The sequence below is a fragment of the Pleurodeles waltl genome, chromosome 7 (genome assembly GCF_031143425.1).
Source record: "Pleurodeles waltl isolate 20211129_DDA chromosome 7, aPleWal1.hap1.20221129, whole genome shotgun sequence".
Classification (NCBI taxonomy): domain Eukaryota; kingdom Metazoa; phylum Chordata; class Amphibia; order Caudata; family Salamandridae; genus Pleurodeles; species Pleurodeles waltl.
In genome coordinates, this window is record NC_090446.1 from 1,552,187,873 (window position 1) to 1,552,259,607 (window position 71,735).

At 51.3% G+C, this 71,735-nt stretch overlaps 1 protein-coding gene across 1 annotated transcript; it reads right to left on the reverse strand.

Annotated features, from left to right (window-relative positions):
- Positions 1-7,604: 7,604 nt before the first annotated feature.
- Positions 7,605-55,396, reverse strand: LOC138246698 (serine protease 1-like). Its single transcript, XM_069201469.1, has 5 exons — positions 55,278-55,396; positions 37,499-37,655; positions 21,388-21,647; positions 17,586-17,716; positions 7,605-8,191 (listed from the first exon to the last, which is right to left on the reverse strand). Exons 1-5 carry the CDS (start codon positions 55,315-55,317, stop codon positions 8,042-8,044), a joined length of 738 nt encoding a protein of 245 aa, XP_069057570.1. The 5' UTR covers positions 55,318-55,396; the 3' UTR covers positions 7,605-8,041.
- Between the last annotated feature and the right edge of the window lie 16,339 nt (positions 55,397-71,735).

Below are 71,735 nucleotides of genomic sequence, written 5' to 3' on the forward strand. Positions count from 1 at the left end.
GACCATGTGCTGGACTCATGTGCTGGGATCATGTACCGGGACTATGTACCGGGACCATGTGCTGGACTTGTGTGCTGGGATCATGTACCAGGACCATATGCTGGACTCATGTGTTGGGATTTTGTACCGGGACTATGTACCGGGACCATGTGCTAGGGTTGTGTACCAGGACTATGCACCGGGACCATGTGCTGGACTTATGTGCTGGGATCATGTGCCAGGACCATGTGCTGGACTCATGTGCTGGGATCATGTGCCAGGACTATGTACGGGGACCATGTGCTGGACTCATGTGTTGGGATCATGTACCGGGACTATGTACGGGGACCATGTGCTGCACTCATGTGATGGGATCATGTACGGGACTATACAGGGACCATGTTCTGGGATCATGTACTTGGACCATGTGCTGGACTCATGCGCTGGAATCATGTACCGGGACCATGCACTGGACTCATGTGCTGGGATCATGTACCGGGACTATGTACCGGGACCATGTGCTAGGGTCATGTACCAGGACTATGTGCCAGGACCATGTGCTGGACTCATGTGCTGGGATCACGTACCCGGACCATGCACTGGACTCATGTGCTGGGATCATGTACCGGGACCATGTGCTGGACTCATGTGCTGGGATCATGTACCGGGACTATGTACTGGGACCATGTGCTGGACTTATGGGCTGGAATCATGTACCGTGACCATGTGCTGGACTCATGTGCTGGGATCATGTACCGGGACTATGTACCGGGACCATGTGCTAGGGTTGTGCACCAGGACTATGTACCGGGACCATGTCCTGGACTCATGTGCTGGGATCATGTGCCGGGACCATGTGCTGGACTCATGTGCTGGGATCATGTGCCGGTACTATGTACGGGGACCATGTTCTGGGATCATGTACCGGGACCATGTGCTGGGATCATGTTCAGGGACCTTGTGCTGTGAACATCTATCGGGACTATGTGTTTGACTCATGTACTGGGATCATGTACCGGGACCATGTGCTGGACTCATGTGCTGGGATCATGTACCGGGACTATGTACCGGGACCATGTGCTGGACTCATGTGCTGGGAACATGTACCGGGACTATGTACCATGACCATGTGCTGGGATCATATACCAGGACTATGTACCGGGACCATGTGCTAGGGTCATGTACCAGGACTATGTACGGGGACCACGTGCTGGACTCATGTGATGGGATCATGTGCGGGACTATGTACCGGGGCCATGTGCTGGGGTCATGTACCAGGACCACGTGCTGGACTCATGTGCTGGGATCATGTACGGGACTATGTACCGGGACCATGTGCTGGACTCATGCGCTGGGATCATGTACCGGGACTATGTACCGTGACCATGTGCTAGGGTCATGTACCAGGACTATGTGCCAGGACCATGTGCTGGACTCATGCGCTGGGATCACGTACCAGGACCATGCACTGGACTCATGTGCTGGGATCATGTACCGGGACTATGTGCTGGACTCACGTGCTGGGATCATGTACCGGGACTATGTACTGGGACCATGTGCTGGACTTATGTGCTGGGATCATGTACCGGGACCATGTGCTGGACTCATGTGCTGGGATTATGTACCGGGACTATGTACCGGGACCATGTGCTAGGGTTGTGTACCAGGACAATGTACCGGGACCATGTGCTGGACTCATGTGCTGGGATCATGTGCTGGGACCATGTGCTGGACTCATGTGCTGGGATCATGTGCCGGGACTATGTACGGGGACCATGTGCTGGATTCATGTGTTGGGATCATGTACCGGGACTATGTACGGGGACCATGTGCTGCACTCATGTGATGGGATCATGTACGGGACTATGTACCGGGGCCATGTGCTGGGGTCATGTACCAGGACTATGTACCGGGACCACGTGCTGGACTCATGTGCTGGGATCATGTACGGGACTATGTACAAGGACCATGTTCTGGGATCATGTACCGGGACCATGTGCGGGACTCATGTGCTGGGATCATGTAAAGGGACTATGTACCGGGACCATGTGCTAAGGTTATGTACCAGGACTATGTGCCAGGACCATGTGCTGGACTCATGTGCTGGGATCAGGTACCGGGACCATGCACTGGACTCATGTGCTGGGATCATGTACCGGGATCATGTGCTGGACTCATGTGCTGGGATCATGTACCGGGACTATGTACTGGGACCATGTGCTGGACTTATGGGCTGGGGTCATGTACGGGGACCATGTGCTGGACTCATGTGCTGGGATCACGTACCAGGACCATGCACTGGACTCATGTGCTGGGATCATGTGCCGGGACCATGTACTGGACTCATGTGCTGGGATCATGTACCGGGACTATGTACTGGGACCATGTGCTGGACTTATGGGCTGGGATCATGTACCGGGACCATGTGCTGGACTCATGTGCTGGGATCATGTACCGGGACTATGTACCGGGACCATGTGCTGGGGTCATGTACCAGGACTATGCACGGGGAACACGTGCTGGACTCATGTGCTGGGATCATGTACGGGACTATGTACCGGGACCATGTGCTGGACTCATGCACTGGGATCATGTACCGGGACTATTTACCGGGACCATGTGCTAGGGTCATGTACCAGGACTATGTGCCAGGACCATGTGCTGGACTCATGTGCTGGGATCACGTACCGGGACAATGCACTGGACTCATGTGCTGGGATCATGTACCGGGACCATGTGCTGGACTCATGTGCTGGGATCATGTACCGGGACTATGTAACGGGACCATGTGCTGGACTTATGTGCTGGGATCATGTACCGGGACCATGTGCTGGACTCATGTGCTGGGATTTTGTACCGGGACCATGTGCTAGGGTTGTGTACCAGGACTATGTACCGGGACCATGTGCTGGACTTATGTGCTGGGATCATATGCCGGGACCATGTGCTAGACTCATGTGCTGGGATCATGTGCCAGGACTATGTACGGGGACCATGTGCTGGACTCATGTGTTGGGATCATGTACCGGGACTATGTACGGGGACCATGTGCTGCACTCATGTGATGGGATCATGTATGGGACTATGTACCGGGGCCATGTGCTGGGGTCATGTACCAGGACTATGAACGGGGACCACGTGCTGGACTCATGTGCTGGGATCATGTACGGGACTATGTACAGGGACCATGTTCTGGGATCATGTACCTGGACCATGTGCTGGACTCATGCGCTGGGATCATGTACCGGGACTATGTACCGGGACCATGTGCTAAGGTCATGTACCAGGACTATGTGCCAGGACCATGTGCTGGACTCATGTGCTGGGATCACGTACCGGGACCATGCACTGGACTCATGTGCTGGGATCATGTACCGGGACCATGTGCTGGACTCATGTGCTGGGTTCATGTACCGGGTCTATGTACTGGGACCATGTGCTGGACTTATGGGCTGGGATCATGTACCGGGACCATGTGCTGGACTCATGTGCTGGGATCATGTACCGGGACTATGTACCGGGACCATGTGCTAGGGTTGTGCACCAGGACTATGTACCAGGACCATGTGCTGGACTCATGTGCTGGGATCATGTGCCGGGACCATGTGCTGGACTCATGTGCTGAGATCATGTGTCGGGACTATGTACGGCATCATGTGCTGGACTCATGTGTTGGGATCATGTACCGGGACTATGTACGGGGACCATGTGCTGCACTCAAGTGCTGGGATCATGTAAGGGACTGTGTACCGGGGCCATGTGTTGGGATCATGTACCGGGACTATGTACGGGGACCATGTGCTGCACTCATGTGCTGGGATCATGTACTGGGATGATGTGTTTAACTCATGTACCAATTGATCCATGTTGATTGTTGCTAATGTTTACCTAATCCTATTTGTATCTAGTGCTACACTAGCGAGAGCATAGCGGAATTACCCATCTGCCAGATCATTTGGGATAGTCTAGCCTCCATACCTTGGTGTTAAGTGGCTAGAAGCCAGGAGAGGTTATCCTCCTTAGCAGGATGGAGGTTGGTGTCAACAGGGCTGCACCTCAGTCACAGTTTGTAGAGGTTCTGTGGTAATCCCAGCATGGAAGCTCTCCTCTCACTGAGCTTTAGCACGGAAGCTGTTCGTATAACAAAGTGTCCTTCTTCACACAGGGGCCGAGGTGAGAGCAGCTCAATGTTTTGTCTAGCTAAAGTAAAGTGCTTTCTGCCGCTTTCTGCTGAGAACAGTAAGAAAGCAAAATAAATTGCATTGTCTTCGTAAATGTATGACCTTTGAACTAACTGCACAGACCACAATGTCTATCAGAAATGCACATACAGCACATCCACATGTTAGCAGGAACGTGTGGAGAAAGTTGCCATGAGAAAGAGATGTCAGCCTAAGGATAATCTAAAATTGAGACAAAAACACGGGCCGTGCAATAAGAAGACCTGCAAAATTGGAGACCGACAAAGGGAGCTGATGTGCTCTGACATATGAGGAAATCTCCGGTGTGCAACGTTTGGAGGGAATAATGTAATGTAATGTAATTCGGGATTTATAAAGCGCGTTCCTACTGAAAGAGCATCGAAGCGCTGGTATATAGCTGGTAATAGCCATCTTGAATTGTACTATGCAAGGAGGGAGGTCTGGTTCGACTAATGTTCAAAACAGACGGGTGATGATGTGGGCTCTCCAGACTGAGTGTGCGCCTCATCACCTTCCTACACAGGCATGGAGAGCTGAGATGATGCCTGGAAGGAACAGGAGACCTAGACTGCTGTCCATCCTTGTCAGGAGCCTTGGAGGTGCAACCACTTCTGGCTTATCCTCCTGGACTCCTTGGGAATCTTTCTTCTGGGCTGGTGGCACCAGCTCCTTGAATCTCATCCGAGCCTAGTGAAAGTGGAGCTGATAGAGTGAGTGAGGTAATGAGGGCACTATGGACCTCTGATGAAGCAAGGTGGGCTGTGCTGCCTGGAGTAATGGACACTGCAGACTCTGGCTATCGCAAACTCGTAGGGTGAAGGCATGTGGACCGTGGACCGACATGGAGAGCTTGTAGGTTGTCGCTGAGGAGCTGAAGACCTCAGGTCAGGCGATCACCCGGGTTGGACAGAAGGGCAGAAACAAAACCATCACAGGAGAGCTGCTGTCTCCAGTAGGAAGAAGCAGTGGTGCAACGAGAAGATCTGGAGGCATCACTCCCTCCTCAGTGGTGCAACGAGAAGATCTGGAGGCATCGCTCCCTCCTCACTGGTGCAACGAGAAGATCTGGAGGCATCGCTCCCTCCTCAGTGGTGCAACGAGAAGATCTGGAGGCATTGCTCCCTCCTCAGTGGTGCAACGAGAAGATCTGGAGACATCGCTCCCTCCTCAGTGGTGCAACGAGAAGATCTGAAGGCATCGCTCCCTCCTCAGTGGTGCAGCGAGAAGATCTGGAGACATCGCTCCCTCCTCAGTGGTACAACGAGAAGATCTGAAAGCATCACTCCCTCCTCAGTGGTGCAACGAGAATATCTGGAGGTATAGCTCCCTCCTCAGTGGTGCAACGAGAAGATGTGGAGGCATCGCTCCCTCCTCAGTGGTGTAACGAGAAGATCTGGAGGCATCGCTCCCTCCTCAGTGGTACAACGAGAAGATCTGGAGACATCGCTCCCTCCTCAGTGTTGCAACGAGAAGATCTGAAGGCATCGCTCCCTCCTCAGTGGTGCAACGAGAAGATCTGGAGACATCGCTCCCTCCTCAGTGGTACAACGAGAAGATCTGAAAGCATCACTACCTCCTCAGTGGTGCAACGAGAATATCTGGAGGTATAGCTCCCTCCTCAGTGGTGCAACAAGAAGATGTGGAGGCATCGCTCCCTCCTCAGTGGTGTAACGAGAAGATCTGGAGGCATCGCTCCCTCCTCAGTGGTGCAACGAGAAGATCTGGAGACATCGCTCCCTCCTCAGTGGTGCAACGAGAAGATCTGAAGGCATCGCTCCCTCCTCAGTGGTGCAACGAGAAGATCTGGAGACATCGCTCCCTCCTCAGTGGTACAACGAGAAGATCTGAAAGCATCACTCCCTCCTCAGTGGTGCAACGAGAATATCTGGAGGTATAGCTCCCTCCTCAGTGGTGCAACGAGAAGATGTGGAGGCATCGCTCCCTCCTCAGTGGTGTAACGAGAAGATCTGGAGGCATCGCTCCTTCCTCAGTGGTGCAGCGAGAAGATCTGGAGGCATCGCTCCCTCCTCAGTGGTGCAACGAGAAGATCTGAAGGCATCGCTCCCGCCTCAGTGGTGCAACGAGAACATCTGAAAGCATCGCTCCCTGCTCAGTGGTGCAAGAAGAAGATCTGATGGCATCACTCCCTCCTCAGTGGTGTAACGAGAAGATCTGAAGGCATCGCTCCCTGCTCAGTGGTGCAACGAGAAGATCTGGAGGCATCGCTCCCTCCTCAGTGGTGCAACGAGATGATCTGAAGGCATTGCTCCCACCTCAGTGGTGCAACAAGAAGATCTGGAGACATCGCTCCCTCCTCAGTGGTGCAACGAGAAGATCTGGAGGCATCGCTCCCTCCTCAGTGGTGCAACGAGAAGATCTAGAGACAGTGCTCCCTCCTCAGTGGTACAACGAGAAGATCTGAAGGCATTGCTCCCTACTCCTGGTACTGGTGTCTGAGGAAGGTCTTCAGATCGATCCTTCAACCCCATCCCATGTGGCCTATTGTGGCTGAGATCGTGGCAGTTCAGCACAGACGTCTGCAGCTTAAGTGTCCTCTCGTCCAGCGCAAGAACATGGGTTAGCACTGGAAACGTTTTCATTTCGACCGTCCTCGAGAGCTGTGAAGGACTGTCAAGGTCCCATAGAGATGCACGACAGCTCTCTGAGGTAGCAATTAAAGTGGTATATGCCATCACCTTCTTAATATATTGGTAGCTTCCCTTACTACACAGCTGTAAATTGCCTTGACTATATTTGAGTCTCACTTGTTTCTAAATATTGAACTTGATTGGTCATATGATCACCAACACATCTTGGAACACTTTTAACCAATATCTGTTTTTTTGTCCAATTCAACCTATACCCAGATACTTCTCAAGATGTCCTAAAGCATGTAATGACAGTAAGGGGAGCAGCTTTGGAGGGGGGATTTTTGCACTGTGACATACCCAAAATAATGCATTCTTGGTTTGGTCATTGGGTCTAAGGCACCTAAGTTGGTTCTGAGTTTATCTCTGTTTTGGGTTTCTTGTTCTGAGCCAGGAATAAATCAACAAAAAACAGTGACCTCTAATGTAACACCGGAGAGAGACAGAGAGAGATACTTATCTGGTAGCTGAATTTCAAAATGTTACGCCTAGAACTCACTTTGTGCCCACCTGTGAATAGGCAGTTATCGTACATTCAAAAGACATCTGGCGACACTCTTCTAGGAGACATTGGCTCTATCGAGATTACAAACGTCAGGACTGCTCATACTTGGCTGCCTGAACCCGCATACTTCAGTGTTCAAATGAAAAAGACATGTTACCTGATAGCAACCCAGGGGCATCTATGGATATAGACTTTGGCCCAGAGTCTAAGGTCTAGACAGTGCAATGACACCCGACATCTGATCTCAACAAAACCACAAAACAAAAGGTCCTGATGCTACCAATAGATTTTATTCAAAGTGGTGTTCAGCAGTCACATCTGTAGTGCTCTTAGCAGAAGAGAGTTCTATTGGATGGCTCACAGTATCCTTCGGTTGGCACTGGAGTCGTCTTCGCTTCGACCAGCCTTGAGGCGTGTTTGATTCCGTGGGTTGGCACTGGAGTGGTCTTTGCTTCAACCCATCTCAAGAGGTGTTTGGTTCAATGGGTTGGCACTGGAGTGGTTTTTGCTTCAGCTGGCTTCAAGGGGTGGTTGATTCTGTGGGTTGGCACTGCAGTGGTTTTTGCTTCAGCTGGCTTCAAGGGGTGGTTGATTCTGTGGGTTGGCACTGAAGTGCTATTCGCTTCGGTCTGCATCAAGAAGTTTTGGATTCCGTGGGTTGGCACTAGAGTGGTCTTTGCTTCGACCAGCCTCACATGGTGCTGGGTTTAGTTTGATGCCATAGTGCTGTGTATCCAGGGCAGCAGAGCACAGACCTTGGTGTAGACCCCTGGGTAGTTTCTCTCTGCACAGCCGTAGCCCCACGACACAATGCCATGGAGTTCACCACCACAGACCAGAGGGCCTCCAGAGTCGCCCTGCATTAGAAGAGAAAGATGGAAAACAATCACCGACCAGAACAAGCGGCGATTATTAGTGCCCCAACCATATCTATCCTACTACCCTCAGGCATGTGAAGTGCACTGACTCAGAGTGCCTGGCTCTGCCTGAGATCCATCCTCTCCATTCACAGCCCTTCTGCTCTTGCTATTCTTCCTTTCTGTTTCTTATCCAGTTCGACACCCAGAACAGGTACCAGGCAGGCAGTAGAAGTGCAAGCTTCTGCCACACACAGAACAGGGACAGAAGGGACAGCTGCAGTCCAAGTTTCTGCCCCTCTCAGTTCACCTTGTTGTACCTGTTCTGGGTCAGACAGAAGCTTGCACTTCTTCTACTGGCACGGCAGCGGTACAGGGTGTGACAGACGCTTGCACCTCTGCTACTGGCCGGTACCGGTACAGGGTGTGACAGACGCTTGCACCTCTGCTACTGGCCGGTACCGGTACAGCGTGTGTCAGACGCTTGCACCTCTGCTACTGGCCGGTACCGGTACAGCGTGTGACAGACGCTTGCACCTCTGCTACTGGCCGGTACCGGTACAGCGTGTGACAGACGCTTGCACCTCTGCTACTGGCACCGCAGCGGTACAGGGTGTGACAGACGCTTGCACCTCTGCTACTGGCCGGTACCGGTACAGCGTGTGACAGACGCTTGCACCTCTGCTACTGGCTGGTACTGGTTTCAGGGTCTGACAGAAGCTTGCACTTCTGCTCCCTATTGTGCTCATGTTCTCTGGGTGAGGGAATCTTGCACTGTTGCTGCCTATGGGGCTCATGTTCTGTGTGTGAGAGAAACTTGCAGTGATGTTGCCCACGGGGTTCCAGTTCTGTGTATGAAGGAAGCTTGCACTGTTGCTGCTCATGGGGATCCTTTTCTGTGTGTGAGGGAAGCTTTCACTGTTGCTGCTCAGGGGGATCCTGTTCTGTGTGTGAGGGGCGCTTGCACTGTTGCTGCTCATGGGGATCCTTTTCTGTGTGTGAGGGAAGCTTGCACTGTTGCTGCTCATGGGGATCCCTTTCTATGTGTGAGGGACGCTTGCACTGTTGCTGCCCGTGGGGATCCAGTTCTGTGTGTGAGGGACGCTTGCACTATTGCTGCTCATGGGGTTCCTGTTCTGTGTATGAGGGAAGCTTGCACTGCTGCTGCTCACGGGCATCCTGTTCTGTGTCTGAGGAAAGCCTGCTCTGCTGTTGCCTTTGGGTTCTTGTTCTGTGTGTGAGGGAATCTTACACTCCTGCTCCTAGTGTGCCACGTGTTCTGTGTGTGAGGGACGCTTGCACTGTTGTTGCTCACGGGGATCCTGTTCTGTGTGTGAGGGACGCTTGCACTGTTGCTGCTCATGGGGATCCTTTTCTGTGTGTGAGGGACGCTTGCACTGTTGCTGCTCATGGGGATCCTTTTCTGTGTGTGATGGAAGCTTGCACTGTTGCTGCTCACGGGGATCCTGTTCTGTGTGTGAGGGAAGCTTGCACTGCTGTTGCCTTTAGGTTCTTGTTCTGTGTGTGATGGAATCTTACGCTCCTGCTCCCAGTGTGCCACGTGTTCTGAGTGTGAGGGAAGCTTGCACAGCTGTTCCCTATTGTGCTCATGTTCTGTGTGTGAGGGAAGCTTGCACTGTTGTTGCCTTTGGGTTCTTGTTCTGTGTGTGAGGGAATCTTACACTCCTGCTCCTAGTGTGCCACGTGTTCTGAGTGTGAGGGAAGCTTGCACTGTTGCTGCTCATGGGGATCCTGTTCTGTGTGTGTGGGAAGCTTGCACTTCTTGTGCCTTTGGGTTCTTGTTCTGTGTGAGGGAATCTTACGCTCCTGCTCCCAGTGAGCCACGTATTCTGAGTGTGAGGGAAGCTTGCACAGCTGCTCCCTATTGTGCCCATGTTCTGTGGGTGAGGGAAGCTTGCACTGTTGCTGCCCATGGGGTTCTTGTTCTGTGTGTGAGGGAAGCTTGCACTGTTGCTGCTCATGGGGATCCTTTTCTATGTGTGAGGAAAGTTTGCACTGTTGCTGCTCATGGGGATCCTGTTCTGTGTGTGCGGGACGCTTGCACTGTTGCTGCTCATGGGGATCCTTTTCTGTATGTGATGGAAGCTTGCACTGTTGCTGCCTATGGTGCTCATGTTCTGTTTGTGAGAGAAGCTTGCAGTGATGTTGCCCATCGGGTTCCTGTTCTGTGTGTGCGGGACGCTTGCACTGTTGCTGCTCACGGGGATCCTGTTCTGTGTGTGAGGGACGCTTGCACTGTTGCTGCTCATGGGGATCCTGTTCTGTGTGTGCGGGACGCTTGCACTGTTGCTGCTCATGGGGATCCTTTTCTGTTTGTGAGGAAAGTTTGCACTGCTGTTCCCTATTGTGCTCATGTTCTGTGTGTGAGGGAAGCTTGCACTGTTGTTGCCTTTGGGTTCTTGTTCTGTGTGTGAGGGAATCTTACACTCCTGCTCCTAGTGTGCCACGTGTTCTGTGTGTGATGGAAGCTCGCACTGTTGCTGCTCATGGGGATCCTGTTCTGTGTGTGAGGGAAGCTTGCACTGCTGTTGCCTTTAGGTTCTTGTTCTGTGTGTGATGGAATCTTACGCTCCTGCTCCCAGTGTGCCATGTGTTCTGAGTGTGAGGGAAGCTTGCACAGCTGTTCCCTATTGTGCTCATGTTCTGTGTGTGAGGGAAGCTTGCACTGTTTTTGCCTTTGGGTTCTTGTTCTGTGTGTGAGGGAATCTTACACTCCTGCTCCTAGTGTGCCACGTGTTCTGTGTGTGAGGGACGCTTGCACTATTGCTGCCCGTGGGGATCCTTTTCTGTGTGTGATGGAAGCTTGCACTGTTGCTGCTCACGGGGATCCTGTTCTGTGTGTGAGGGAAGCTTGCACTGCTGTTGCCTTTAGGTTCTTGTTCTGTGTGTGAGGGAATCTTACGCTCCTGCTCCAAGTGTGCCACGTGTTCTGAGTGTGAGGGAAGCTTGCACAGCTGCTCCCTATTGTTCTGCTGTTCTCTGGGTGAGGGAATCTTGCACTGTTGCTGCCTATGGGGCTCATGTTTTGTGTGTGAGGGACGCTTGCACTGTTGCTGCCCATAGGGTTCCTGTTCTGTATGTGATGGAAGCTTGCACTGTTGTTGCCCATGGGGTTCTTGTTCTGTGTTTGAGGGACGCTTGCACTGTTGCTGGCCATGGGGTTCCTGTTATGTGTATGAGAGAAGCTTGCACTGTTGCTTCCCATGGGGTTCTTGTTCTGTGTTTGAGGGACGCTTGCACTGTTGCTGGCCATGGGGTTCCTGTTCTGTGTATGAGGGAAGCTTTCACTGTTGCTGCTCAAGGGGATCCTGTTCTGTGTGTGAGGAAAGCTTGCCCTGCTGTGGCCTTTGGGTTCTTGTTCTGTGTGTGAGGGAATCTTACACTCCTGCTCCTAGTGTGCCACGTGTTCTGTGTGTGATGGAAGCTTGCACTGTTGCTGCTCATGGGGATCCTGTTCTGTGTGTGAGGGAAGCTTGCACTTCTGGTGCTTTTGGGTTCTTGTTCTGTGTGAGGGAATCTTACGCTCCTGCTCCCAGTGAGCCACGTGTTCTGAGTGTGAGGGAAGCTTGCACATCTGCTCCCTATTGTGCCCATGTTCTGTGGGTGAGGGAAGCTTGCACTGTTGCTGCCCATGGGGTTCCTGTTCTGTGTGTGCGGGAAGCTTGCATTGATGTTTCCCATGGGGTTCCTGTTTTGTGCCTGAGGGAAGCTTGCACTGTTGCTCCCCATGGGAATCCTCTTCTGTGTGTGAGGGACGCTTGCACTGTTGCTGCCCATGGGGATCCTGTTCTGTGTGTAAGGGAAGCTTGCACTGTTGCTGCCCATGGGGTTCTTGTTCTGTGTGTAAGGGAAGCTTTCACTGTTGCTGCTCATGGGGATCCTTTTCTGTGTGTGAGGGAAGCTTGCACTGTTGCTGCCCATGGGGTTCTTGTTCTGTGTGTAAGGGAAGCTTGCACTGTTGCTGCTCATGGGGATCCTTTTCGTGTGTGAGGGAAGCTTGCACTGTTGCTGCTCATGGGGATCCTGTTCTGTGTGTGAGGGAAGCTTGCACTGTTGCTGCTCATGGGGATCCAGTTCTGTGTGTGAGGGAAGCTTGCACTGTTGCTGCCCATGGGGTTCTTGTTCTGTGTGTGAGGGAAGCTTGCACTGTTGCTGCCCATGGGGTTCTTGTTCTGTGTGTGAGGGGTGCTTGCACTGTTGCGGCTCATGGGGATCCTTTTCTGTGTGTGAGGGAAGCTTGCACTGTTGCTGCTCATGGGGATCCTGTTCTGTGTGTGAGGGACGCTTGCACTGTTGCTGCTCACAGGGATCCTGTTCTGTGTGTGAGGGACGCTTGCACTGTTGCTGCTCATGGGGAATCCTGTTCTGTGTATGAGGGAAGCTTGCACTGTTGCTGGCCATGGGGTTCCTGTTCTGTTTATGAGGGAAGCTTGCTCTATTGCTGCTCATGGGGTTCTTGTTCTGTGTGTGAGGGACGCTTGCACTGTTGCTGCTCAGGGGGATCCTGTTCTGTGTGTGAGGGACGCTTGCACTGTTGCTGCTCACGGGGATCCTTTTCTGTGTGTGAGGGACGCTTGCACTGTTGCTGCTCACGGGGATCCCTTTCTATGTGTGAGGGACGCTTGCACTGTTGCTGCCTGTGGGGATCCTGTTCTGTGTATGAGGGAAGCTTGCACTATTGCTGCCCATGGGGATCCTGTTCTGTGTGTGAGGGACGCTTGCACTGTTGCTTCTCATGGGCATCCTGTTCTGTGGGTGAGGGACTCTTGCACTGTTGCTGCTCATGGGGATCCTTTTCTGTGTGTGAGGGAAGCTTGCACTGATGTTGTCCATGGTGTTCCAGTTCTGTGTGTGAGGAAAGCTTGCACTGTTGCTGCCCATGGGGTTGTTGTTCTGTGTGTGAGGGAAGCTTGCACTGATGTTGTATATGTGGTTCCTGTCCGGGGTGTGAGAGAAGCATGTACTGGCCTGCCCACTGTGTTCATGTTCTGTATGTGCAGGAAGCTTGCGTTGCTTCTCCCTATCATGTTCATGTTGTGTGTGTAAAGGAAACTTGCACTGCTGTTGCCAATTGGGTACTTCTTCTCTGTGTGAGAGAAGCTTGCACTACTGTTGCCCGTGTGGTTCCTGTTTTGTGTGTGAAAGAAGCTCTGGGCAGCCCATGTGGTTCTTCAATCTGAACGACTAGTTTGAATGGAAAGACACCTCGATAAAGCATTGTGGGGTATCAACCACATCGTAATGACCTTAGAGGCTATCCTGACAACGATCAGCACTCACACCTCCCCCTTACCTACAATACCAGATGACCCCTACATGTGTCGCAGACCCAGATGAATAGCTGGCGCACAACTCCTCTCAATACCCAATCTCACAGGCAGAAAAGAGCGAACCCCAAGATGTCTCTGAGTGAGGCGACAGAGCTGGTGAAAACATACAACCTTACGACAGCGCTGGCAGACCCCACCTCCAGGATCCAGGTGATCACTGGAACCGGTAGAGACCTCAACCCAAGACATACTGCCAGATCACCACCAGCTAACATCAAAATACCTATGACGCCCCCCAGAAGCACACCACCAGCAGCAATAGCAGCCACAGGCTCACAAACTGCAACCAAACCTGCAGCAGAACTGGCTGAAACCATCCCGTACCACAGCACTGAGGTCACCTTCATCACAGGAAGTTGTCTAAAGGTCCGACCCTTGACCAACTAGTCCCTCCAGGTTTTTCCATCACCAAGAAGGGCAGGTAGGACCGCCATGGAGATGGTAGAGACGTCACACCCACTAACAGCATCTCTGTGACTGAAACAGACACTACCCCCCTTCGAATATCTCAGCACCACCATAACACTGGAAAGCAACAAGGGGATGAAATGTCACCTCCTCTACACCCAGCAGGCAACACACGCTCCTTCAGGGAACACCTGTCGGGTCTGATAACGCACTGCTCACTCTCCAACGCCAACAGCATAACCCCAGGCCAACTCAACCTCATGGGATGGAGTGAAGGACACACTACTCTAATCCTTAGCTCACCTGCTCAGCAAAGAACCTACCCAGCACTGCAAGGGCTACCCCACAACAGAGGCTCGATCCTGGACGCCATTATAGCCCACACTGAAGCAGCAAGCATAGATAGCATCCTTCCAGTCGACTGGTCAGAGGACCACCTCGTTCTGTTCCACATTAACCAGGTGTAACCACCCCCAAATTGAACTCAAAAACTCTCCAGTGGTTTAGAAACATTATTCAGAAACTGCTAGCTGATCTCCAAGAAGGACTGATGTCACAAGTCCCCCCTCAAACAGATGAGCTTACAAACCATTACAATTCAACGCTGGCAGCCCTCCTGGATCAAGTACCCCCCCGGAATTAAAAATGGTTAGAGACATTCCCTTGAGATCCTTGTTCAAAGAAGACATTAATACTGAAAGAAGGCTATGAAAGGCTGCGGAAAGACTTTTGGGAGCAAACCGGACAATAACCCATCGTTACCAGCTCAGAGTGGAGCGTAGGAGATACAAAAATCACATCCTAAGAGAAAAATCTCCCTTCTGCTGCAGCACCCTGGATAAAGCAAGAAACTGCCTCAAAGAGCTTTTCAACATCATCAAATGGCAAACCTCCAAAGAAGCCACAAAAAGCTTGCCCTGTCTCCAAGGAACACCATTGCAACTTTGCAAAATTCTTCAACCGGAAAATCAAGAAGATCGAGCTCTCCCTAGACTGCCACTCTCAGACGAAGGTAAACAACGTCCCAATGCACTCCTCTGACACCCAAGCAAGATCTTCACACCTAGTGACCTCCTGGTGCAACCAGATGCCTACGCTCCCCACATCACCCAAGAGCTGGGGGGTGTTCAAACCCTTCACTGAGGAGGACATCTCCAAGGTGACTGTGAAAACCAAACCCTCCTCTCACTGAGCAGACACACGTCCAGCCTCCTTGCCTAAAAGTCTCAATCACACCTTAATCTCTTTCTGGACTAAGATAATAAACAGCTCCCTGAACAACGGGGACATGTCACCCCCTGCCTAAAAAACAAACAGACGCAGACCCAGATGACCTCAACAATTTCAGGCCCGCTTTCAATTTTTCCTTCCTAGAAAAACAATTGACACCAACAATCTACTTGACTCACAACAGTCGGTTTTCAGAACGGAAACAACTATACTGAATCTAGCAGATGATATCTATAAATCTCTGGATGAAGACAGATGTTGCCTGCTCATCCTCCTAGACTTATCTGCAGCCTTCGATGCAGTCAACCACAAACTACTTTTGAACTCCATCCGACAACGGATTGGGGCAGATGGCACGGTTCTGCAGTGGTTCATTTGATTTATGCATTACCACTCCCAACAAATAAAATGAACTTGATTCCCAATGCATCTGCCATCACCCGAGGTGTCCCCAAGGCTTAGCCCTCTCACCTACACTCTTTAATTTCTACATGGAGAACCTCACAGTAATACTCACACAAACAAACCGCGTGCCACCTTTATCAGGACTACACCCAGCTATATCTGGAAATATCCTCACTGGACGACGTACGCTGGTAAACACCACACTCATAAAAAAGTACAAACTGGCTGACACTCAACCACCACAAACTGAACTAAGACAAGACCAAAGTCCCTCTCCTGTCCAACCAGGGATGGACTGCCAAGGTCCAACAATGGCTAAATAACATCAAAGCTCTGAACTGAAAGCTGACTCTTGACTATGTCAAATGTCTGGGGACCCACGTTTGAGCGTGAACACATGCATAAAGAAAACAGCAAAGTGTGCTTTCTACAACCCAAAACTGAAATTAAGCCCTTCCTCCCGCCAAATGACCTGAAAACCATCAAACAAGCTCTTGTTCTGTCCTGACTGGACTACGGAAATGCCACCCTCACAGGCACCCCGAAGTCACACTTGGCTCTCCTGATAGCCACACTACATGCAGCACCAAGGATAGTCTCCGGAGCTAAAAGGTGCAATTGCATCTCCACTTTCCTGAAGAAAGCAAAGTGTCTACCGATTGAAGCATGTTTTGGCTTTAAAACTGCTTGCATTGCTCACAGAGTTCACCTTATGACCAAATTCACAAAGGCAGGCCAGATAAGACATCTGAGAAGCACCAACACCCTTCTTCTCACCCCCACTAAAGACATAAGCAAAAAGCCCATGCACTTTCTTTCAATCTCTGGAAACACAACCCCGATCAATGTGTGTTTCTCTCAGGAACAATGAATGATTTTGATACTCGTTGACACTGCAGGGTACTGAAAAGGAAATGACTGATACTGTTTATGAGACTCTCCGAAGTGCTCTGATAACCTTGGGACTTGTCAGGGCTATATAAAACTTTACAAAAATCAATAAATAATCTCCCCCAGCCCGTCGCCGACTGGACTCCACCTCCCGCCGTTCTCTACAGCTTCCCGATCCATCACAGACTGGACTCTTACTCCCCCGTTGTCTATATTCCCCCAGGCTCAGTCACAGACTGGACTCTACCTCCCCGTTGTCTTTACCCCCCCTTGCCGGTCTAATTCTAGACTGGACTCTAACTTTTCCTGTTGTCTATATCGCCCCATCACAGACTGGACTTTAACTCCCCTCCCCTCCTGTCTATAAGGTTGAAGACTGGACTCTAACTCACCCGTTGTCTATTTCACCTCTACTTATTACATATAGCGGTAGGAAGTAATCAGAACAGACATGTAGAGCTATGTAAAAACTAAATAAATACATGTGTTGTGAGCTTCCGACTGTATTTCTTCTAAATGAACACAAAATGTTGGTATTTCTAATGATTGTTCCAGTTCTTACTTGGTATCTGCAGCAGAAGTCCTATGATTACTGTCTGACAAGAAATGTGGACCCTCCTTGTCTGGTTTTATCCCTCTGTAAATAAACCCTTACTAATGGTGGTGGCTTACAGCATTGGCTATTAAACTCAATGAATGTAAGACATTCAAAGAAAAGTGCAAAGTGAAGCAAATTGTGCATGGGGCGAGGACGAGATGTGGAGTGAAGAAGGAGGTGGAATGAGAGCAAGGAGGGCGGGTATGAGAGGGAGAGAGGAGTGGACTGGGCATGCAGGGCATCTGATGCTATGTGGGCCCATCTGTAAGGTGTGTGGGGAAGCATCAGATCCACTGTGGACCTACTGCCGTTGGGTGGAAGCTCAGTTGATTATAGCCTCTAGTGTTGGGCCTACATGAAGTATGGACATCTGTAAGGTTTGCGGTGTAGCATCAGACCCACTGTAGATTTGCTGTCATTGGATGTGAGTTCAGTCGAGGTTCAGTCAGTGTTGGGCCTACGTGGAGTTTGAACCGGTCCTTGGGTGGGATGGTGCCTCCTACACAATTACCTGACAGGCATCCTTGCCTCCCTCGAAGTAGCCGGCACACACCATGGTGCTGGTCAGAAGGTAAGACTTCTCACAGTCTTCGTGACTCAGGATGGGCACGTCCACACATTGCAGCCGGTCCGGGTTCATTACTACACACAACAACACACAGAAAGACATTACACAATAGGAAAGAGATAACCAGAAGGGGTCAAGAAGCATGACTGCAAACAACATAAGATTAAACAAACCTGGGCCCTAATCTTCACCAAAGGAGTCATTTATAGGCCAAAAATAGGCATACATTCTGTCTGCCCCTTTCTTACTACCTATATGGTTGCATGGTTTGGGGCATCCGGGTCCCTTCTTTGGGGGGCTCTCTTCAGACTGCAAGAAGGGAGTGTATTCTCTGTGAAACTTGAAGGCAAATAGCATGTGTCCACATTGGGACACCCATCTTTGACTCTGGAGTGCTGGGCAGGGCTGGGGCCTCGAGGTGCTGCAGGGGTTGACCCGACAAACTGTCCATGATGAGCTTAGTCTTTGAGAGAGAACAGCAGCCTATCAAGGGACAGAAGCTGTTGTTTAATTTGAGAGTATTAATAGCATTGATGCTCTTCACCAAGCATTAATGCCACTGCTGCCCCAGGCTGAGCATTTATGGCACTGCTGCCCTACATTGCACATTAATGCCACCGTAGCCCTAGACGAAGCACTGATGCTAGACTGTCCTAGACTGAGCATAAGTGGCACCGATACTGTAGCTCAAACTTTACTGACACCACCACCCTACATCCAGTGATGCTCTACACTAAGCATTAATGGCATTGGTACTCTACACCGAGCATCAATGCCACTGCTGCCCTACATTGAGTATTATTGGCACTACTGCTCTACACTGAGCATTAATGCCACTGCTTTCTTTTATCAGAGAACACTGCTTCAGGAGTAACAAATTGATGTCAAATGACAGAACTCCTCATTCATCACAGTATGGTGACATGCTGACGTCATATCCAAAGTACAAAAAAGGTTGCCCCTTTTATCCTGGTCAACAACTCTGTAATACACTTTGAGATCTACACATATCCGTAAGCTACCATTAGCCTTCTGGGCAAGCACAAGAGGAGACAACCATTTGTAAATCTCAATGAGTTCAATGATTCCTTAAGCACAAAACTTGTCCAATTCCGTGAGTAAATCCAGGTTAACATTTAGAGGAACCCTCCTGAGCTAATGTACTATAGGTTATGGATCCCCCTTTGAGTTGTATTCTGTGTTTAAAACCCTTCAACTTTCCTATGATATCAATGAACACTTTGGGAAATCTCATCTCCCATTCCGATGTCGACAATTACCATACACACATACATTCTTTCTTAAGGAATATTTGTTCAGGATTGTTGGGATCTAACATTATGCCAGGATTCCTTTGTTCCAACCATCCCAATAATGATGACCCATATGCTGCCACACATACAGTGGCTGGTGTCCTATTACCTTTGAAAGCTGCCTTGGCATCAAAGTTACCCAAAACCTCAATGGGTTTTCCCCATAAGCAACCAATTAAACATTCACATTTCTCAAGTTGATGTTTTTGAATTATTTCCAATCATTAGTTTCAATTAAAGTAAAAGGTATCCCAAATTAGCCATGGCGTCCACAGAAACATCACCAATACTCACCAGGCAACACGGTTGTCTTAAAGGAACGCAACACATGGTCATCCCTACTCTCAACTTCAGGGAATACCATATCCATGCACAAAACTATACTCTCGTCACTGGAATCATAACTTCCTGTACCATGTTACTTTCACAGAATGCACTGACAAGCTTAGGTTTTTGACTGTTACTAGAGTTGCATACTTTGTCAAAGTGTCCCTTTTTTTAGATTTCATGCAAACTTTGTCAGTTGCAGGACATGCTTTAGAATTTTCCCAAATGATTGTTACTCCCACATCTATAACATTTGAGATTCTTAGACTTGCAAACTTCCAACTTTTTTTTTGCTCTTAGTGTTTGCCACTATATTCTGAGAAGGTGATCTTTGCAAAGAAAAAGGCATTTTGGATAAAAAAGGTGCTTTACTCTCAATTCCAGAAGCAACTTGTACTGTTTTGTCTAACGTGAAATTAGGTACAGTCAACAAAGTCTTCTGTTTTTACTATTGTTGGTATGCTCAACAATATGGCCATTTATTAATTCCTCCTTAAAATTCTTATACTCACAAGTAGAAGCTAACCCCCTTAGAGCATCCACAAACTTTAAGTGGATTTGTCAGGCAGTTGGTGATGCCTATAAAACGTGTGCCTTTTGAAGATTACATTCTTGTGAGGTTTTAATCTAACATCCAACAATTTTATATCTGATGCATACTCATCTTCAATGTCACCATTGTACACAACAAGTTGACAAGGTAAATGTTTGAGAATCCTCCTGTCCTGTACTGTGCTTATCACTGTGGAGTTTAAACACATTCAAAACAATGACATGAAAGGTGTGTGCATAATCTCTGTGTGAATATCCAATGCGCTGACGATGCTGAAGAACAAATACAACAAGAGGACCCACAACTAGCATGGCAGCAGTTGACGTAGAGCGCTTTAACTTCAGGCCGTGGCTTACATAAATATCTGTAGGCAATAGAAGTAGCACTGCAGAGAGCAACAACACAGTAAATGCAAAATAGCAACAGTTAACGGCCAGAGCGTCAACCTTTGACAGCAGCCATTGCCAGAAAACAGAAACTATATGAACGCTTCCTGGCAATAGAAATATCACCTGCAAGCAAGGTGCTTCTGTGCCAATGGACTCCTGGGAAAACTTTGCAGGTGACATCCACTTTTTGAAGATCCTTTTGAAAAATCCAGAACTGACATTAAAAACTGCGCACAGAGTTACTCTCCTGCCAGTATCATCACCAATGAAAAGATGCAGCTCACCACAGGCTCTGGTAAGAATAAGTTTTATACCTGCTCAGGTGACTAGCTGCACTTTATAAATCCTGTTTGATTGACTGGTTGTATTAAGCATCCTAATACAAAACTGGCAGGGACTCAGGATTACCACAGCTGCCCAAGCAAGGTTTGAAAACATACATCCCACCTCACGCACTACACTCTATCTGCTCGTTACATCACCCACTATGTAAATCCCATCAAAAACAAACATCAATGCCGTCAGTAACGCCAATGTCCTAATCTGACCGATGCCATGAATGCAACCAGTGCCTTACACTGGTAATTTACACCATCTATGCAATCAATGCCCTGCATTGAGTGCCAGTATCATCCTTGGCACCATTTCCCCACACCAGCAATCTAAGCTATCTATGCCACCACTGCCATACACCAGGAGTCAATTCCATCAAGGCCACCATTGCCCTACACCAACTGTCTCGGCTATCTATGCCACCAAGGACCTCCACCATGCACCAATGCCCTCTGTCCCACAGCACCCACACATCAATAAATGCTCTGAGTGTCACTGTTGCTATAGACCCATTTCCTCCGGGGAACCTTACCTCACTCTGGGTACTGCTACCCAGTGCAATAGTGTACTAACATACGGTGAACTGGAGGACCAGTGTGAACAGCACCCTTGCCAAAGCACTAACTGGTTAACCGAAAGGATCCGGGATGACCCTAAATGCTGCTGACTAGTATTGAAGAGAAAATGTGCCATCCGGTTAATCTGTGCCAAACCTCCATAAAACACAGAACATCCAGATGAGGCTGTGGCAGGGCAAGTATTCAAACCAACACTGGTGGAGAAAGGGTGTCATAGATAGGTTTGTGTCATGTCATGTATCTGTCACTGACCGGTGTCGCTGCGGGTGTTGCCCCATCCAGAGACCACACACATGTCGCCCACCGCTGGACATCCAGTAGGCAGTGGGACGGGCTGCACGGCCTCATCCAGGGGCACCGGGTGGAAGAGTTTGATCAGCATGATGTCATGGTCCAGGGTCTGATAGTCGTAGCTGGGGTGCCATACAATGCGATCAATCTTCATCATCTTCTCTTGACCTTCGAAAATGTTCAGATTATGGTCCCCAAGGATGATCATCATGGCATATGGGCTGTAGGAGAAAGAGAGAAGGGACTAAGAAAGGTGTCAGGCAGACTGTGGAAGCAGAGTGGGATAGACAGAGAAAAGGGACTGATGCATGGGCTGAAGCAGACAACAGGCAATGGACAACTGAGGGAAGGATTGCAACTCAAAGTGAGAACTTTGGAGAAGTAACTGAGAAAAGATTTATTGAAGTTCTCGAATGTATATGCTTAAGGAGCATTGCGCAACAGTTTGGTAGTGCTTAATATGTAAAAGAATACATGCAGGGGCCTAAAGTCTCACTCAGAAGCCTGCGGCCAGCGAATACCACAGCTGTGTAGTCTTGATTCCAGTTCAGGCCTCTATCCACTACCAGGCACTCTCTGCCCCTTTATCTCACTCTTGCAAGCTCCTACTTTCTTTGTCACATTTTGTACATCTGTCTCTTCCTTCTTCTTTCCTCAATGTGTTTGTTCACTCTTTTGTTCTGGGTCAAAATCTGATGAGAAAAAAAGGTGCCCGGAGTGGCAGAGGACCCAAACATTGATCACTGGCTCAAATTACGCAGTGCTTTTATCCCATGGACAGGCATCCTTTGGGAAGGTTTGGACAGGGAGCATGATGGTTACTCAACCGTTCACAATGCAGAGGAGAACAGGCTCTGGAGCCCTTTACCTGCCCCTCAGAATGTGATAATGGGGGGACAGGATGTGTCTGATATGTTTGAACTGCCCTATTTATACCATCAGAGACCCTCTGAGTGTCCCGCACTGACAAGGTAGCACTTTACATAGCCGGTAAAATCTTGCAGCCATTGGATAACAAAATCTGAGCATGCCTGAGAGCTGAGTGCCCTAAACCAGCTCTGGAAGGGATGACCCCGATACCAGTGATCAGTACTAAAATGTCACTGTTTTTAGTGAAGTTCACACAAGACCCCCCCAAAAAATAGGCCATTCCTTGGGATCATGACATGAAAATGTGTGGGACCTCTCACCATGATAAAGTCAAAGGGTCACCTTTTCTCTTCTAAGACTGGGGGAACGTTGGTGAGGGGTCCTCACCAAATTGAAACAGATCCTGGAGGATCACACTCATGGTTTCGCTAAACAAGATACTATTGATGGAATACATTCCTGATCGCCACAGAGTGATAGAGACTGGAACTTCAGGTTCTTTCATGGCTCCATTGATTACTTCACATGCTAGATGATAGAGTATTTGTGTCACTAGTGGAAAAGTAGGGTTCATGCAGGAATTACCTCTTTGTCTCCAGGCTCAGCTATCAACTTTGATAAAAGTTCAGTTGGCCCATGGCTCCTGGAGACAAAGCAGCAGATGCATTCAAGCACAACTGGGTGGGAGCATGGGGATATACTTTTTGTCCATTGGTAGGGATCGCCCGAGTGTCAGCTCGGATGAAGCAGCAACAAGCTATTCTGATTCTGGTGACTCCGAGTTGGAGATAGCTAGCATCCTCGTGATGCTCCAACTTTTACATGATTTTTCAGTAGCTCTAGCGAGATTTCATTTGATATGACTCGATCATCAGGGGATTCCTCTAGTATTAGTTTGTCTGAGATTGATTGCAGAGAAGATTAGAGGGGGGCGTGTCAGCCCCTGGCCTTTCAGAGTCAGAGCGTTACCTCATCCAGTGAGGCTAGGTGGGCCAAACCACGAAGAGCTACCACTCAGCACGGGAAAGATGGTTTTGTTGGGTTCTAGAAAAGGGACCTGGATGCAGTGAGACAGAAGTAGTTCATGGATTGAAACTCTCCCATTGTAATTGGCTGGAGTATGTTTCACCTACAGAATAACTAATACTTTTAGATCGGCTATTTCGGCCAATCACTTCTCAGTGAATGATGTTTTAGTGGAAGAACACCCATAGGATTTGAAAATTTATGAGAGGATTGAGGCTGTCAACACCCCAGAGGTATTCATGGTTATGGGATGTTAATTTAGAACTCAGAATTTGTATTTATTCGTAGGATACTGAATGTCTGTCCACAAGAGTTATCAGTGAAGATTAAAAAGCTTTTGTGTCTGATCTCAGGTTTCAGGAGTTAGGGTTCTGAACACCATGGGCAGAATATTTACTCCAGAGGGAGTGACTTTTATGATTGCAAGAAGGACCAAGACCAATACTAGGTCAGTTTCCTATTTGGCTTTCTGGAAAATCCCAAACCCTGTGTGATTATGTGTATCAAAGCCTACGAAGACATAACGCAGGTCTGGACCAGCAAAAGTGTATCAAGTGTTGATTGCCTTCAAGAAACCCTACAAGGCAGTATCGTCACGTTCCATTACGTGATAGGTAAGACTTTGGAGTACACGCAGCAATGGGGGTCATAGTGTGCTCCTTGTGGGGTAGATAAGAGGACATTATGAACGCAGTTGACTGATTGGCTGAAGGAACTGTTAAGAAGTTTTGCTTTAAGTCATCTATCAGAGTAGCTACACATCTGGATAGAAACCTTTGAACATGCATAATCCCCACATCCAATCCTGACATAGGATATAAAGTTCCCTGACTATAGCGAAGGAAAGTTTCAATTCTCTTAAGGACACAGAGGTGATGATCCTAACCTGAAATTATTCAGTCTGATGATTTTTTCCCCGCCCAGAGGGGAGTGGCGCTGGGAGTAAGTCATGTATTAAAGGATTTCTTTGATGTATTAGTTTAGGGATCATTACACATTCCTTTATCTTGTGGTGCTAGAGAAAGGTATTAAGTTGTTCTTAGGTGAGAGGAACGGGCTGTATTTACTTTGTTTATGACACAGGCACAGAGTACAAGGAGGAATAGATGAAGTGGATGATGGACGAAAGTGCGTTACCCGAAGAAAGAGGCGGAAGAAGGAGATTCTGAAGGGTTGAAGAGGGCCATCATTGGTGGACTATTAATGTTTTGTCATTTCCTGGCTGGTTCATGGCAATTGTAGTTTATGTTATGTCATGTGACTTCACTTGTTATTGGCAGCTGAGTATCAAAAGTGAAAAAGGTTATGCAAACTCTTCACCTTTGTTTTCTTGATAAAATCAAAACTTTACTTCTCAATAAGTAGGAACTTTCATGTTCCACTGATGAGACTGGATAAGACACCAAGAAGGAAATGAGAAAACACTGATCACATGAGAAAAAGGAAGTAAGGAAGGTGACTGAATAGATGTGAGAACAGACTGAAGAAGGGACTAATCAGGAAGCAAGCACAAGTAAGACCTGGAGGGGGCACAGACCGAGCAGCTGTCTGCGTGACTGAGGAAAGAACTGAACATGCATAAGAATCAAGTGATGAAAACTGGAATACACAATAAGTAGGAAAGTAACTGTATACTTAGATAGACAAAATGTCCTGAGGAATGAACTGGGCATATGTGATAAGGGATTTAAAGGCCTGATTTAGAGTCTGGAGGATGGGGTTACTCTGTCACAAATGCGACGGAGATCCTGTCTGCCATATTACCACCATTGCTTCTCCGGCTCCTTCCAGGTTCTTCAACATTTCCCCAGTCGTGCATCCTCTGAGCACGACTAGGACCTCAGTGACTATGCTCTCTCTCCCAAAACTCTGTATTTCATCCCACAATTGGCATACTGGTGTCCCCATATAAGTCCCTAGTATATGGTACCCAGGTACCCAGGGCATTGGGGTTCCAGGGGATCCCTATGGGCTGCAGCAGTTATTCTGCCACCCATAGGGAGCCTATGCAAAGGGTTCTGCAGGACTGCCATTCCAGTCTGTGTGAAACGGGGGCATGCACCTGTTTTTACTATAGGTCACTATAAGTCACCCCTTATGGTAGGCCCTCTCAGCCCAGAGGGAAGGGTGCAAGTACCTGTGTGTGAGGGCACCCCTGCACTAGTAGAGGTACCCCCACAAACTCCAGACCCACTTTGCTGGACTTTGTGAGTGTGTGGACATCATTTTACGGCTGTACTGAACATAGATCACTACCTATGACCAGCTACATAATGGTAACTCCGAACCTAGGCATGTTTAGTATCAAACATGTTGGAATCATACCCCAATATTTTTGCAAGTATTGGTCGTATGATTCCATGCACTCTGGTGGCTTCTTAGAGGACCCCTAGCAATGCTCCTACAGCCTTCTGAGGTTTTCCAGGCAGCCCCATCTGCAGCCACCTCAAAGACAGGTTTCTTCCCTCCCGTTGCTTGAACAGCTCAAGCCCAGGAAGGCAGAACAAAGGAATTCCTTTAGGAGAGGGGTGTTGCACCCTCTCCCTTTGGAAATAGTTGTTACATGGCTTGGGAGGGGTGGCCTCCCCAGGCCTCTGTAAATGCTTTGAGGGGCACAGATGGTGCCCTCCTTGCATTATCCAGTCTACACTGCTTCAGGGTCCCCCCATCCCTGCTCTAGCATGAAACTGGACAAAGGAAAGGGGAGTTACGACTCCCCTGTCCATCACCACCCCAGGGGTGGTTCCCAGAGCTCCTCCAGTGGGTCCCTGGGTTCTGCCATCTTCAATCCAATGTTGGCAGGGAACCCTGGGAGTATCTGAGTGGCAAGTACCAGCAGGTGACATGAGCCCTCCCCTGATAGGTGGTCACCCAGCTAGATGACCAATCCCCCTTTCAGTGCTATTGAGGGTCTCTCCTTTGGGTGGTTCCTCAGATCCGGCTTGCAAGATCCCAGCAGGATTCCTCTGCATCCCTTACTACGACTTCTGACCAAAGAAACTGCATCTGGACTCTCCAGGACCCGGCAAACTGCAACAAAGAAGAAGACTTCACCTGCAACATTGTTTCTCTGGCTCCTTCCAGCTTCTGCAACATTTCCCTGGCCGTGCATCCTCTGAGGACAACCAGTCTGCACAGGAAAGAAGAAGGAATCTCCCTTGGAGTGAATGAGTCACTCCCCTGCATCTGTAAGCACCAGCAGCATCGTCGACCGGCTGCGTGGGTCCCCTCTCCTGCAGAGCTGCGTGGATCCTGCAACACAGGTGGTAGTCGGACGTGGTCCAGACGGCCTTCTCTACAAGCTGTGCAACTTGGGTGGAGGTAAGCCCTTCCCTTCCCACACAGGACAGTACCCCTGTGCTCTGCATCCTTTGCAGCTGCCAAGGCTTGTTGGCACTCCTTCCAAGGGGTCCTCAGTCTTCGTGTAGCTCCAGCCCCCAGCACCTCTTCCTGTGATGCACAGCTCTTTGAGTGACTCTCCTGCGGTGTGGGATCCCTTTTCATGGTGCTGCGTGGGCTCCTTTTGCAACTTCTGTGTCTCCGTCCTGTGGGACTCCTGTGTGTGCTGCCTGTGCTTCTGTGGGCTCTATGCGATGCTGAGGGCCCCCTCTCACTCCCTCTTCTTGGTAAAGTCCTCCTGGGCCTTGCTGGTCCCCGGAAGCACAACTTTCCACCAACCGTGAGTTTTGCCTGTGCCAAGGCTTGTTGATGGAATCTGGACATGCAAACTCAACTGCAATCTTCCTTCCGGTATGGGACATCACCTGCATCCTCCACAAACTCGACTTCGACTCCAGGGCTGCAGTGCTGACTCTCCTTCTCATCGTCGACCAACTCCTGCCACCTTCAGCTTGGACTCTGCTGTGTCTCCTGGACTTGGTCCCCTCTTTCCACAGGTCTTCCTCTTCAGGAATCCACTGTTGGTTTCTTACAGTCCTCTCATGGTTTTGCAGTTCTCTTCTTTTATTCTAAGTGGGTGTTCTGGGGAAATTCTACTAATTTACTCCCGCTTTCCTGGTTGCTGGGGGTGTTGTGGTACTTACCTTTTTGCTTTCCTGGTACCCCCAGGGACCCTCTACACACTCCTCTTACCTGAGTGGGGGTAACACTCTTGGTTTCCATTTTTTTAGCATATGGTTTGTGCTCCCCCTAGGTTCACTATTCTCTATTGTGTTTTACACTATTTGCACTGTTTTCTAACTATTCTTATGCCTTTTTCTGACACCTAGTGTATATAACTTGTGTATTACTTGCCTCCTAAGGGAGTATAGTATATTAGGCATTTTTGGCATTGTGTTACCCTAATAAAGTACCTTTATTTTTGTAACACTGAGTGTTTTCTTTCATGTGTGTGAGTAGTGTGTGAGTACTGTGGTATTGCAGGAGCGTTGCATGTCTCCTAGATAAGCCTTGGCTGCTCATCCACAGCTACCTCTAGAGAGCCTGGCTGCTAGACACTGACTATACTACACTAAGAGTGGATACCTGGACCTGGTATAAGTGGTAAGTACCTTAAGTACCCGCCACCCACCAGGCCAGCCTCCTACAGAAACAGACATGGAAAGTAATTGAGAAAGGGACTGAACAGACGTGAAAAGATGGAACTGAAGAAAAGACTGAATAGAAGCGAAAACAACGGACTGAGGAAGGTACTCAACATATGTGAGGAGAAGGACTGAGAAAGGGGCTGAATAGACTAGAAGAGAAGGGACTGGGCAAGGGGCGAATAGACGTAACAAGGAATGGAGAAAGGTACTGAACAGATGGGAGAAGAAGGGATTGGGGAAGTAACTGAACAGACATGGAAAGTGATTGAGAAAGAGACTAAAGAGACATGAGAAGATGGAATTGAAGAAAAGTCTGAATAGATGTGAAAAGAAGAAATTGAGGAAGGAACTGAACTGATGTGCGAAGAAGCTACTGAGAAAGGTACTGAATAGACATGAGAAGAAGGGACTGAGGAGGGGACTGAATTGATGTGATAATCAACCGAGAAAGAGATTGTATTAGAGATAAAGAATTGCATAGAAAGAAACAGAAACATCAGTTAAAAGTGACAAAAGAATACGGGAAGAGCCAGGGGCTGAGGTGGAGACATCAGGAAATGATTGAAGAAGGAGAGAGCAGAAGGGATGAGAGGACTCTGAATGGTCAGCATGTGACTGCAAGAAGAAAGGGAGAAAGGAGTTACCAGAGACAAAGAAGAGACCTGAGATGGACCACATTAACCAGTGAAAACAATCTAAGCAAAAACATCACATGAGACAGAGAGAAGAGGCTAAGGAACATTATGTATAGAATGTATGTGTGTATGTGTGTGTGTGTATATATATACAGATGTTACAGTTAGGTGAAAATACCAGTTGAACATACTGTTTTAAATTAACAAAGCCACTGAAATTCACCAGTTAACGTTATCCCAAGTAACTATAACTCATGCCCTAAAGTAAGTAAGGGATTCCTGGAGAATAACTGGGAGGCCTCCACGAGCCCGATAGTCTTATAATAGCAGGCTCGGCCCCTGCAGCGATGGCTGGGTGTGGTACAACAGAGCGTCATCTGCGAGGGCTGGTACCTTGAACGTGTCAGGTGGGAACCGAGGCTGTGAATTCACTGCTGCATGAAGAGCATTGAAGAGCATTGGGAGACTGGGTGCCCCGTCTTCTGCCCCTTGGTATTTCCGCGTAATGGTTATCGTGCCAGTCACGCATACCCTGGCCTCGGACGAGGTGCACAGTGCGTCGATCCAACCCCTGCATCTGGCACCAGTCCCTGCTCTGTGTAAAGTCACAACCATCATGTCCCAGTCTACCCTGTCAAAGGCTTTCTCTGCATCGTGTGACATTAGCGCTGCCACTCTATGGTGTCTTATGCCCCGGGTGCAACGCGGGTAAAACAACCCGCCCAGTCCGCCATTGCAGACCCGAAGAGCAGTATAAAGTGCTAGCCTGACTTTCACATGTAAAGCATTGGCAAAGCCCAGCTCCCCTCTGCAATATGTGTAAGTCACCCGTACAGCAGGCTCACGAGCTCTAAAGCAGGGGGCAGCATACTTCATGGGCACAACATGTGTTCTGCATGTTCTTGCAGTAAAACACGTAATTGTTATTTCTACTGTCGAAAGACTATGTTGAGCAATTGGTGAGTCCGGGTTGTACGCAGACCCCACAGCTGTGCTAACTCCTGAACGGTGCGACCAAAGTTGATAGTCCAAGCACCAAACAAGTCATGACATTAATTCCACCTTGATTGTCAAGTAAAGATGAATGTAACACGAGGCAGTGTGCAACTTTTACAAGTTGACGCTTTGTTGCCTTTAATCTCCCCTGTCCGTAACAGTTATGCAAGGAACCCCAAGACAACTTTCTGCCCTCCTGTCCTAACGACTCCTCAGAAAGAAGACAATAGGGACAACAGAGGCCACACCGGTGTCACCTCTCTCCTGCAGGAAGCCACTCCGGTGTCACCTTTCTCCTGCAGGGAGCAGCACAGGTGTCACTGCTCCTGCAGGAAGCAACACAGTGTTACCTCTCTCCTGCAGGAAGCCACACGGGTGTCACCTCTCTCCTGCAGGAAGCCACATGGGTGTCACCTCTCTCCTGCAGGAAGCCACACAGGTGTTATCTCTCTCCTGCATGAAGCCACACGGTGTTACCTCTCTCCTGCAGGAAGTCACATGGGTGTTACCTCCCTCCTGCAGGAAGCCACACAGGTGTTATCTCTCTCCTGCAGGAAGCCACACAGTGTTACCTCTCTCCTGCAGGAAGTCACATGGGTGTTATCTCTCTCCTGCAGGAAGCCACACAGATGTTATATCTCCTGCAGGAAGCCACATGGGTGTTAACCCAAAAGGGGGACTTCAAAGAAGAAGCCGCCTTTGAAGTGCAAATGGGTAACACTTTGGAGAGGGGCTGCTCTATTGTCCTGGTGGACAGGCTGGCAATAAAGACTGGGAAGGGGAAATCAGCTGACAAAACGTTTTTTAGGGTCATGTAGCCCCTTTGGTAGCGATACCTCTGTGTCGTGCTGGGGGCTCTGGACGCCGAGAGACAGGTTGTGCCATATTTGGGGCAAGTGGGCAGAATGGTTCATCTTGTGATAGACACATGCCACACCTCACAGGAGCTCATAATCAGGAGGGGGGCTACCATTGGCTACCAAGCACATCCTACTGCGAGGGCATTTTCTGAAAATAAATAGGGCACCCCTGGCACCCAGAGCTCAGATCTTGCCTGGACTGGAAGAAGGACTGCATTGTGGAACCGTCAAAGAGAGGCTGCAGCAGCATGGGTGATACCTCCTGAGCCTGGTGGCTAGCCAATGTGAGGGGCTGTGCTTGCTGTGTCCTGCTCGAGAAGAAGTCATCTCCAGAACCCAGCTGAAGCTAGAGACCCCAAGGATCTGGCTGAATTCCTGTTTGCAGCACAGGGCCACATCAGCTGAGAAAGCAAGCTGGTAGCCCAAATTTTCACACCGCCACCAACCGCCGCTGTGCAGCACCACAGGCCAGGACCCGATGCTCACATTGCACCTACGTCTGCTGGACCTGGGAGAGTCGTTGGAATGCAGGTTGGTCGCACAGAAGATGAGTTATCACTCAGGGAAGGATTCGACTGGGACTGACAAACGGGGCGCCTGATAGGCCACTAGGGACTGGACTTGTCCCAGGAGAACTTTGAGTCAACCTTGAGGCAGGAACACCTCACCCCTTTCATGGACCGAGGAGCAGCCCCAGGAAGACCCCCCATCAGCTGCATCGCATCTGCAGCATCCTTGAGTATCCTCAGCTTCCTGTATCGCTTGCATCAGGACCTCTTCCATGGGAACCTACAGCAAAGCATAAGGGTGTCTGGAACTGAAGACTTCTTCACTTGCAGAGGTGACTGTCTGAGGATCTTGCTGACCCCCCTCATTGGCTCCCCGTTGGAGTTTGTCGCTGAAGTAACTCTAACTGACTGCAATACAACTAACCAAAGATTCTTCTCAGAACGTTCCTAAGTGTCAAATTCATTGAATTTGCTGTTGAGTAGAAAGTGCATATTTACTTTACCTATAAAATCTATATCTCCTGAACCCTCCACTGGATTTCTGTCTTGGTTTCTAAAAATACATTAAAACACACTATGGGCCAGATGTAGCAAAGGGTTTGCGCCTCGCAAATGGCGAAAAACGCCATTTGCGAGGCGCAAAAGCCTCTCTGCTATGCAGAAATGCATTTTGCGAGTCGGATCCGACTCGCAAAATGCATTTCCGACTCGCAAATAGGAAGGGGTGTTCCCTTCCTATTTGCGACTCGCAATGCTATTCAATTTAATTTGCGACTGCGAAAGCGGTCGCAAATGAAATCGCAGTTACTGAAAATACCGAAACTAAAGGTTTCGGGGTTTTTTCTAAGTGCAGCTCATTTTCCTTTAAGGACAACGGGCTGCAGATAGAAAAATAAAACACTGCTTTATTAAAAAGCAGTCACGGACATGGTGGTGTGCTGTCTCCAGCAGGCCACCATCCCTGTGAGTGCCCAGACTCGCAATGGGGTCGCAAACTGCGACCCACCTCATTAATATTAATGAGGTGGGTCTTTGCGACCCCATTGCGACTCGCAGACGGTGTCAGGGACACCGTACTGCATAGCACATTGCAAGTCGCAGTTTGCTATTTTGCTACATCTGGCCCTATATCCTTCTAAACTGATGTTGAATTTTTTGAGTGGTGTTTCAATTTCTTCTTCACGTGTTTCGGTGCTGGTTTAAAGGCTTTACACGTGTTCCTTTGTGTGAGTGTTGCTGCTCAGAGCCGCAGCTACCCAGGGTTGAGCTGGTCCTAAAGGGGTTGGTAAGTGTATTACACGGTGCGGTCACAGAACTACACCATATAATGCATCCCATTTCATAACACTCACCCTAGGGTAATGGTACTTACTACTTATAGTAAATATCGCACCTCATTCCAACAGACTTGTAATGAGGGCCTCACTCTCCAAAATCTCTGCAGTGCTCTGTACTAAGCCACCTCGATCGAGCCTCGTACACCACCACCGTGGGGGAAAGAACCCCGGGGCATACTTACAAGCGACTGCGCTGCTGGTGCATCACTCTCAGGGCTGGACTGGCCGTAGCAGGAATCGGGTGTTCCCCCCAGGGGCTGGAAGAGTGGGGGCCGGTTTGCAGCTGTGGGGGCCGGTTTTGTTACTGGGGGCTGGTTTTGCAGTGATGCTGCAATATCGGCCTCCAGTAACAAAAGTAGCAGTGGTTCACACTTGCCCCGTACACCCCCTTTCCGGGGGGGGAGGTGTTCCAACAAAGTTGACAGTTCTTCTTTGGGTTCCCAGTCCAGCGCTGGTGACGTTCAGTGACGCACCCGCAGTGCAGGCTGCAGGCCCGTATCTACAAGGCCACACAGAGCCGCTCTGCGTGGCTTTTCATGGCCTTGTAGTTAAGGAGGAAGGCAACGTGCACGTTGCTGAGTTGCCTTACCCTGCACCGGGGGTCCTTCCACTCAGGGGGTGTTCCCATGCAACATCCATGGATTTTGATGTGTTCCCCGATTTACAAGGTTTCCTGAACCTGGGGATGCGTCAGAAGCCTGCGCCTCCCAGGGGGGATGCAAAGAGGAGAAATAACTTTATTTCTCTTGTTTTTCTTTATGTGTGCTCCATTGATTGTTTTTGTGCAGGAATCTGCCCTTTCCTGCACAAAAATAATAATTCCTACAATACAGACACCCTATCACCATGGTGCAAGGGTGCTCATGTTGGCACACAGCAGCCCATTGTGCGCCAGTGCATGGGAGAGGACAGGAAAGCGCTGTAGGGCAATGCAGCAAGAAGCCTTGCGGTGCTGTCCTGCTCCAAAGTCTTGTAAATGAGCCCGTCAAAGTCTCCCTATCCCATCAACAATGAGATGACATCTTTACTCGGACAAATCACTTTTCCATCATGCACAAGCACAAAAATCCCTCTACAAAATTCTCTATATGTGGCACTGCACCCCCGCCTGAGTGATGATAGACTGCAGCCTGCCACCTGCTGGAAATGGTGTCAGGAAATAGGTACAATTGTTCCATGTTACTGGCAGTATATCCTATTTTGAAAGAGGGGACATAGGCACTGACTGAGCATCCACTATTCAAAGGATCCTATTAGCAGAAACCCACCCATTGCACTCTGCAAAGGGAAACGTGTAATGATTAGCTGCGAATCAAACAGCACTGGGACTGTGGGGTACCACACCAGCCACCATCCTCAGAACGATGGCCCCGGAGCCTTTGGTACTTGGGACTGCTGTCAACTAAAAGGAGAGTCGCCCAGAGTCAAAAGACAGCGGGGTCCACTTGAAGCACTCAACCGATGTGATCAGAGAAGTGCATTGCTCAGCTAGACCTCGGGCTCTGGGTCTACACGACAGAGAGAACCTGCAGCATCATCAAAGGGGAGAATGATGTGAGGCCCGGAGTCCAACCATGATCCGAAGAGACTAGTTCTAGGCAGTGGCCGCCCCTGGTGGGTGGGGATTGCCTTTCCGGCAGGTGGTAGAAGGGAAGGGCTTTCAAGACAGGCATACCTGTCTCATGTACTTTAATAAAAACACCCAATAAAATAGTCACATGTACACAGATTCCTAAAAATAATTTGTAAATTGCATCAAATAATGATTTGTGACTTCTTTTTAAGGCTCTACTAAAATGGATTTGGTACATGTGAGAGCAATTCGCACACAGACTTCTACAAAAAGTATTATATTTTGAGAACCAACCTCCGTATTAATAGGTTAGTTCACAAAACAATGATTCACAGAGGGTTGCAATTCAACCTACAACATTAATATGCATGAGACAGGTCACGAATTTAGAGCCCCTACAGTTAGATTCACGAGCAGGGTGGCCTACTGGTGTCTGCCGACCTCCATGTCTGTGATTGCTTTTAAATAAATGGGGTGTGCTCAAAAAAAGAAAATGAATAATTTTACAAATATTTTTTTAGGCAGAGGCAGTGGTCCCATGGACCACTGCCAACTTCTAAAAATGTTTTTGTCAACATTCACAAAGTAGGAGGGGACTCTTAGGGGTGTCGTCTGGCTTTCAAAAGGTTATCAACAATTTGGATTGTGGTGGTAAAATGTTTTATATTTTTGGATCAGTTGCAATATTTGGAAGGGACGCCATTTACACGCCCCTTCCATATACCGACTCTGTATGTTATCTGAAACCCAAATTCTGATTCTGTATGATATACAGAATGGTAATTCTGGTTTTGTACATTTTAAAAAGGCAATGTTGCAGTTGCAAAGGCTCAAATTTGACTTTTATGAGTGTAAAATTGCTTTGAACATCCAAAGATAAGTCTGAAAGTAAAACCTTTGCAGGAGCAGAGCGGCAAATCCATCCCCCTGCGAAGGACCTCGGCACCTACGAAGTCCATGTTCGTCCCTCTGAGAGTTTGGTGCCTAAATCAGTGTCTTCAGCGGGGGTCAGTGATGATGTGTCTGACTTGGAGGGACCCTTGGTGGCCACAACCGGTGACCGCGCCCCTCAAGAAGAGCTTGAATGCCATTTCTTAGACTCCATAACATCTTTGGCAAGGATGACCTTAGTGTGTTGCTCATTATCATCTTTTCTATTTTTCTAAATTGGTTTGGGAGTTTTATTGTTTTATGTCCCTTAGTATAAAATTGTTGGTACTGCTTGAAATGAAAACGCACTCTTTGGAGATTGTCTGCTGGTTGTGTAAGTAACAGGGCCTGAGCAGAGATCCTCCCAGATCCATGTGTGGATTTGTGAAGTTGGTGGGGATGCCCCCTCCAAGAGCAGATCCATGTGTGGATCTGTGAAGCTGGCAGGGATGCCCCCTCCAAGAGCAGATCCATGTGTGGATCTGTGAAGCTGGCAGGGATGCCCCCTCCAAGAGGAGATCCATGTGTGGATCTGTGAAGCTGGCAGGGATGCCCCCTCCAAGAGGAGATCCATGTGTGGATCTGTGAAGCTGGGAGGGATGCCCCCTCCAAGAGGAGATCCATGTGTGGATCTGTGAAGCTGGCAGGGATGCCCCCTCCAAGAGGAGATCCATGTGTGGATCCGTGAAGCTGGGGGCATATGGGAGGGATGCCCCCTCCAAGAGGAGATCCATGTGTGGATATGTGAAGCTGGCAGGGATGCCCCCCCTGGCAGGGATGCCCCCTCCAAGAGCAGATCCATGTGTGGATCTGTGAAGCTGGGAGGGATGCCCCCTCCAAGAGCAGATCCATGTGTGGATCTGTGAAGCTGGCAGGGATGCCCCCTCCAAGAGGAGATCCATGTGTGGATCTGTGAAGCTGGCAGGGATGCCCCCTCCAAGAGGAGATCCATGTGTGGATCTGTGAAGCTGGGAGGGATGCCCCCTCCAAGAGGAGATCCATGTGTGGATCTGTGAAGCTGGCAGGGATGCCCCCTCCAAGAGGAGATCCATGTGTGGATCCGTGAAGCTGGGGGCATATGGGAGGGATGCCCCCTCCAAGAGGAGATCCTTGTGTGGATATGTGAAGCTGGCAGGGATGCCCCCTCCAAGAGGAGATCCATGTGTGGATCCGTGAAGCTGGGGGCATATGGGAGGGATGCCCCCTCCAAGAGCAGATCCATGTGTGGATATGTGAAGCTGGCAGGGATGCCCCCTCCAAGAGGAGATCCATGTGTGGATATGTGAAGCTGGCAGGGATGCCCCCCCTGGCAGGGATGCCCCCTCCAAGAGCAGATCCATGTGTGGATCTGTGAAGCTGGGAGGGATGCCCCCTCCAAGAGCAGATCCATGTGTGGATCTGTGAAGCTGGCAGGGATGCCCCCTCCAAGAGGAGATCCATGTGTGGATCTGTGAAGCTGGCAGGGATGCCCCCTCCAAGAGGAGATCCATGTGTGGATCTGTGAAGCTGGGAGGGATGCCCCCTCCAAGAGGAGATCCATGTGTGGATCTGTGAAGCTGGCAGGGATGCCCCCTCCAAGAGGAGATCCATGTGTGGATCCGTGAAGCTGGGGGCATATGGGAGGGATGCCCCCTCCAAGAGGAGATCCATGTGTGGATATGTGAAGCTGGCAGGGATGCCCCCTCCAAGAGGAGATCCATGTGTGGATCCGTGAAGCTGGGGGCATATGGGAGGGATGCCCCCTCCAAGAGCAGATCCATGTGTGGATATGTGAAGCTGGCAGGGATGCCCCCTCCAAGAGGAGATCCATGTGTGGATCTGTAAAGCTGGGAGGGATGCCCTCTCCAAGAGGAGATCCATGTGTGGATTTGTGAAGTTGGCAGAGATGCCCTCTCCAAGAGGAGATCCATGTGTGGATCTGTGAAGCTGGCAGGGATGCCCCCCCTGGCAGGGATGCCCCCTCCAAGAGGAGATCCATGTGTGGATTTGTGAAGTTGGCAGGGATGCCCTCTCCAAGAGGAGATCCATGTGTGGATCTGTGAAGCTGGCAGGGATGCCCTCTCCAAGAGCAGATCCATGTGTGGATCTGTGAAGTTGGCAGGGATGCCCTCTCCAAGAGGAGATCCATGTGTGGATCTGTGAAGCTGGCAGGGATGCCCTCTCCAAGAGCAGATCCATGTGTGGATCTGTGAAGCTGGGAGGGTTGCCCCCTCCAAGAGCAGATCCATGTGTGGATTTGTGAAGCTGGGAGGGATGCCCCCTCCAAGAGGAGATCCATGTGTGGATTTGTGAAGCTGGGAGGGATGCCCCCTCCAAGAGGAGAGGCCCCATTCCTGAGAAGGGTGTTTTGGAATTGATATTAAGGTAGAACACCGGAGAGGCGGGAAGGTGACGGTGGCTCTGAGACTGCAACCGACAGTGAGAAGAGACTGAATATTGTGAGGGAGTGACAAAGGAGTGCCCGGTGGGTGCTTGCCGCTGCGAGACAGAAGAGGAGGTTAAAGGAGGAGAGCGAGAGAAGGCGAGGTGAGCGTTCAGTGCGTGGCACTGACTGCAGGGCACACAGGAAGCGAGAGAGGACAAAGGAGCTAAGGCAGGGGATGAAGGATGAACGGGGGATGTAGGAGGTCACTCACAGGAGCAACTAAATGATGAAAAATGTCGGCACACTGACAGAAAATCCGAAACCATGACAAGAGCACAAGCACTGGGAAGAGGCCGGAGCGCCTCCTGCAGGCGGGCTGCGGCATCAGCAGGCCTCAAGGCGCACGGAAGCTGTGATGACTTACTTGTACCAGCAGTGGGCAGCAGACACCACCCACTGGTCGTTGATGAGGGAGCCCCCGCAGAAGTGGTAGCCATAGTTCAGGGACACTTGCCACGGCTGAGAGTGGACAGGACACTCGTAGCCTCCGACGATCTTCTCTTCAGCCCATGGGGCAGCAGCTGGGGAGAGAAACGGACCTCAGTGAGATGTCTGATCCCTGCTTGTGAGTGAGCTCCGGAGGCGGGGGTAGTGCCTGTGGGGGTGTGGTGCCCACACAGCGTCTGACCTCTGGGAGTGGGGGGGTCACTGGAGCCTGTCAGTGGCAGTGGCTGCGCCTCTCAGTGTGTGGGGGTCACACACCCCTCAGTGCACTCCAAGTGGTGGTAGGACCTTCTTCCTCGGAGCTCCATGAGGGCTCGTCAGACATACACCCGTGTGGACTCAATGTGTGCACGTTAGAAGCGTCCCCTCCCATCACACCACATCCCATCAGACATGTCCCACTCAGAACTACATGTGGGCTCGTCAGACATGTCCCACTCAGAACATGCCACTACATGTGGGCTCGTCAGACATGTCCCACTCAGAACTACATGTGGGCTCATCAGACATATACCCGTGTGGACTCAATGTGTGCACATTAGAAGCGTCCCCTCCCATCACACCACATCCCATCAGACATGTCCCACTCAGAACTACATGTGGGCTCGTCAGACATGTCCCACTCAGAACTACATGTGGGCTCATCAGACATATACCCGTGTGAACTCAATGTGTGCACGTTAGATGCGTCCCCTCCCATCACATCACATCAGACATGTCCCACTCAGAACTACGTGTGGGCTCGTCAGACATGTCCCACTCAGAACTACATATGGGCTCGTCAGACATGTCCCACTCACAACTACGTGTGGGCTCGTCAGACATGTCCCACTCAGAACATGTCACTACATGTGTGCTCGTCAGACATGTCCCACTCAGAACATGTCACTACATGTGGGCTCGTCAGACATTTCCCACTCAGAACAACATGTGGACTTGTCAGACATGTCCCACTCAGAACAACATGTTTGCTCATCAGACATGTCCCACTCAGAACTCTATGTGGGCTCATCAGACATGTTCCACTCAAAACTACACGTGGGCTCGTCAGACATGTCCCTGTGCGAACTCAATGTGGGTACATTAGATGCTTCCCTTCTCATCACATGTACGACAGTCAGACATGTCCCACTCAGAGATCCATGTGGCTAGTCAGAAATGTCCCCCTGCCTGTTACACATGTGGGCCACACATGTCCTGTCAAGTCTTGGGTCGCTCTCCAGTGCAATCCATGGGTGGCATGTTCAGCCGTGGGGTTATTTGTACACACAACCAGGGCCTTCTTTCCAACCCCACCCCTGCTCTGCCCTGCTGCCCTCTGTGGCTGTCTCGGGCTGACTCCAGGCTGTGCGCTACCCCCAGCAGGATACAGGGCTGGATAAGACGGGGCTCCCACAGGGGAGTGTTGCTGCTTCCTGGAAGCCTGATAAGCCGTGAAAAGTGCTTTGTGAAGTGTGTGTGTGTCCTCACAGCTGTGCCCCAGAGGGAGGAACTACAAACGCTGCATTGTAAAGCATCTTCAGCTCGTCTGGCACCTCACTTAGTGTGTGTGCTTGTATGTGTGTATGTGTGCATGTGTGTTTGTGTGTGTATATATGTGTGCTTGTATGTTTTTGTGAGTGTGTACTCACAGCTGTGCCCCAGAGGGAGGAACTACAAACACTGCATTGTGAAGCCTCTTCAGCTCAGACTGTCACCCCACTTCCTCCATGTGTGTGTGTGTGTGTGTCTATGTTTGTGTGTGTGCATGTGTGTGGGTGTTTTGTTTGTGTGTGTGTTCGTGTGCTTCTATGTTTGTGTGAGAGTGTGTGTCTGCAAGTGTGCATGTTTGTTGTGTGTGTGCATGTGTGTTATGTGTGTGTTGTGTGTTGTTTGTGTGCATGTGTGTGTGATGTGTGAGTGTGTTGTGTGTGCTGTGTGTGTGTTGTATGTGTTGTGTGTGTTTATATATGTGTGTTGTGTTGTGTGTGTTGTGTGTTGTGTGTATGTGTATCTGTGTGTTGTGTGTGTGTTTGTTTTCAGGGACTATATGCATTGTGTAAACCAAGTCCTCTGATGTAGTAATGAATGCACATTGCAGATGTGCCTTTTTCCAATAAAAGAGGACAGTGTCCCCCCCAAATGGTGATGTTCACAGAAGCTGGGAGAGGTTGAGGCCACAGGACCCCAGAGGCTGTGGACTTCCCTAGAGCAGAAGACATGACTAGGAGGACACGGACAAGGCTCAGCTGTCTGAGGACAACTTGAGGGCAGATGTCCCACAGGACCCACAAACATCTGCAGCCGCCCGGACACTGCCGGCCATGAGGCCCAAAGCTACAGGGTCCCCGGTGCGTGATGGTCAGCAACATTCAGAAAGCCCTGAGTATGGACCAGTGCCCCACACTGGCCACAAACCTCCTTCCAGTGTCACCTCCTTCCTGCGGCACTGAGTTCCTGGGCCTGGACCTACTGCTGATCAGGAGCTCGTCACACGTTGACTGATACATTTCTTTTTCATTCACTGGAGCCCCGAAGTCTCAATCATTACTATTTAGGGGATTCATTCATTTGCTGCTCTTCCCCTGGACAAGTACCACTGACTGTGACTAGTCCACGGTGGAGCGGCCTGGGCCCCACGAGTGATGTCCCTGGGCCCTCAATGTGGTGAGAACTGGGCCCCACGAGTGATGTCCCTGGGCCCTCAATGTGGTGAGGACTGGGCCCCACGAGTGATGTCCCTGGGCCCTCAATGTGGTGAGGACTGGGCCCCACGAGTGATGTCCCTGGGCCCTCAATGTGGTGAGGACTGGGCCCCACGAGTGATGTCCCTGGGCCCTCAATGTGGTGAGGACTGGGCCCCACGAGTGATGTCCCTGGGCCCTCAATGTGGTGAGGACTGGGCCCCACGAGTGATGTCCCTGGGCCCTCAATGTGGTGAGGACTGGGCCCCACGAGTGATGTCCCTGGGCCCTCAATGTGGTGAGGACTGGGCCCCACGAGTGATGTCCCTGGGCCCTCAATGTGGAGTGGCCTGGGCCCCATGAGTGATGTCCCTGGGCCCCCAAGTGGTGAGAACTGGGCCCCACGAGTGATGTCCCTGGGCCCTCAATGTGGTGAGGACTGGGCCCCACAAGTGATGTCCCTGGGCCCTCAATGTGGTGAGAACTGGGCCCCATGAGTGATGTCCCTGGGCCCTCAATGTGGTGAGAACTGGGCCCCACGAGTGATGTCCCTGGGCCCTCAATGTGGTGAGGACTGGGCCCCACGAGTGATGTCCCTGGGCCCTCAATGTGGTGAGGACTGGGCCCCATGAGTGATGTCCCTGGGCCCCCAAGTGGTGAGAACTGGGCCCCACGAGTGATGTCCCTGGGCCCCCAATGTGGTGAGAACTGGATCTCAAGAGTGATGTCCCTTGGCCCTCAATGTGGTGAGGACTGGGTCTCACGAGTGATGTCCCTGGGCCCCCAATGTGGAGTGGCCTGGGCCCCATGAGTGATGTCCCTGGGCCATCAATCTGGTGAGGACTGGGCCCCACGAGTGATGTCCCTGGGCCCTCAATGTGGAGAAGACTGAGCCCCATGAGTGATGTCCCTGGGCCCTCAATGTGGAGTGGCCTGGGCCCCACGAGTGATGTCCCTGGGCCCTCAATGTGGTGAGGACTGGGCCCCACGAGTGATGTCCCTGGGCCCTCAATGTTGTGAGGACTGGGTCTCAAGAGTGATGTCCCTGGGCCCTCAATGGGGTGAGAACTGGGTCTCACGAGTGATGTACCTGGGCCCTCAATGTGGTGAGGAATGGGCCCCATGAGTGATGTTCCTGGGCCCTCAATGTGGTGAGGACTGGGCCCCATGAGTGATGTCCCTGGGCCCTCAATGTGGTGAGGACTGGTCCCCATGAGTGATGTCCCTGGGCCCTCAATGTGATGAGGACTAGGCCCCACGAGTGATGTCTCTGGGCCCTCAATGTGGTGAGGACTGGGTCCCATGAGTGATGTCCCTGGGCCCTCAAGTGGTGAGAACTGGGTCCCATGAGTGATGTCCCTGCGCCCTCAAGTGGTGAGAACTGGGTCTCACGAGTGATGTCCTTGGGCCCTCAATGGGGTGAGAACTGGGTCTCACGAGTGATGTCCCTGGGCCCTCAATGTGGTGAGAACTGGGCCCCATGAGTGATGTCCCTGGGCCCTCAAGTGGTGAGGACTGGGTCTCACGAGTGATGTCCCTGGGCCCTCAAGTGGTGAGAACTGGGTCTCACGAGTGATGTCCCTGGGCCCTCAATGTGATGAGGACTGGGCCCCACGAGTGATGTCCCTGGGCCCTCAATGTGGAGAGGACTGGGCCCCACGAGTGATGTCCCTGGGCCCTCAATGTGGAGTGGCCTGGGCCCCATGAGTGATGTCCCTGGGCCCTCAATGTGGTGAGGACTGGGCCCCATGAGTGATGTCCCTGGGCCCTCAAGTGGTGAGAACGTGGTCTCACGAGTGATGTCCCTGGGCCCTCAATGTGGTGAGAACTGGATCTCAAGAGTGATGTCCCTGGGCCCTCAATGTGGTGAGGACTGGGTCTCACGAGTGATGTCCCTGGGCCCTCAATGTGGTGAGGACTGGGCCCCATGAGTGATGTCCCTGGGCCCTCAAGTGGTGAGAACTGGGCCCCATGAGTGATTTCCCTGGGCCCTCAAGTGGTGAGAACTGGGTCTCAAGAGTGATGTCCCTGGGCCCTCAAGTGGTGAGAACTGGGTCTCACGAGAGATGTCCCTGGGCCCTCAATGTGGTGAGAACTGGGTCTCACGAGTGATGTCCCTGGGCCCTCAAGTGGTGAGGACTGGGCCCCAAGAGTGATGTCCCTGGGCCCTCAATGTGGTGAGGACTGGGCCCCATGAGTGATGTCCCTGGGCCCTCAAGTGGTGAGGACTGGGTCTCACGAGTGATGTTCCTGGGCCCTCAATGTGGTGAGGACTGGGTCTCACGAGTGATGTCCCTGGGCCCTCAATGTTATGAAGACTGGGCCCCATGAGTGATGTCCCTGGGCCCTCAAGTGGTGAGAACTGGGTCTCGCGAGTGATGTCCCTGGGCCCTCAAGTGCTGAGAACTGGGTCTCACGAGAGATGTCCCTGGGCCCTCAAGTGGTGAGGACTGGGCCCCACGAGTGATGTCCCTGGGCCCTCAATGTGGTGAGAACTGGATCTCAAGAGTGATGTCCCTGGGCCCTCAATGTGGTGAGAACTGGGTCTCACGAGTGATGTCCCTGGGCCCTCAAGTGGTGAGGACTGGGTCTCACGAGTGATGTCCCTGGGCCCTCAATGTGGTGAGGACTGGGTCTCACGAGTGATGTCCCTGGGCCCTCAATGTGGTGAAGACTGGGCCCCATGAGTGATGTCCCTGGGCCCTCAAGTGGTGAGAACTGGGTCTCGCGAGTGATGTCCCTGGGCCCTCAAGTGCTGAGAACTGGGTCTCACAAGAGATGTCCCTGGGCACTCAAGTGGTGAGGACTGGGCCCCACGAGTGATGTCCCTGGGCCCTCAATGTGGTGAGAACTGGATCTCAAGAGTGATGTCCCTGGGCCCTCAATGTGGTGAGGACTGGGCCCCACGAGTGATGTCCCTGGGCCCTTAATGTGGTGAGAACTGGATCTCAAGAGTGATGTCCCTGGGCCCTCAATGTGGTGAGAACTGGGCCACATGAGTGATGTCCCTGGGCCCTCAATGTGGAGTGGCCTGGACCCCATGAGTGATGTCCCTGGGCCCTCAAGTGGTGAGGACTGGGCCCCATCAGTGATGTCCCTTGGCCCGCAAGTGGTGAGGACTGGGCCCCATGAGTGATGATCCTGGGCCCTCAATGTGGAGTGGCCTGGGCCCCATGAGTGATGTCCCTGGGCCCTCAATGTGGAGTGGCCTGGGCCCCATGAGTGATGTCCCTGGGCCCTCAAGTGGTGAGAACTGGGTCTCAAGAGAGATGTCCCTGGGCCCTCAAGTGGTGAGAACTGGGTCCCAAGAGTGATGTCCCTGGGCCCTCAAGTGGTGAGAACTGGGCCCCATGAGTGATGATCCTGGGCCCTCAATGTGGAGTGGCCTGGGCCCCATGAGTGACGTCCCTGGGCCCTCAAGTGGTGAGGACTGGGCCCCATGAGTGATGATCCTGGGCCCTCAATGTGGAGTGGCCTGGGCCCCATGAGTGATGTCCCTGGGCCCTCAATGTGGAGTGGCCTGGGCCCCATGAGTGATGTCCCTGGGCCCTCAATGTGCTGAGAACTGGGTCTCACGAGTGATTTCCCTGGGCCCTCAATGTGGTGAGGACTGGGTCCCATGAGTGATGTCCCTGGGCCCTCAATGTGGAGTGGCCTGGGCCCCATGAGTGATGTCCCTGGGCCCTCAATGTGGTGAGGACTGGGCCCCATGAGTGATGTCCCTGGGCCCTCAAGTGGTGAGAACTGGGTCTCACGAGTGATGTCCTTGGGCCCTCAATGTGGTGAGGACTGGGTCCCATGAGTGATGTCCCTGGGCCCCCAATGTGGAGTGGCCTGGGCCCCATGAGTGATGTCCCTGGGCCCTCAATATTGAGTGGCCTGGGCCCCATGAGTGATGTCCCTGGGCCCTCAATGTGGTGAGGACTGGCCTCACTAGTGATGTCCCTGGGCCCTCTATGTGGTGAGGACTGGGCCCCATGAGTGATGTCCCTGGGCCCTCAATGTGGTGAGAACTGGGTCCCATGAGTGATGTCCCTGGGCCCTCAAGTGGTGAGAACTGGGCCCCATGAGTGATGGCCCTGGACCCTGAAGTGGTGAGAACTGGGTCTCAAGAGTGATGTCCCTGGACCCTCAAGTGGTGAGAACTAGGCCACATGAGTGATGTCCCTGGGCCCTCAATGTGGAGTGGCCTGGGCCCCATGAGTGATGTCCCTGGGCCCTCAATGTGGAGTGGCCTGGGCCCCATGAGTGATGACCCTGGGCCCTCAATGTGGTGAGGACTGGGCCCCATGAGTGATGTCCCTGGGCCCTCAATATGGAGTGGCCTGGGCCTCATGAGTGATGTCCCTGGGCCCTCAATGTTGAGTGGCCTAGGCCCCATGAGTGACGTCCCTGGGCCCTCAATCTGGTGAGGACTCGGCCCCATGAGTGATGTCCCTGGGCCCTCAATGTGGTGAGAACTGGGTCTCACGAGTGATGTCCCTGGGCCCTCAATGTGGTGAGGACTGGGCCCCATGAGTGATGTCCCTGGGCCCTCAATGTGGTTAGGACTGAGTCTCACGAGTGATGTCCCTGGGCCCTCAAGTGGTGAGAACTGAGTCTCACGAGTGATGTCCCTGGGCCCTCAATGTGGTGAGGACTGGGCCCCAAGAGTGATGTCCCTGGGCCCTCAATTGGGTGAGAACTGGGTCCCACGAGTGATGTCCCTGGGCCCTCAATGTGGTGAGAACTGGGTCTCACGAGTGATGTCCCTGGGCCCTCAAGTGGTGAGGACTGGGTCTCAAGAGTGATGTCCCTGGGCCCTCAAGTGGTGAGAACTGGGTCCCACGAGTGATGTCCCTGGGCCCTCAAGTGGTGAGAGCTGGGTCTCACGAGTGATGTCCCTGGGCCCTCAATGTGGTGAGGACTGGGCCCCATGAGTGATGTTCCTGGGCCATCAATGTGCTGAGGACTGGGCCCCATGAGTGATGTCCCTGGGCCCCCAATGTGGTGAGGACTGGGCCCCATGAGTGATGTCCCTGGGCCCTCAAGTGGTGAGAACTGGGTTTCACAAATGATGTCCCTGGGCCCTCAAGGCCCTCAAGTGGTGAGAACTGGGTCTCACGAGTGATGTCCCTGGGCCCTCAATGTGGTGAGGACTGGGTCTCACGAGTGATGTCCCTGGGCCTTCAATGTGGTGAGGACTGGGTCTCACGAGTGATGTCCCTGGCCCCCCAAGTGGTGAGAGCTGGGTCTCACGAGTGATGTCCCTGGGCCCTCAACGTGGTGAGGACTGGGCCCCATGAGTGATGTCCCTGGGCCCTCAAGTGGTGAGAACTGGGTCTCACGAGTGATGTCCCCGGGCCCTCAATGTGGTGAGAACTGGGTCTCACGAGTGATGTCCCTGGGCCCTCAAGTGGTGAGGAATGGGTCTCACGAGTGATGTCTCTGGGCCCTCAATGTGGTGAAGACTGGGCCCCATGAGTGATGTCCCTGGGCCCTCAATGTGGAGTGGCCTGGGCCCCATGAGTGATGTCCCTGGGCCCTCAATGTTGAGTGGCCTGGGCCCCATGAGTGATGTCCCTGGGCCCTCAATGTGGTGAGGACTGGGTCTCACGAGTGATGTCCCTGGGCCCTCAATGTGGTGAGAACTGGGTATCACGAGTGATGTCCCTGGGCCCTCAAGTGGTGAGGACTGGGTCTCACGAGTGATGTCCCTGGGCCCTCAATGTGGTGAGGACTGGGTCTCACGAGTGATGTCCCTGGGCCCTCAATGTGGTGAGAACTGGGTCTCAAGAGTGATGTCCCTGGTCCCTCAAAGTGGTGAGGACTGGGCCCCATGAGCGATGTCCCTGGGCCCTCAATGTGGTGAGGACTGCGTCTCATAAGTGATGTCCCTGGGCCCTCAAGTGGTGAGAACTGGGTCTCACGAGTGATGTCCCTGGGCCCTCAATGTGGTGAGAACTGGGTCTCACGAGTGATGTCCCTGGACCCTCAAGTGGTGAGGACTGGGCCCCATGAGTGATGTCTCTGGGCCCTCAATGTGGCGAAGACTGAGCCCCATGAGTGATGTCCCTGGGCCCTCAATGTGGTGAGAACTGGGTCTCACGAGTGATGTCCCTGGGCCCTAAATTTGGTGAGAACTGGGTCTCACGAGTGATGTCCCTGTGCCCTCAAGTGGTGAGGACTGGGTCTCACGAGTGATGTCCCTGGGTCCTCAATGTGGTGATGACTGGGTCTCACAAGTGATGTCCCTGGGCCCTCAATGTGGTGAGGACTGGGCCCCACGAGTGATGTCCCTGGGCCCTCAATGTGGGGAGAACTGGGTCTCAAGAGTGATGTCCCTGGGCCCTCAATGCGGTGAGGACTGGGCCCCACGAGTGATGTCCCTGGGCCCTCAATGTGGTGAGAACTGGGTCTCAAGAGTGATGTCCCTGGGCCCTCAATGTGGTGAGGACTGGGCCCCATGAGTGATGTCCCTGGGCCCTCAATGTGGTGAGGACTGGGTCTCATGAGTGATGTCCCTGGGCCCTCAAGTGGTGAGAACTGGGTCTCACGAGTGATGTCCCTGGGCCCTCAATGGGGTGAGAACTGGGTCTCACGAGTGATGTCCCTGGGCCCTCAAGTGGTGAAGCCTGGGCCCCATGAGTGATGTCCCTGGGCCCTAAATGTGGTGAGGACTGGGCCCCATGAGTGATGTCCCTGGGCCCTCAAGTGGTGAGAACTGAGTCTCACGAGTGATGTCCCTGGGCCCTCAAGTGGTGAGGACTGGGTCTCACGAGTGATGTCCCTGGGCCCTCAATGTGGTGAGGACTGGGTCTCACGAGTGATGTCCTTGGGCCCTCAACGTGGTGAGGACTGGGCCCCAAGAGTGATGTCCCTGGGCCCTCAATGTGGTGAGAACTGGGTCTCAAGAGTGATGTCCTTGGTCCATCAATGTGGTGAGGACTGGGTCTCATGAGTGATGTCCCTGGGCCCTCAAGTGGTGAGAACTAGGTCTCACGAGTGATGTCCCTGGGCCCTCAATGTGGTGAGAACTGCGTCTCACGAGTGATGTCCCTGGACCCTCAAGTGGTGAGGACTGGGCCCCATGAGTGATGTCTCTGGGCCCTCAATGTGGTGAGGACTGGGGCCCATGAGTGATGTCCCTGGGCCCTCAAGTGGTGAGAACTGGGTCTCACGAGTGATGTCCCTGGGCCCTCAAGTGTTGAGAACTGAGACTCACAAGTGATGTCCCTGGGCCCTCAATGTGGTGAGCACTGGGTCTCACGAGTGATGTCCCTGGGCCCTCAATGTGGTGAGAACTGGTTCTCACGAGTGATGTCCCTGTGCCCTCAATGTGGTGAGGACTGGGTCCCATGAGTGATGTCCCTGGGCCCTCAAGTGGTGAGAACTGGGTCTCACGAGTGATGTCCCTGGTCCCTCAATGTGGTGAGGACTGGGTATCATGAGTGATGATCCTGGGCCCTCAATGTGGAGTGGCCTGGGCCCCATGAGTGATGTCCCTGGGCCCTCAATGTGGTAAGGACTGGGCCCCATGAGCGATGTCCCTGGGACCACAATGTGGAGTGGCCTTGGCCCCATGAGTCATGTCCCTGGGCCCTCAATGTTGAGTGGCCTGGGCCCCATGAGTGATGTCCTTGGGCCCTCAATGTGGTGAGGACTGGGCCCCATGAGTGATGTCCCTTGGCCCTCAATGTGGAGTGGCCTGGGCCCCATGAGTGATGTCCCTGGGCCCTCAATGTGGAGTGGCCTGGGCCCCATGAGTGATGTCCCTGGGCCCTCAATGTGGTGAGGACTGGGCCCCATGAGTGAATTCCCTGGGCCCTGAAAGTGGAGTGGCCTGGGTCCCATGAGTGATGTCCCTGGGCCCTCAATGTGGTGAGGACTGGACCCCATGAGTGATGTCCCTGGGCCCTCAATGTGGTGAGAACTGGGTCTCACGAGTGATGTCCCTGGGCCCTCAATGTGGTGAGAACTGGGTCTCACGAGTGATGTCCCTGTGCCCTCAAGTGTTGAGGACTGGGTCTCACGAGTGATATCCCTGGGCCCTCAATGTGGTGAGGACCGGGCCCCATGAGTGTTGTCCCTGGGCCCTCAATGTGGAGTGGCCTGGGACCTATGAGTGATGTCCCTGGGCCCTCAATGTTGAGTGGCCTGGGCCCCATGAGTGATGTCCCTGGGCCCTCTATGTGGTGAGGACTGGGCCCCATGAGTGATGTCCCTGGGCCCTCAATGTGGTGAGAACTGGGTCTCACGAGTGATGTCCCTGGGCCCTCAAGTGGTGAGGACTGGGCCCCATGAGTGATGTCCCTGGGCCCTCAATGTGGTGAGGACTGGGCCCCATGAGTGATGTCCCTGGGCCCTCAATGTGGAGTGGCCTGGGCCACATGAGTGATGTCCCTGGGCCCTCAATGTGGTGAGGACTGTGCCCCATGAGTGATGTCCCTGGGCCCTCATTGTGGTGAGAACTGGGTCTCACGAGTGATGTCCCTGGGCCCTCAAGTGGTGAGAACTGGGTCTCACGAGTGATGTCCCTGGGCCCTCAAGTGGTGAGAACTGGGTCTCACCAGTGATGTCCCTGGGCCCTCAATGTGGTGAGGACTGGGCCCCATGAGTGATATCCCTGGGCCCTCAAGTGGTGAGAACTGGGTCTCACGAGTGAATTCCCTGGGCCCTCTGGGTCTCACGAGTGATGTCCCTGGGCCCTCAATGTGGTGAGAACTGGGTCTCACGAGTGATGTCCCTGGGCCCTCAATGTGGTGAGAACTGGGTCTCACGAGTGATGTCCCTAGGCCCTCAAGTGGTGAGGACTGGGTCTCACAAGTGATATCCCTGGGCCCTCAATGTGGTGAGGACTGGGCCCCATGAGTGATGTCCCTGGGCCCTCAATGTGGTGAGGACTGGGCCCCATGAGTGATGTCCCTGGGCCCTCAATGTGGAGTGGCCTGGGCCCCATGAGTGATGTCCCTGGGCCCTCAATGTGGTGAGGACTGGGCCCCATGAGTGATGTCCCTGGGCCCTCATTGTGGTGAGAACTGGGTCTCACGAGTGATGTCCCTGGGCCCTCAAGTGGTGAGAACTGGGTCTCACAAGTGATGTCCCTGGGCCCTCAATGTGGTGAGGACTGGGTCTCACAAGTGATGTCCCTGGGCCCTCAATGTGTTGAGAACTGGGTCTCAAGAGTGATGTCCCTGGGCCCTCAAGTGGGTAGGACTGGGCCCCATGAGTGATGTCCATGGGCCCTCAATGTGGTGTGGACTGGGCCCCATGAGTGATGTCCCTGGGCCCTCAATGTGGAGTGTCCTGGGCCCCATGAGTGATGTCCCTGGGCCCTCAATGTGGTGAGGACTGGGCCCCATGAGTGATGTCCCTGGGCCCTCAATGTGGTGAGGACTGGGTCTCACGAGTGATGTCCCTGGGCCCTCAATGTGGTGAGAACTGTGTCTCAAGAGTGATGTCCCTGGGCCCTCAATGTGGTGAGGACTGGGTCCCATGAGTGATGTCCCTGGGCCCTCAATGTGGTGAGGACTGGGCCCCATGAGTGATGTCCCTGGGCCCTCAATGTGGTGAGGACTGGGTCCCATGAGTGATGTCCCTGGGCCCTCAAGTGGTGAGAACTGGGTCTCACGAGTGATGTCCCTGGGCCCTCAATGTGTTGAGAACTGGGTCTCACGAGTGATGTCCCTGGGCCCTCAAGTGGTGAGGACTGGGTCTCACGAGTGATGTTCCTGGGCCCTCAATGTGGTGAGGACTGGGTCTCACGAGTGATGTCCTTGGGCCCTCAATATGGTGAAGACTGGGCCCCATGAGTGATGTCCCTGGGCCCTCAAGTGGTGAGAACTGGGTCTCGCGAGTGATGTCCCTGGGCCCTCAAGTGCTGAGAAGTGGGTCTCACGAGAGATGTCCCTGGGCCCTCAAGTGGTGAGGACTGGGCCCCATGAGTGATGTCCCTGGGCCCTCAATGTGGTGAGAAATGGATCTCAAGAGTGATGTCCCTGGGCCCTCAATGTGGTGAGAACTGGATCTCAAGAGTGATGTCCCTGGGCCCTCAATGTGGTGAGAACTGGGCCACATGAGTGATGTCCCTGGGCCCTCAATGTGGAGTGGCCTGGGCCCCATGAGTGATGTCCCTGGGCCCTCAAGTGGTGAGGACTGGGCCCCATCAGTGATGTCCCTGGGCCCTCAAGTGGTGAGGACTGGGCCCCATGAGTGATGTCCCTGGGCCCTCAATGTGGAGTGGCCTGGGCCCCATGAGTGATGTCCCTGGGCCCTCAATGTGGTGAGGACTGGGTCCCATGAGTGATGTCCCTGGGCCCTCAAGTGGTGAGAACTGGGTCTCACGAGTGATGTCCCTGGGCCCTCAAGTGGTGAGAACTGGGCCCCATGAGTGATGTCCCTGGGCCCTCAATGTGGTGAGAACTGGATCTCAAGAGTGATGTCCCTGGGCCCTCAATGTGGTGAGAACTGGGCCACATGAGTGATGTCCCTGGGCCCTCAATGTGGAGTGGCCTGGGCCCCATGAGTGATGTCCCTGGGCCCTCAAGTGGTGAGGACTGGGCCCCATCAGTGATGTCCCTGGGCCCTCAAGTGGTGAGGACTGGGCCCCATGAGTGATGTCCCTGGGCCCTCAATGTGGAGTGGCCTGGGCCCCATGAGTGATGTCCCTGGGCCCTCAATGTGGTGAGGACTGGGTCCCATGAGTGATGTCCCTGGGCCCTCAAGTGGTGAGAACTGGGTCTCACGAGTGATGTCCCTGGGCCCTCAAGTGGTGAGAACTGGGCCCCATGAGTGATGTCCCTGGGCCCTCAATGTGGAGTGGCCTGGGCCCCATGAGTGATGTCCCTGGGCCCTCAAGTGGTGAGGACTGGGCCCCATCAGTGATGTCCCTGGGCCCTCAAGTGGTGAGGACTGGGCCCCATGAGTGATGTCCCTGGGCCCTCAATGTGGAGTGGCCTGGGCCCCATGAGTGATGTCCCTGGGCCCTCAATGTGGTGAGGACTGGGTCCCATGAGTGATGTCCCTGGGCCCTCAAGTGGTGAGAACTGGGTCTCACGAGTGATGTCCCTGGGCCCTCAAGTGGTGAGAACTGGGCCCCATGAGTGATGTCCCTGGGCCCTCAATGTGGTGAGGACTGGGTCCCATGAGTGATGTCCCTGGGCCCTCAAGTGGTGAGAACTGGGTCTCACGAGTGATGTCCCTGGGCCCTCAATGTGTTGAGAACTGGGTCTCACGAGTGATGTCCCTGGGCCCTCAATGTGGTGAGGACTGGGCCCCATGAGTGATGTCCCTGTGCCCTCAATGTGGAGTGGCCTGGGCCCCATGAGTGATGTCCCTGGGCCCTCAATGTGGTGAGGACTGGGCCCCATGAGTGATGTCCCTGGGCCCTCAATGTGGTGAGGACTGGGTCTCACGAGTGATGTCCCTGGGCCCTCAATGTGGTGAGGACTGGGCCCCATGAGTGATGTCCCTGGGCCCTCAAGTGGTGAGGACTGGGTCTCACGAGTGATGTCCCTGGGCCCTCAATGTGGTGAGGACTGGGTTCCATGAGTGATGTCCCTGGGCCCTCAAGTGGTGAGGACTGGGTCCCATGAGTGATGTCCCTTGGCCCTCAAGTGGTGAGAACTGGGTCTCAAGAGTGATTTGGACTATATCACAAGGGTTGTGCAGACGGCACAACAGCCTTGCAAGGGGCTCGTAATTATGCCCCCAAGTCTGAAAGGGGAGGTGACCTATGTCCAAATGGCATCGTGAACTGAATCAAATGATTGGTGTGAACTGGGTTCCATGTGTGGTGTGATGTTGGTCTGAGGAGTAGTGTAAACCGGGTCCCTAGGGTGTTGTGACCTGAGTCTCATGGCTGGTGAGACCTGTGTCTCTTAGGCCCCGATTCACAAAGGTAAACTTAGACCAAAACTCTTAAATTTAGACCAAAAGTCCAAGTTTAGACATTAATTCGAACTTTACTACGAGTAAACGTAGACTTTTGGTCTAAACTTAGACTTTTGGTCCAAGTTTACCTTTTTGAATCGGGCCCCTGGATAGTAAAGTGGGTCCCATGGGTGGTGTGGGCTGGCTCTCAAGGGTGATCTGGAGTGAGGCCCATGGGTGGTGTGACCTGGGTTTCAAGGGTGGTGTGACCTGGGTCTCATGGATCGTGCAATTTAGCTCTCAAAGTTGGTGTGAACTGGGGGGTCTCAGAGTGCTGTTACCTGGGTCTCAAATTGGAGAGACCTGGCCAACATGGGTGGTGTGATCTGAGTCTAATAGGTGGTGTTTCCTGAGTTTCATGGGTGAAGTTACATGACTCTCAAGTGTGGTGTGGACTGAGCCCATATGGTGGTGTGATCTGTATCCAAAGGGTGAGGTGAACTGGGCCCCATGAGTTGTGTGACGTGGGTCTCAAGAGTAGTATGGACTGGGTCCCTAGAGTCGTGGCATGCTCGCAAGGGTGGTGTGGCGGGTCAGATATGTGCTGTGAACTGGGTCTCAAGGGTGGTGTGGACTGGGTGTCAAGGGTGGTGTGGAGTGGGTCTCAAGGTGGTGTGGGCTGGGTCTCAAGGGTGGTGTAGGCTGGGTCTCAAGGGTGGTGTGAACTGGGTCTCAAGGGTGGTGTGGGCTGGGTCTCAAGGGTGGTGTGGACTGGGTCTCAAGGGTGGTGTGGACTGGGTCTCAAGAGTGGTGTGGGCTGGGTCTCAAGGGTGGTGTGGGCTGGGTCTCAAGGGTGGTGTGAACTGGGTCCCTAGAGTCGTGGCATGCTCGCAAGGGTGGTGTGGCGGGTCAGATTTGTGCTGTGAACTGGGTCTCAAGGGTGGTGTGAACTGGGCCTCAAGGGTGGTGTGGGCTGGGTCTCAAGGGTGGTGTGAACTGGGCCTCAAGGGTGGTGTGGGCTGGGCCTCAAGGTGGTGTGGGCTGGGACCGATGGTTGGTGTGGTGACCTGGCTCTCAAAGCTTGTTGTAGACTGGAGGTCCCATGGGTGGTGTGATCTGGGTCTGAAGGGTGGTGTTGAGTGGGTCAATCTGCCCCTATGTAGGCTCCAAAAGTGGGCAGGGACGCCCCTCTGTTACATTATGTTATGTTATGTGGAATTGCAGAGTGCACTATCACAGGGGATGGGATTCTGGCACTGAGCATTTGTGAGTCTCGTCAAACCTAGCGCCTAGTGGATGTTTTTTCCATTTCCAAGTCCTGTCTGAACAAGGAGGGAGTGCTCAAAGGGTGCCCAGAAGACTACTGAGGAACAACAGCTGATGTCTGCCGAACAGACTCCCAGAAGTGAGGGGTATCACCTGGAGCCTGATCTGGTTGAAAAACTGCCTGTCTTGTCCTGGAAGTCTGAGGAGTCCAGCCTGAGTGGGGGAGGAGTGAACCGACCCTACAGGAGGAGCTGACTGTTGGTGTGGACAGACCGGATCACCCTGGTGCTGTGGTCCCTGCAGAAGAGGCTCGCGACCCATGTGACTAGGGAGCTGTGGCCTGACCCATGGCCAGGTGGGCCTGCTTCCTAGAAGAAGAATCCTGCAAACCCATGGTCCCCATCTGAGATCACCCAGCGGGCTGGCCTGAGTGGCTAATCCAGCAATGACCTGGTGTAAGCCGAGAGGACTACTTCACTCTCCAAAGCAAAGCTGCAGCCTCAAGGCACTCTTTGACAAAGAACTGATTGACCTCAAGGCGATAGAGATCTGCATGCTTGCTCAGACATGGCCACCTGTGACCCAAGTGCCTCGAAGGCTGTTTAGATGCAGCCAGAGCACAGCACCTCAAAGAAGGACTGCAACATCACCACTTCCCAGGGAGGCCCAGCGGTACTCCTCTAGAGACTCGCCAGATCGGAGGAGCCATGTCTGCTGCCACTGCGAGACCTATCTGTCGTTGCTAACACCACTGAGAGCCCAGAAAAAGGCCATAGCCGGAAGTAGCCACACCTGCAACTGTCTCTGCCCGACCTGTGTGGTTCTCCAACATGACTTGCTGCTGCTCAGCACAGTTCACCTGAGCCAAACTGTGAGTGGAAGGCCATTCCTACCCATCACTGCCCATCTCTGCCCAACCCTGACCCTCACTGCCCTTCACCACACATCCCTGCCCATAGCTGTCCATCAGTGCCCATCACTGCCTATCCCTGTCCATCAGTGCCCATCACTGCTCATTAGGGCCCACCACTGCCCATCCCTGTCCAATAATGCCCATCCCTGCCCACTCATGCCATCCCTGACCATCACTACCCTTTACTGTTCATTCCTGCACATTCCTGCCCTTCACTGCCCATACCTGCCCATCCCTGCCAATGGATCAGGAGAGAGACTGTTTGGCTGTTCCAACAGGAGAGACTGTATGCTAAGAGAGAGGACTCACTGCTCCTGCACTAGTGACTACAACCCCGGGCTCCAGACTCTGAGAAGGGGGTGGATAGACTGAGAGGTAGGTCACACTTAAAGAATGTTGGACTTGCACCTACACGTCGTGTATACAACACAATCTTGTGTTTTGTTTCGTATTGCACCTTTTTGTAGAGTAAAGGACTTTTCTTAAGAGAAGCACTGGGACTGATAACCATGCCATGTGGCTGCTGGGTACCCTAGTAAGTTCTGAGCCTGGAGGACCCCCTACACCACCTCCTTGAGAAGCTCTCACCTGCTGTCCCCACAGTAACCTCCGCAAGAACCCTGTGACAGCTCGCCATCACTACCACTGAGAGTCAAGTGCTGAAGGGGTTGTACTTGGCCCAGTTTGGAAGAGCATTAGCAAGACAGAGCAGAGGACTTTCAGACAAGTGGCCACAGTCCCCACGGATGAGGCCCAGTAGCCTTTGCATGCCCGTGGCCCCACAGACAGGGCCTGACTTCCACTGCTGTAATAGGACCATGGGAAGGCTTCTACATGAGGATGCCACAATGGGGCGATATGAACGTCTGAAGGCTCCCCCATAAGAAAAACACCCCATAAGAATTCCAGGTACTGTTTAAGACATAGGGTGTCTGCTGAACACTGTCCCCCCTTCTGTCTGGCCAGCCTTCACTCTTCTCTAGCCCACCAAAGAGTGGTGCTCTCACCTGCTGCTCCAACAAGCACCGACAGCAGAAGTAGCATCATGTCACTGCAGGAGGGTTTACTGGGCACATCTGTGGGCCGACCCCAGGTTTATACCCTTAAACTCAAGAGAGAAAATTTATGATTAACTCAGGTTTCCCGATCATGGCATTGAGGGAAGGCAGCACATGCTGCACTCACACAGAGGACACACCCTAAGCTCATTAAATCCCCAAAGTGGTCTCTTTATCAAAGGCCAGGCTCACAATGTTTGCTACCCTTGCAATAATTGAGCTTGTGAGGGTGAGATAAGCACCCGGAGTGATAAACAGCTGGCCTCCTGACCAGCTCCCAGGGAAGTCCTATTCTGAGAAGCCCGCTGCTTCCATCCAGGAGCCTCACACTGAACAGGGGTACATCTGGGGCGAGTCCCTTCTAATCCTGGACCTCAAAATCACCCTAGCACGTTAAACAAAACACCCAGCAGCTTAAACACCCAGGCATCAAAACAAGAAGCTGATACAATCCAGACACCCAAAGTCCACAGTAGCTTTAGTAACCGAGCAACCAAAATGTCTTAGCAACCCAAAGATCCCAGACCTCAATCCATGTCAGAAGCCAAAATGCAGCAGCAACACAAACTTCAGAGTAGAACAAAACCAGAGTTTATCACATTCCACAGCAACCGACCACACACTAACAACTCTAAAATCAGCAGTAACCCAAGCATCTCAGCAACAAGCCACCTCGCCACCCCAACCTTCTCTGCTGCCCAAACACAATAATAACCCAAGCATCTCAGCAACAAACCATCCACCAACCCTCTCTGCTGCCTAAACACACCAGTAACCCAAATATCACCAGTAACCCAAGCATCTCAGCAACAAACCGCCTCACAACCCAACTCTTGCTGCTGCCTAAACACACTACCAACCCAAATATCACCATAAACCCAAGCATCTCAGCAACAAACCTCCTCACAACCCAACCCTTTCTGCTGCCAAAACACACTACCAACCCAAATATCACCATTAACCCAAGCATCTCAGCAACAAATCCCCCACCACTCCAACCCTCTCGCTGACTAAACACACTGGTAACCCCAGCATCTCAGCAACAAACCATCCCATCACCCCAACCCTCTCTGCTGCCCAAACACACTAGTAACCCAAGCATCTCAACAACAAATCACCTCACCACCCAACCCTCTCTGCTTCCCAAACAAACAAGTAACCGAAGCATCTCAGCAACAAATCACTTCACCACCCAACTGTCTCTGCTGCCCAAACACAATAATAACCCAAACATCTCAGCAACAAACCATCCACCAACCCTCTCCGCTGCCCAAACACACTAGTAACCCAAGCATCTCAACAACAAATCACCTCAACACCCCAACCCTCTCCGCTTCCCAAACGAACAAGTAACCCAAGCATCTCAGCAACAAATCACTTCACCACCCAACCCTCTCTGCTGCCCAAACACACCAGTAACACAAGCATCTCATCAACAAAACACCTCACCATCCAATCTGTCTGCTGCCCAAACACACTAGTGTCCGAAATATCACCAGTAACAAAAGCATCTCAGCAACAAACCACCTCACCACCCAACCCTCTCTGCCACCCAAAAACACAAGTAACCCAAGCATCTCAACAAAAAAAACAGGCCACTCGCCAACCCTCTCTGCTGCCAAAACGCACTAGTAAACCAAACATCTAGAGACAATCCAACCCATCCACCCCAACCCTCTCTGCTGCCCAAACATACTAGTAACCCAGCATCTCATCAACAAACCACCTCATCACCCAAGCCTCTCTGCTGCCCAAACACATTAGAAACCCAAGTATTCCAGCAACCCAAGCATCTCAGCAATAAACTACTTCACCACCCTGAACCTCTCTGCTGCACAAACACACTAGTAACCCAAGCATCTCAACAACAAATCACCTCACCACCCAACCCTCTCCGCTTCCCAAACAAACAAGTAACCCAAGCATCTCAGCAACAAATCACTTCACCACCCAACCGTCTCTGCTGCCCAAACACAATAATAACCCAAACATCTCAGCAACAAACCATCCACCAACCCTCTCTGCTGTCCAAACACACTAGTAACCCAAGCATCTCATCAACAAACCACCTCATCACCCAACCCTCTCTGCTGCCCAAACACACTAGTAACCCAAGCATCTCAACAACAAACTAACTCACTACTAGGCATGGGTGGAGTTCGCAGAGTTCAGCCATGTGGAACTCCACAAAGTGCCATAAAACTCTGCCGCGCCACGCGGAGTTCCACGAGTGACGGAGTCTGGGTAAGTGACACTGTTCGCACTGATTTTCTGTGGGGGAATTTCTACCGCACTGTAAATCAGTGCGATTGGCATCCTGTGGAGCGCCAGAGGGCGCTCATTTCTTTCTGCCACTTGAGCAGATTTTCTATTCCAGTGGCAGCTTCCTCAACGCGAACAGCAGGTTTCTCTTTGTGAGCAGTTGCGGCTTACTGCGACTGCGCGCGTTGGGAAAACTCACTCACCAAATTAGCAATTCTCTTGCTCCGCTCACCAACTTAACATTGGCGAGCATGAGAAAAAATTCCACTCTGCATCACTTCGCAGAGTTTTTAGGTACTCTGCATGAAGTGCAACCCAATCATACTCAACAACCCCCTTCTCTGCTGCTCAGACACATCAGTAACCCAAGCATCTCAGCAACAAACCATCTCTGCTGCCCAAACACACAAGTAAACCAAGGACTTAAAGTATTGCAATCATTGCATCATGTCAGCCCCTCAGTAGACCAACATCCCAAACTTTGGAGCAGCTGAAGTATCTCAGCTTATAAAACATCCTTGCAGACCATCTTATTGTGTCCAGCAACCCAAACACCACCACAGCATTCTAAAGAAATTAGCAGCTCAAACACAAGAGCCACCCACACACCTTAACAGCCTTGATAGACGGCCATCCCAAGACCCAGCCAATCCAAGCAACCCAGCAGTCCACTCATCCTATGGCCACAAAACACAGCATCTATAAAACCTATACAGGCGAACAACTGCGGCACCCAAACACCCCAGCAGCCTAAGCATCTTACCAGTGACACTAGTGCCCTCTCTCTGACGTCAGAAGCTGTATGAACCCCTGTGTCCCTCTCCTGCCCTTACAGGGTACCAGTAACCCAGGGGACCTCTCTCTCTGATGTCAGAAGCTGTACTTGTGACTCCCCAATGCCCCTCCCCACCTCACAGGGTACCAGTGACCCTGGCGCCCTCTCTCTGATTTCATTAGTTGCATGACCGTCCTGCTGCCCCTCCCCCACCCTCACAGGGTACCAGTGACCCGAGTGTACTCTCTCTGACATCAGAAACTGTATGACCCACCCCGTCCCCCTTTCCCACCTTCATGTGGTACCAGTGACCCCAGTGTGGTCACTTCAAGGTCAGAAGCTGCATGACCCGCCCATGCCCTTTTCCCACCCTCACAGGGTACCAGTGACCCCGGTGGCGTCACTTCAACATCAGAAGCTGGATGACCCCTGTAGGAAAGTGCCATCTTTCCAGCATAATTAACCTACTTTTTTGCCTGATGTCATTGTATTTATACTGCAGTTCACTGGGATCCTGCTAATCAGGACCCCAGTGTCTTTGGTTGCTGGTAAACCTTTTACACCCACAATTGGCATACTGGTGCACCTATGTAAGTACCTAGTATATGGTACTTAGGTGCCCAGGGCATTGGTACACCAGGGTGCCCCATGGTTTGCAGCATGTATTATGCCAACTATGGGGGCCCATGCACACTGTGCCTGCAGGGCTGCCATTACAGCCCGCATGAAATGGTGCAAGCACCCTTTCACACCAGGTACAAGGCTTGCCTTAAATCCTGGTCACTGCACTTACACACTATGTCACTGTTCTGGTAGGCCCTTCAGCCCAAGGGAAGGGTGTAGGAAAGTCACTCTTTTTGGCATGGGTGCCCCCACATTTTGCCTGTTTATCAGTGTGTTTAGATTGGGATCCTGCTAACCAGGACCCCAGTGATTGTGGTCTCTTCTCCAAATTTGGTTGATCTGGTCCCCTTTTCACCCCATAATTGTCATACTAGTGTAGTGCACCCATGTAAGTCCCTAGTATATGGTACTTGGGTACCCAGGGCATTGGTACACCAGGAGTCCCCCATAGGCTGCAACATGTATTATGCCACCCATGGGAGCCCATGAAAACTATTTTTGCAGGCCGCCATTGCAGCCTGCGTGAAAAGGTGCATGCACCTTGTCACAGCTGGTCACTGCACCAGGTCACTGTAAGCCACCCCTATTGGAGGACCCCTAGCTCAGAGGGCAAGGTGCAGGTTCCTATGTGTGAGGGCACCCCTGCATGAGCACAGGTGCCCTGATGAACTCCAGTTCAAATGCACTGGACTTTGTAAGTGTGAGGAAGCCATTTTACCCATGTACTGGCCACAGGTCAGCTGTGTCCAGCTCATAAAACTAACTCCAATCCTAGGCATGTTTGCTTTTAAACATGTCGGAATCATACTGCAATACTAATGCTATTAGTCCTACCAGTCTTTCAGGGTTTGCAGGCAGCCCGCTCTGCTGCAGCCCCTCAGACAGGTCTCTGCCCTCCTGCTGTTTGACCAGCTCAGGCAGGGGAAGGAAGAACAAATGGTTTCCTGTGGGAGAGGGAGGCATCACCCTCTCCCTTGGAGACAGGTGTTACAGGCTTGGGAGGGGTAGCCTCCCCAAGCCACCAGTTTGCTTTGAAGGGCACATTTGGTCCCCTTCTTGCAAAAAAACGTTTGCACCAGTCCAGGGACACCCGGTCCCTTCTCTGGCGTGAAACTGGACCAGGGAATGGGGAGTGACGACTCCCCTCTCCTAGTGGTGCCCAGAAGTCCTCCAGGTGGCCACTTGATTCTTCCTTCTTGAAATCAACATGTGCAGAGGCCCCTGGGAGCATCTGAGTGGCCAGGTTAGGAAGGTGACGTCAGTGACCCCTTTTGATAGGTGGTCACCGTGCTAACCCCCTCTTAGGGCTACTGAGGGACGTCCTTGCCGGTGGGTCCTCAGATTCGGCATGCAAGGCTCCACCAGGACTCCTCTGCATTACCTACTTCTGCTCCTGGCCAGCGGAACCGCAACTGGACACTTCAGGAACCGACCAGACTGCAACTCTCCAGATTTGCAACATTGTTTCCATGGCTCTTTCCAGCAACTGCAACATTTCCCCAGCTGTGCATTCTCTGGGGTCAGCAAGACTTCAGCTGCACCAAGAAGCAAGAAGGAATCTCCCTTGGAGTGAAGGAGTCACTCCCCTGCATCTGCAGGCAACAAAAGCAATGACATCCGGCTGCGTGGACCTGCCCTCTTCTGGAACTGCGTTGATCTTGCATCACAGGTGGTGGTCTGGAGTGGTCCCCTTTGCCCTCTCTGCCCTCTGTCCATTTTGGGAGACAATGAGTCCATGCCTTTCCTTGCAGGACAGTTTCACTGTGCACCACGACTCTTGCAGCAACCAAGGCTTGTTGTCTCCTGCTCCAAAGGATTTTCAGGCTCCCAGTTGTCCTGGCCTCTAGCACTTCATCCTTGCAAGGACAGGAGACATGGGACTCCTCTCCAGGTGTGCTGATTGGGCCTCACTGCAATTTACTGTGCCTGCTGCCAGTGGGTTGACTATGGGGGCTATGACTGCTTCTTTTGGCTCTCCCAATAGCTGAGGGTCAGTCCGGACTCCCCACCAAGGGTTAAGTCCCCTGGACCTAGCTGGTCCTCTTCCGCCTTGCAACTCTTCTTTTGCTCCATCTTGCATTTGCCAATGCTTGTTGGTGATTTTCCTAACCACTAACCATCTGCGACCAGCCGACCGACTTGGGACATCATTTGCACAGCTCCAAGGACTTCTCTGCAGCTCCTGGGCTCCACAGCTGATCGTCTTCTTCCCCCGTCGACCCGGATCTTTATCCTCAGAAGGGTGAGTAGTGGCACCTGCCCCTACTGGACACTTTACCGTAGAGTGGACTCTGTCACCTTCTTTTGCATTTCCTCTTCTTCTAGAATCCACCTTTGGGTTCCTCTGGTCTGGTCTGGTCCTGTTCTGGCAAAATCCATTTTCTAAGTCCTCTTGTTAGTCCTTGGGTAGACCAGGTACTTTCCTCTGCTCTCCTAGTCACTGGGGGTCACAAGGGTACTCACCTCTTGGGGTCCCAAGTTCTCCCAGCTCCCCTCTAACTACTCCATATCCTTGGGTGGGGGACTTCACTTTGCATTCCACTCTCCAGCCTGGCAGTCCTCTGGGGTTTTTGTAGAGTTGTCCAGCTGCTTCTCAGTGGCGATTGTCGGGTTTGGCCCTCCCCTAGGGCCCTAGCCTTTTTCTACAACTCTTGCCAATGCTTGTTGTTTTCTATGCTAATTCCTAATTACTAATTGTGTGTGTATGTATATATATATATATATATATGGTGTGTACTAACCTCCAATTGGGAGACTGCTTATAAATAATCTAGTTCAGTGTTACTATAATAAAGTACCTTTATTGTGTGGTTCCTTTCAGGTGTGATAAGCTACTGTGTGACTGTTGTGGTAGTGCAAGTGCTTTGCACTCCTCCTAGATAAGTCTTGTCTGCTCATTCACAGCTACCTCTAGAGAGCCTGGCTTCTAGGCACTGTCTTCATTCACTAATAGGGGTTGCCTGGACAACACCATCGGTTTCCACCACTCACACGCCAGCTTCCTACACTGGTGGTTCAGTGGTGGGATAAGACACTTGCAATTGCCTTACCACTCTATCACTGGTAGCTTTTCTACAGGAAATCCTACCACTACTCTATAGGGTACAGTATACTCAGTAATTAGGATCACTACACTCCTAGTTTAGGTAAATTGGGGGAATGGCATAGACCCTTGTCTAAACTCTCTAGGGAAGTCTAGGTACTCAAAGTAGAAAGGCACACACCCACTATTCTAGGAAAATGTTTTTACTTGAAAACACAGCCCAGGCCTCAGACTCTAAGTATGAGAGCCTTAACTTTCAGGTGTTAAGAGAAGTGTGTGCTTCCAGGAAGCTAAAGACAGGGAGAAATCCCAACAAGGTTCTCCTCCTAGGATTGCTCCTTCAGGCAGATAGAGCACTGAGGAGCAGACGGTAGAGACTGGCCCCCCACTCTTAGACAAGGAAGATTTAGACCTCAATGGGGAGGGTCAGGAAGAAACTGGGGAACATGCCAGTCATGAAGGGAGCACTCATGAAAGTGAGAAGGGGGACACACAAGCAGGTCCACTTTTACTCCCAATCAATCAATCAATCAATCAGGGAATTTGCAAAGTGCACTACTCACCTGTGAGGGTCTCAAGGCGCTGGGGGAGGGGGCTGCTACTGCTCGAACACCCATGTCTTGAGATGTCTCCTGAAGGTCCTTGGTCTGACACAGGTGGGTGGGAAGAGTGTTCCACGTCTTGGCGGCGAGGTGCAAGGAGGAACTGCTGCCGGTGGTTGTTCTATGGATGTGTGGGATGGTGGCGAGGGCAAGGCCGGCGGACCGAAGCTGTCGGGTCGGGTGTAGAAGAAGAGCCATCTGTTGAGGTATTCTGGGCCAGTGTTGTGCAGTGCCTTGTGAGCGTGAGTGAGGAGTTTGAAGGTGATTCTCTTGTTGACTGGGAGCCAGTGCAGGTTTTTCAGGTGGTCTGTGATGTGGCAGTGGTGGGGGATGTCCAGGATGAGGTGTGAGGAGGCGTTCTGGATGCGTTGCAGTCTTTTCTGGAGTTTGGCCGTGGTTCCTGCGTAGAGGGCATTGCCGTAGTCCAGTTTGCTGCTGACGAGGGCTTAGGTGACTGTTCTTCTGGTTTCTAGGGGGTTGGTGCAAAGGGTCTCCAGGAGGAGGGATAGGTCCTCCTCATCTGTCAACACCTGTGTCCCATCAGTGTCTTATGGGACCCACCACTCTAACTCAGGAGGGAAATCCCTACATAGGGAATTCAGTAAACTGAGATTAAAGAAGGCCAAACTAAGGCTGCAGCAGCAGCAGTTATCCCTGGATAGCGAGGTCTTGGCAGTGGAGAGGGAAAGGCAGAGTTTGGGGTTAACACCCGATGGCGGCAGCAGCAACCTTAGGGACACCAGGGTCAGGGAGGACTCCTACGATTCAAGGAACCTAAGTAAGATTGTTCCCTCTTACAAGATTGGGGATGATATCCACAGGTGGTTCACTGCCTTGGAGAGGGCCTGAAAAGTTCAGAGGGTCCCTCAAGGACAGTGGGCAGCCATCTTGTGGCTCTCTTTTTCTGGTAAAGGTATGGACAAACTTACTATCAGAGTAGACGATGCTGACAACTATCAGGGAAATGTCTTCAGTATTGAACACACCTCAGGCCCCAGACTCTTAGTATGAGGGCTGTACCTTTCAGGAATTGAGGTAGATGTGTGTTTCCAGGAAGCTGAAGACAGGGAGAAATCCCAACAAATCTCTCCTCATAGGACTGCTCCCCCGGGCAGATTGCCAGATCAATGCCGACCAGGAGGGACAGGAGGAAAGGATTGACCCCCCCAGTGTTAGATAGGGTAGACCTAGACTACACTGAGGGAGGTCAGTAAGAAACTGTGGAAACCACTAGTCCTGTGGGGAGCAATCATGGCAGTGTAAGGGTGGGAGGACACACAAGTAGGCCCACTTTTACTCCCAGGGTCTTAGGGCAAAGGATCTCTAGGAGGAGGCGTAAGTGCTCCTCATCTGTCCAAACCAATGTCTCTAGGACCTCCTATGAGACAGACTCAGGGAGAAAGGGAATTCCACAGGCTGAGGTTAGACCAGGCCAAACTGAGGCTGCAGCAACAACAGTTAGCCCTAGAGAGGGAGGCCTTGCCAGTGGAGAGGGAGACACAGTATTTGGGGTTGGTACCAACCTTAGAGTCAGGGAGGACTCCTATGACTCCAGGAACCTAAGTACAATTGTCCCACCATACAAGGCTGGTGATGATATACACAAGTGGTTCACTGCCTTGGAGAGGGCCTGTAAAGCTCAGAGCGTCCCTCAAAGACAGTGGGCAGCCATCCTGAGGCTTTCCTTTTCTGATCAAGGCAGAGAAAACTTCCTCACTGTCAGGGAAGACGGTGAAAAGAACTATGAGGCACTTAAGAATGCACCTCTTGATGGATCTGGCTTAACACCTGAGGAATACAGAATCAAATTCAGGGAGACTAGGAAGGATTTTGTGGACTGATCTGTAAAGTACCTGGAAGGCTGGTTACATGGCAGCAATGTGCATGATTTTCAGGGCTTATACAATCTACTTGTGAGAGAGCACATCCTTAATAATTGCACATCTGATAGACTGCATCCGTTCCTCATGGATTCAGATCTGACCTCTCCTCAAGAATTGGGTAAGAAGGCAAACAAATAGATAAGATAAAGGTGCAGTGCATTTCCAAGTGGTCCCTCGCAGTGGACCTGCACCAGCTCCAGAGGCATTCTCCTGCTCATGCCGGAACTGGGAGCCATCCGAACTTCTCCAGCTGGCTCAGTGTGCCCACGGACGACCTCAACCAACCTGCAAAAGAAGAACTTGGTAAACCAACTGAATGATTTTATGTAAAGGTGATCCTCCATTGATTCCTACGGTGGTTAATTACGCATAAAAATACTGTTTTTATTAAAATTCAAAAATTAATATCTCGAAAAGTACTTATCCAAATCTGATGATATTGGTCCTGAAATTTACATAGAAATGTGAAGTATTTTTATAAATTGACCTTGAGTTATTCCTTTGTATGTGTGAGATGCATGATTGGTACTGTGAGTACAATGAATGCTTTGCACTTCTCCAAGACGGGCCTAGCTGCTCGACCAAGCTACCTTAAAAATTAGAGCATTAGGTGATCTAGATTTTACCTCTGCAAACCAACACGTGGTTGCCTGGATCTCCTGCACAGTGTGCCTAGCTGTGCACACTACAGAGAGGGCCAGCCTCCTACATTTGGTGGATCAGCGGTGGGTTAAAAACTTTGCATTTGCTGATACCACTTTGTCAATTTTGTGAGCACACGGATAACTCTCCAAATTGCCTTTAGTTCATTATTTTAGATTTTTAATTCACTAAACATTTTTTGAATTTTTTTAAAATAATTATTAGGGCCATGGTTAGTCCCTACAACTTTAGCAAAAAGTTTTTTAAAAGTCCTTACTTTAGTTGGCCTATCCAGAAAAGGGATTCTAAATTCTTAAAAAGGTCCAACCTTTAGCAAAGTAAAAATGACAAATGCAGAGACCAAGACCGAGGAATTTGACCTGGAACCTTATGAGACATTTAGCTATGACCAATTAAGGAAACTCTGCAGGCTGTACCGAATTTGCACTGGAAAAAGCCCCATTGCAGAGAATCCTAAATTTCTGGAGGCCTGGAATAAAAAAGATAATCCCCCAGATGATGAAGAAGATGATGCATCTGTAGTGGGTGAAGAAGATCCTGTGGATAATGGGGATGAGGGTAGTTCTCCTTCCACCAGAAGCTCTAGAGCACCCACGGAAACAGATCTGGACATTGCCAGGCTGACCAAGAGACTAGCCTTAGAGAGTCCGCTCTTGGAAACCGAGAAACAGAAAAAAAAGTTGGCCCTTGGACCCATCTCTGGTGGCAGCATACAAGTGTTGAGGGAGAAATCCTTCAACATCAAACTCCCAAAAGGAGTTGTCCCTCCCTTCAGTGAAGGGGATGATATAGTCAAATGGTTTTCCACCTTTGAAAGAGTCTGCATTGGGTTTGAAATTGAGAAAAAGCATTGGGGCACCTGCTGTGGGAGTTATGCTCAGGAAAGTGCAGGGATAGGCTCCTGACACTGAAGTAGGAAGATTCTAGCGGCCAGATGTATCAAGGTTTTTTGCATTCGCAAACGGTGCGAATGCAAATAACCAGTTCAGAATGTATGAAAGACATTCTGAACGCAATTTTAAGGAATTGCAAAAATAGCGATTCCGTAAAATTGCGACCCTGTTTGGAGAGTCGCAAATTGCGACTCTCTAAATAAAAAATCGCAAATAAGGATTCCTTATTTGCGATTTCCTAGCACATGTAAGAAGCAATTCCTAAATGCGATTTGGGCATTTAGGAATGGCTATTTACCACCAGGTTGAACCTGGTGGTAACCATGTACAAAATTTAAAAATTGCTTTTAAAATGCATTTATAAAATGTACATGTAAAGCACACGTGCCCTTTTGGCATGTGTGCACCTTACATGTCCCAAAAAATGTTTTTGGGGTGCAGCAGAGGGGGCCTTAAGCCACCAGCACCCTGGGGATTTGCATTTCCAAAATTGCGATTTCTGGTTAAGAAATCGCAATTTCGTAAATGCCAAAAATTCGCAGATATGGGCCAACAGGCCCATAAGTGCGAATGGGGACAGATTCTCTATTTGCGATTCAGTAATAGCATTTGCGATTTTTAAGAAATTGCTATTACCGAATCGGAAAAATCATGCAAACCTTTTTGCATTTCAGAAATAGCGATTTCTTAAAAATCTCTATTTGAGAATCGCAAATCGGTTGTATGATACATCTGGCCCCTGATCCTATTACCTCATGAAGGGTACCCTGATTGAGGGCTTTAGATTTACGAGGGAAGAGTACAGAATAAAGTTCAGGGAGGCTCGAAAATCCCAGAGCCAAACCTGGGTCGAGTTTGTGGACTATTCAGTAAAAACGCTGGGTGGTTGGTTAGCTGGAAACAAGGTACAAGATTATGATGGCTGTGTAACCTGTTCATGAAAGAGCATCTGCTGAGTAACTGTTTCAATGACAGGCTACATCAAGATCTGGTAGACCTGGGTCCATCTTCCCCTCAAGGCTTGGAGAGGAAGGCAGACCATTGGGTCAAAACAAGGGTGACCAAAACTACCACTGCTGGGAGAGACCAAAATAAAGAGGTCACAAATCCCCCCAAGGGAAAGATGAGAGCTAAAACAAAAATAACAAAGAGTCTTCTCAAAACCTGCACAGGAGGGTGGTCCCAGAGACCCCTCACAGTCTAGGCATGGGTATGAAGGTAGACACTTTGATCCCAGCAAGTCTTGGTGCCATGACTGCAACACTAAGGAGCATCAAACTGGAGACTCTAGCTGTAGAAACAAAAAGAATTCCTCTAGTCAACCTGCGTTAATGCAGTTGTTAATCTCCAGATGGGGTCACAGGTGTGGCTTGACCATGTCAGTGACCCCACAGAGGCAACATTAGTCACTGAGGGTGGAGGAGATTAATCCTATACTGCCTGGCCAAGTAACATGCACAAATACAGGCAGCATCCTTAGATTAATGGGGAAAAGATAGAAGCACTGAGGGACACGGGAGCTAGTGTTACCATGGCAACTCAGCACTTGGTCTACTCATTTCAGTTCCTGGTAGAGATGTCTTATCCTGTCATCAATGCTGACAATGAGACAAGGTTCCATCCCATGGCTATGGCAACCTGTGATTTAGGGAGAGTCGTACAGCAGAAAGAAGTGGTTGTGTCCTCATCCATTCCTGTAGATTGCCTGCTTGGAAATGACCTGGAACATTCCCTCTAGGCTGATGTAGAACTGAAGACCCACACAGCTATGCTAGGGATCCCTGAGTGAGCATTTGCCACGACAAGGGCACAAAGCAGACTTCAGAGAGGAAAAGAAGAGCTGGATCCTGAAATATTGGACCAGCCTTCCAAGAGAAAATCTTGTGAAAAAACTTGTGCCTAGATTATGGGAGCTTCCCAAGCCAGAATAGTCTGAATCTTCAGTTGGAGGTGTTGTACATAGCCTCAATCAACCAGGTGACCCATGTAAACAACTTTTCCCTGCCCTATCTGGCACTTATTGGCCTTGATAGCGAGGCCTGCCTTCTGCAGAGCCTCAAGGACCTTCCGTGGGTGGATCAGGTGATCCTGTCAGGTGAAACTACAGACAGATATCTTATCTACATAAGCTACACTAAACGGTTCCAGTCCAGCAAAGACTTGGTTCACCAACCTCTGGAAGCTGGCAGGGGCGTTCTGTAGTTCAAGTGGCATAACAGTGAACTAATAATGCCCAATAGGAGTAGAAAATGCTCCTGGGTAAGACCAATCAGCCAGTACCCAGATGTTAAATCATAAGTACTCAGATATTTGGCTGATCCTAGTCTGTCTATGAGCTCATCCACTCTTGGAATTGGGTGTGCTTCAGTTCTTGTAACAAATTTGAGGCCCCTGTAGTCCACACAAAACATAATTTTCTTGTTCTCTCCTTTGGCGTGAGGTTTGGGGACTAAAACTACTGGACTAACCCAGGGATTATTAGAGGGTTCAATGACACCCGAATCCAGCATCTTTTTAAAATTGTACTTGAATACTCTCTCTGACATGGTCTGACTGTCTGTAAATCTTGTTCTTGACAGACAAGCTGAAACCAGTGTCCACATCATGGGTACACCAGTTTGTCTTTCCCAAAGTCAGAGAGAACATCTCAGTATACTGGTTTAGGACTTGCCTCAATCAGCTTCCTGTTGTTCTGTGAGGATGTCCGATAAGACTGCCCCATCCACAGAAGAGAACAATCTTGTGGGTTGCTGGAGAGGAGATGACCTTTCTGTCCCTCCTCAGTAACCATGAGCGTGGTCACAACAGCTCTGTCATAGAAAGGTTTGAGGCGGTTGACATGGATCATTCTTTTGGGGTTTTTGCAACTGCCTATGTCAACTAGTTAAGTGACCTCCCCTTTTCTTTCAAGAATGGGATAGGGCAGGACCATTTGTCCTGGAGGGCCCTTGAAGCAACAGGCTCCAACACCCAAACTTTCTGCCCTGGTTGGACATTCACCATAGCAGCTTTTTGGTCATACCAGAGCTTTTGAAGCTCCTGGCTGGCCTGAAGATTTTTGCTGGCTTTCATCATGTACTCAGCCATTCTGGGACATAGGACAAGCACATAGTCCACAATATCCTGCTTGGGCTCTTTGAGAGGCTTCTCCCAGCCTTCCCTAACAAGACGTAGTGGTCCTCTAACAGGGTGCCCAAACAAAAGTTAAAATGGAGAGCAACCTACTCCCTTTTGTGTCACTTCCCTGCAGGCAAACAGCAGGCAAGAAAGAAGGACATCTCATCTAGTTCTGAGATTTTCAGGGAGTCCGCCAATCATGCCTTTTAGGGTCTGGTTAAATCTTTCAACCAACTCATTTGTTGGTGGGGATGGTATGGAGTGGTGAACTTATAGGTCACCTCACATTCCTACCACATGTGTTTTACGTCTGCAGACACGAAGTTTGAACTGTCTGATACTACCTCCTAGGTTGAACTGTGCCCTGGTGAAAATGCCCAGGAGGGCCTTTGAAACTACGGGTGCAGTAATGGTTCTAGGGGGTATAGCCTCAGGGTGACATGATCCACTGCCACTAGTATACTGTATATCTGTGCCCTGAAGCTGTTTGAGGGTCAAAGGGGTCAACAATGTCGACCCCTACCCTTTCAAAGGACACCCCATACGGCAAGTAGTGGCATTAAGGGGGCCTTTAGGTGCCCACCTGCCTTGCCACTGGCTTGGCAGGAGGGACGTGACTGACAAAAGTCCTTCACTTTCTGAGACATTCCTGACCAGTAGAAGTGGTTAACCAACCTGTTCCAAGCTTTAGTTTGGCTCAGGTGTCCAGGTAGGGGAATACCATGGGCTAGAGTGAGGAGAAATTCTCTGAACTTCTTGGGCACTGCCACCCTCTTGGTTGTACCGGGCTTGAGGTCTCAGGCCTCAGAGTACAGGAGCCCCTGCTCCCAATAAACCCTGTTGGTACCAGTGACATTTCCTAACTCTTCCTGTGCAGCTTGCTGCCTCAGGCCTTCAAGAGTGGGACAGGCCCTCTGCCCCTGGCACAGATCTTCCCTGGAGTGTTTCCCTGGGCCCAAGAGCTCTGGGTGGTAAGGCCCAAACTCCACATGCTCAGTTCCCTCAAAGAAGGTGGAATCCTCTTCCTGAGAAGAGGGCTCCTGATTCGGATCTGTTTTGAAGCTGGTTCTTCGGTCTTTTTGCCTTTTCTCTTGGGAGGTTGGTCCACTATCTCAGGATCCAGCTCTCCTTTTTCTCTCCGAAGTTTGCTCTGTGCCCTAGTCTTGACACGTGCCCATTCTGGGATCCCTAGCATTGCTGCATGGATCTTCAATTCTACTTCAGCTCGGGGGGAATGCTCCAGGTCATTTTCAAGCTGGCAATCTAATGGGATGGATGAGAACACAACCACTTCTTTCTGCCCTACTACTTCCCCCAATCAAAGGTTACCATAGCCATGGGATGGAACCTTGTCTCATTGTCAGCATTGGTGATAGGATAAGACTTCAGTAGGAGGCTGGCCATCTATGTAGTGCACAAAACTAGGTACACTGTGTAAGGGCTCCAGGCAACCACACGTTCTTTTCCAGAGGAAAAAACGAGATCACCTAATGCTTTAATATTTTAGGTAGCTTGGTCGAGCAATTAGGCTAATCTTGGAGAAGTGCTAAGCTATTGTTCTACTCACAGTATCAATCATACACCACATACACTTCAGGAATAACTCAAGACCAATTTTATAAAAATACTTCAGATTTTTTACATAATTTTGAAGACCAAGATGGACAAGATATGTTAAGTACTTTTTGAGATATGATTTTTCAAAGTTTTAATAAAGTTACTCTTTCATGATTACACACCATAGGAATCAAGAGGCAGTCACATTTAAAAATGCATTACAAATCGTACAATTCGGTTACCACTTTCTTCTTTGCAGTATGGTCGAAGCAGTTGGTGGGCACCTTGTGTCAGCTGAGAAGCCTAGGGTGGCTCTGGATTCCAGTGGGAGCAGAGTAGGAAAGTCTCTTGATACAGGAACAGGGCTACTTGGGGGGGGCAACTGGAAAAGGAGATGTTTTGCAGACTTAAAGGTGGTGCCTTGGGGTCCCCTTGGGCTGTGGAGGTCGCAAGGGGTTAGGGATCCAGGAGCTGTGCGCAATGGAGCCCTTTGGAGCTGGAGGCGAGTCTCTTTGAAGGTAGCTTGCAGGACAACGGTGGCACTCTGGCGGGCGGTCCGGGGTGTTCCTGAAGTTCCTTGACTGGGGCTTCCTCCTGGTCCAGTTGCAGCTCTGGGGGAGCAGTTTTTCTTGGAATCCAATGTGCACTGGCCAGTACCTGGGGTTTTGTCATGACTCAGCCACTGGAGGGCGCAGTGCAACCAAAGTCGGCACACTTATAGCACTTGTCGGGGCTGTTGTTGGTGTGTTGTTGGGTCCGGCTGCAACGTCCGGTTGCGGAGATATTGGCCGGTCAGGGAAGTGACCCTTGTTGGCTTCTTGGTTCCGGCTGCTTTCTTGAGTGGTATCTCCACTCAGGAGGGAGATCTTGGGCTATTTGTGAAGCCTGGAGATCCTTGGGGTCTTTTGAAGTCAGTCCAGTTGCAGCAGTGATTGTCGGGGCACAGATGCAGCAGGCAGGGTCTTGGCTTTGCTCCTGATGCAGCAGG

Excerpts from the sequence above, each read along its gene's own strand:
- LOC138246698 (XM_069201469.1), bottom strand. The coding sequence starts at position 55,317 with ATGATGCTACTTCTGCTGTCGGTGCTTGTTGGAGCAGCAG. Across the intron at positions 21,648-37,498 it reads GCTGCCCACTGCTGGTACAA|CCCATATGCCATGATGATCA; the intron begins GTAAGTCATCAC and ends TTTCTCCTACAG. Across the intron at positions 8,192-17,585 it reads GAGGCAAGGATGCCTGTCAG|GGCGACTCTGGAGGCCCTCT; the intron begins GTAATTGTGTAG and ends CTTCTAATGCAG.